This window comes from Carya illinoinensis, chromosome 5 (genome assembly GCF_018687715.1).
Source record: "Carya illinoinensis cultivar Pawnee chromosome 5, C.illinoinensisPawnee_v1, whole genome shotgun sequence".
NCBI classification, from domain to species: Eukaryota; Viridiplantae; Streptophyta; class Magnoliopsida; order Fagales; family Juglandaceae; genus Carya; species Carya illinoinensis.
The window spans coordinates 33,452,196-33,524,284 of record NC_056756.1 but is presented as its reverse complement, the minus strand read 5'-3'; the positions used below and the strand labels follow the sequence as shown (position 1 = coordinate 33,524,284).

Genomic DNA, 72,089 nt, shown 5'->3' with positions numbered 1-72,089 from the left:
CTGAGCCATTGCAAAGTGAGTAAGCAGAAAGAGATTGCAGAGTAAGAATGCAGATTAATTTCAGAAAAGTGAAGAAGATGAGATGAGAAATAAAATGAACTGAATAATTCTTTTATAGAGAAAATTATGACGAATTATCTCTCGTGAATCATTTCTCTACAAAAGACAAGGGCAATGTAGTATCATAGATGCGGTGCCTGACAATTACAGAAGAACAAAGTAGTGTCATAGCTATGCGGCGCCTGACAACTACAGAAGACCTATAAAAATCACGCGGATCAGAGTTGTCTGGTCTAAAACAGAGTGCCACCGATTTTGTTAAAGAGAGAGAGAGAGAGAGAGAGAGAGAGAGAGAGAGAGAGAGAGAGAGGTTAACGGTTTAATTTTGATGAATTCTTTACTAACTATGGTATTTACAAGAACATTTAAAGTATATCACCTATGTTTTTTTAAAGAAGAGTTTCGGAAGATTATTTACTTAAAGTTTTAGGTTTGGAGAGTATGTCGTTACAACTTGGCCAACTTTGTGCAAAGAAGTATAATCTAATTGTTGATTTAAGTAAGAGAGTTAAGGAATGACATAATCTCGAAGGCATATATATACGGGATAGACAATAGGTTGGTAAGCAACACCTCTTCATTAAATTGCTATTTCTTACTTACTTCGATTTCGAGGACGAAATCTTTTTTTTAGGAGGGGAGATTGTAACAGCCCGCTAGAAATTTAATTGTGAAATTTCTATTAACTTTAAGAACCTCGTGAAAACCCCATAAGTTTTCACGAATCCATTAATCATATAGGTTTTTGTCTAATTACATAGTTAGTGTTATTATTTACTATGGTATCAGAAGTGTGTTTTTGATTATTGGAGATAGTTAGAAGTGTCAAAATGTATTATGGTTTGTGCCATTAGACTCGGAGGGTTATTTAAAGTCTTATGGCGCAATAATATTTTTTCATATTTTCGGTCAAGACGTCTGTTTAAAACTGTAGATATTATTGGATAAAAAGAAATATCTTGAGGTAATTTTCATGAATATTATTGGGTAAAAATATTTTGAGTTGATTTTTATAGATATTATTAGATAAAATATTATGAGATAATCTTTTATAGATATTTTGGGTAGGAGAAAACTACACTCAACTCTCAACTCCAGCCTCATTTCTTCCATATCTCATCCATAATTATCTCCAGCCACCTCTCCCTACGAAATTATCTAATTACACCTTCCAATAAAAGATTATCAAACACTCTCTCTCGGACAGCTTTTAGGAGGTCTTTTGCACGCCCATTTCGAAGCTGTTGTAAGTGTTTTATCATAAAGTCTCCTTCATATAAGTTGTTCCTTTTTGAGTCTAGTTTACATGGATATCTTATTTGCCCCATTTGAAGATCATTTGGTCAGTCAAATATTGTATAAACTATAGAAAGGTCATTCTGGGAGATAAACTGGAGAATATGTTATAGTTTGGAGTTTTTGACCAAGCTAATGGATAGATATTGGTCCGAAATTTTTATGGAGTATTGTTAACATGTATATGTGACTATTGGTTGAGGATTTTTGCATGATTAAAGGTTTTGATGAAAGATTTACTTAGATGTAGAAACTTAGAAACTGGAAGAAGAAAAACAGTTTCTGTTTTGAGAAAGTTTAACTCTTTGGTGGTCTAAACCTATTCTAATGACTTTAATAATTTTATTGGAGGATCCTAAGTATCTTATATACATTTTATATTATTATTTTGAAGATATTTGATGTTAGTTTTAAAGATATGAAATTTTATGTAAAGAGATATTCAAACAAGCCAAAGTGTGGATATTCTTGGCTAAATTTATGTTTTGGTTAATTTCTAACCATGTGATCTTGAATTAGAAGCTTATATATGTTTTAGGACATCTTTTTAAACCATGTGATGGTTTGGTTTGAAGATCATATATTTATAAGTCATAGATCAAGATATTTATCAAAACTAGTTGAGGAAAAAGTTTCTGTTTTTGGATTAAGTGTAAAACCAAAAACTCCAAATGTTATTTTGTGATTTTGGTGACTTTGGTTTGATGATTTAAAGCATGGTTGATGTTAGGATGATATTATGAATATGTTAGAAGTAAGATTTGATTTTTTGAAACTCTTGGAGATGTTTTGATTTAATGTCAAAACTTGTGATTCAAGTGCTTGGATCTTTTTACAAAAAAGTTTGGTGTTAATTATTAGCTTTTTCTAAATGGATGTTTTAAGTATGATTTTGAACTTAGGATTGGAAGATGTTTGTTGCAAAATTTTGGTTTAAGCATGAGTTTTGAAATTTGAAGGAATTGCAACAAAAATCAATGGAAATGGCCTATGGATGTTTCGGCCATAATGTGTTCTTCATAGTTGTGTTTTGTTTTAAATTTTTCTGAGTTGATATTTAAGTTTAGGACAAAATTTACATGATGAATGTAAATTTTGGAAACTTTTGGAGTTAGTATGCAAAATCCTTAAGTTATGGGTAAAACGGTCATTTTCCCACATGTAGAGAGTAAAATGAAAATTTTACTCTTTAAGTTAGTATTTTCCATATTTCAAATTATTAGTGATTTAGTTCTAACTTTTAGAATCACTAATTACAGTTCCTCGTGATCGCACTTGAAGTTTTATAAGAAACGCGGAGATCGAGGTAAGTTAGCTTTTAACTTACTAACAGTCTACTGTGTATGTGTGCTAAGTAAAAGAATTACAGTGTATGTATGTATGTTATCATATATGTCATGCTATGCCAAGTTATCATGTAATTGTCTATTATACAGAATTTATTCTGTCATCAATTTTTATCTGTTGCACAATATATTCTGTCATGTATTACTATACATTACAAATATGTCATGCTAAATATGTTGTTTGTTATATGTTATGCCATGTTACGAAATGTTATTATCTCAAGTTGGTTATGTATTTCAAATTATGTTCAAGTCACGTTATGTTACGTCAGGCCTTCAGTCCTTTCATATTCCAGTCACGTTTCATCTTGAGTATATTCAGTTTATGTAGAATACATGGGGCCACAACAACTGTGGAGTATGTATTTAACTGCATAGTGATGTATAGAATACATGGGGCCACAACAACTGTGGAGTATGTATTTACACATAGAATACATGGGGCCACAACAACTGTGGAGTATGTATTTTTAATGTTAAGTCAAGTTTGTGTAGAATACATGGGGCCACAACAACTGTGGAGTATGTATTCACACGTAGAATACATGGGGCCACAACAACTGTGGAGTATGTATTTTTCATGTTAATTCAAGTTTCAGAGCAAGTTCATGCTAAGTCAAGTTTCAGATCAAGTTTATGTCAAGTCAAGTTCAGTTCATGATTCATTTTAAGCTATGTCAATTATGCTATGTTGTACGTTAAGTTATGCTTTAATTACTTATAAATTTGATTATGCATTTATGCTTTTACTGTCATACATGCATCATTAGTCTGTATGGAAGTTTTTTGTTAACTTGCTGAGATTTGTAATCAAATCTCACTGTGGTAGTCCCAACTACCATTCCCCCCGAATGGTAGATCTTATTACAGGACCTGAAGGAGGATCAGGAGCTGACCAACTAGACACAGTCGACTGAACGACGGTGCGTCGTTAATGTTAATATAGTAGTTAAATTACTACTTGTACGATGGAGTTGCATCTCCAGTACTTTTGGATCATAACTATTTTGGAATAGTGCTGTGATCTTAGTTATTCAATGGATCTTTATGTATGAAGTATGTTTTAAGTATTGGGATATTTTCAGTTTGGTGCATAGTATTGCTAAAGAAAAAAATTATCCGCTGCGAATATTGCATAATGTTAGATGCATGTTAGGATTATTGCATCTTATATGTCATGAACGGGGGCAGGTAACCTTGTGTTGCATGTCTCGACGCTTCAAATGTCCGTCCGATCCCAAACGGAATTTGGGAGCGTCACACTACGTGTAAATACATACTCCACAGTTGTTGTGGCCCCATGTATTCTACACATTACAATGCAGTTAAATACATACTCCACAGTTGTTGTGGCCCCATGTATTCTACACGTCAGAATTGCTGTGTCTCACGTAGTGTATGCGTCACAATTGCTGTGACCGCATACTTCGTGTGCCACAGATGTTGTGGACCCCACAAAACTGAATGTACTCAAGATGAAACGTGACTGGAATACAAAAGAACTGAAGCCCTGACGTAACATAACGTGACTTGAACATAACTTGAAATACATGACCAACTTGAGATAGAAACATTTCGTAACATGGCATAACATATAATAGACAACATATTTAATATGACATACTTGCAACAGTGAATATTACATGACTTGACATACATGTAATAGAGGACATACTTAGCATTACGTACTTGTAATGTACAGTAATACATGACAGAATATATTATGTAACAGATAAAAATTGATGACAGAATAAATTCTGTATAATAGAAAATTACGTGATAACTTGGCATGGCATGACATATATGATAACACACATACATACACTGTAGTTCCTTTACTTAGCACACATACACAGTAGACTGCTAGTAAGTTAAAAGCTAACTTACCTTGATCTCCGCGTTTTTTATAAAACCTCAAGCGCGATCACGAGGAACTGAAATTAGTAATTCTAAAAGTTAGCACTAAATCACTAATAACTTGAAATATGAAAAATACTAACTTAAGAGAGTAAAATTTCCCATAACATATAGGAAAATGACCGTTTTACCCATAACTTAAGGATTTTGTATACTAACTCCAAAAGTTACTAAAATTTACATGTCTCATGTAAATTTTATCCTCAACTCAAATATCAATTTAGAAAAATTTAAAACTAATCATAACTATTAAAACTCCATAGGGCCGAAATTCCCATATGCTATTTCCATTGATTTTTGTTTGTAACTTGTTTTGATTAACCTTTTGATCTATGACTTATAAAGATGTGATCTTTAAACCAAACCATCACATGGTTTAAAAAGATGTCCTAAAACATATATAAGCTTCTAATTCAAGATCACATGGTTAAAAATTAACAAAAACATAAATTTAGCCAAGAACATCCACATTTTGGCTTATTTGAATATCTATTTGCATAAAATTTCATATCTTTGAAAATAACATGAAATATCTTCAAAATAATAATATAAAATGTATATAAGATGCTTAGGATCATCCAATAAAATTATCAAAATCATTGAAATAGGTTTAGACCACCAAAGAGTTGAACTTTCTCAAAACAGAAACTGTTTTTCCTCTTCCAGTTTCTAAGTTTCTAAATCTAAGAAAATATTTCATCAAAACCTTTAATCATGCAAAAATTCTCAACCAATAATCATATACACATGTTAACAATATTCCATAAAAATTTCGGACCAATATCTATCAATTAGCTTGGTCAAAAACTCCAAACTATAACATATTCTCCAGTTTATCTCTCAGAATGACCTTTCTATAGTTTACACAATATTTGACTGACCAAATGATCTTCAAATGGGACAAATAAGATATCCACGTAAACTAAACTAAAAAAGGAACAACTTATATGAAGGGAACTTTATGATAAAATACTCACAAAAGCTTCGAAATGGGCATGTAAAAGAACTCCTAAAAACTGTCTGAGAGAGAGTGTTTGGTATTCTTTCAATGGAAAGTGTAAATGAAGATAATTTCTTGAGGAGGGGTGGCTGGAAATACTTATGGATGAGATATGGAAGAGATGAGGTTGGAGTGAGAGTTAAGTGTAGGACTCTCTTATCCGAAGTGAGAGTTAAGTGTAAGACTCTTTTACCCGAAGTGAGAGTGGAGTGTAGGACTCTCTTACCTAATAATATCTACAAAAATCAACTCAAGATATTTTTACCCAATAATATCCACGAAATTAGCTTAAAATATTTTTATCCAATAATATCCACAAAATTAGTTTAAGATATTTTTATCCAATAATATCCACACTTTTGAACAGATGTTTCGTCCGAAAATATGAAAAAGTGTTATTGCGCCATAAGACCTTAAATAACCCTCAGAGTCTAATGGCACAAACCATAATACATTTAGACACTTCTAACTATCTTTAATAATAAAAAACACACTTCTGATACCATAATGAGTAATAACACTAACTATGTAGTTAGACTAAAACCTATATGATTAATGGATTCGTGAAAGTTTATAGAGTTTTCACGAGATTCCTAAAGTCAATAGAAATTCCACAATTGAATTTCTAGCGGGCTGTTACAAGCTGGGCCCCTCTTCTTCCCACCACTCCCAGTGCTCTTTGTATATTCTCCTTGCGGGTGCACTGGAAACAACTTGACAAGTGCAAGCAGAATTAATAAAAGGAACTCATCAATAATAAAATGGCTGTTTTCTGAACTTTTAGTTTGTATTTATCAGTGAAAGTGAGGAGGATCGAAGTTGGTGCATAATGAAAATCTCTAAGAAGTCATATTCGAAAAGAAACGTTGATGCAAAAACTGAGATAAATGAACATACATCAATTTTTTGAACCTTCGTATTGAGATCGAAGACAACTAGGCCAGGAAGATACCTCAGTTTTCTGCAGTTGCTGCCGAGTGCCGTCTCATAGAGAGAGAGAGAGAGAGAGAGAGAGAGAGAGAGAGAGAGAGAGAGAGAGAGAGAGAGAGAGAGGCTAGGTTTTGTTTTACTGAAGAAATGAAGAAGGGAGTTAGTATTTATTGGTTATCGGCGCTAGAACTTTTCGCCCGCTAAAGAAATTGTTTTGACCCGCTATTAATTATAATCCGATTTTAACGGGTTGGTTGGGTCGGTTCAATCGGGTTGGTCAGGTTATGGCTTTTCTGCACAGGCCTAATAATTAATAGTTTTGTTTAAGCTCTTCAACCCTCCGTAAACTTTAGTATTTCTTTTAGTTTTAATACATTCTTAGAACATCCTCATTAGTTTGGCCAAAGTTTAAGGATGGCTAAAATTTAGTCAGTGTCAAAAAATTCCCACATTAGATTGAGCATTGCTAAAAGAATTTGGATATTAGCTATATCATTCACCAAATATGGTAGACTATTGTAACTTCAACAAACATTAAAATAATACTTTCTGACTTCAACAAATATAATTATTATTAACATTTAATTGGTAAAATTACAAAATGTGATAAAAATAAATTAAATAAAAAATTATTAAATTAATAATATTTTATTATATAGAGAATAAATAGATAATTCAATGTAGAAATTAAATTTAAATATAATAGATAAATACAAATTCATATAATATTAATTAAAATTTAAAGATATATTTGACCAATCCAAAAATAATGCTCTAATTTTGAGACCCAATGGGTGGTATAGCAGTCTTAGGGAGAGCCGTATATGTCTTGGATTCGAGCATCCATATTTATTTTTGAACCAAACGAAATATTCGAGTGCACTTATGCAAAACTCTTTTAGGAGGATATGTGTACTTTTAGGATTAGACGGAATAAAAGATACCCAATGTTAATAAAAAAAGTTACAATAATTACGTGAAATAAATTAAAATGTCTTTTTGTATCCAAATTGGTTCATCTTTTTATATTTTGAGTGTCAATTTGTTTTGAAAATATATTTTGATTTTTTCTATCAAGTCATGTGATATTATGGTGTCACATCAAGTGAATAAAATGAATGGTGTAAAATAGAGTTATTCTAGCAGCAGTGGCATCGTTTATTTTTTAAACATGAGATAAAATAAGTTAAATAAAATATTATTAAAATATATTATTTTTATATAAAAATTTAAAAAAATTATATTAAAATTTAAAAAAATTGAATTATTTATTTTATTTTATATAAAAATTTAAAAAAATTGTAATGATTAAGATGAGATGAAATAAAAATTTTATAAAAGTAAACAAGACTATATAATTTGAATAGAAATCAAAAAATAAATAAATAAAGAAGCAGCAGAAATAGCCATCTATTATACATGAAAAGAAAAATAAATGTTTATAAACAAAAAAAAAGATAAAAAAATAAAAAGAAAAATAAATAAATAAATAAAAAAGGCCAAATCACCAAACAAAAGACAAGAAAAGCCGACGGTAACTAAATGAAGCCTCCACTCCAAATGGAGCCACGTAATCCGGAATCATCCTTCATCTACAGATCGGAGAATCATTCTTTTTTAATGTTTAATTCCAAATGCAATATAATAATTTCCTAGGAAATGGCTCTGGTAGTGCATGTCCACGGTCTCCCGGTCATTCAACGAATCAACAGCGAATGAATCTCCGATCCCCAGAACTAAACGCCGCCTGCAAATCTCCGAGTCCTACGTTCGAACACGTGAACGCCAAAGTCTGCATCCGATTGACCTCGTTCACGACCACGTTCCGTACACTCCCCCACTTGCATTTTGCGCCGTCGGTTACCTCGCACAAGATCAACTCCCCTGGCTCTGATGGATTGTGCAAGTACGCCAAATTACCCATCGACGAGATAGCAATATTCCGTAGACGAGGGCTCGCGCCCTTTAGCTTTTCCACCAGCTTCATTGGCATCTCACCCATCTCCCTCAAATCCACCGTTTCTGTTCCCTTCCTGACTTCCCACAATTTTACGCCTTTGACATTCTCTGCGTCTCCGATCAGGCCTACCACCACCATACGGTCGTTGAGGAATCCGATCACGGAGGAAAAAACGTTCGTACCAGGTCGCAGATTGTACGCTCCATGCCAGGTCTTGTTGCTGGGATCGAAAGAGTGAGTCACGCCGGAGGTTTTCTCCGTCACGTACATTCTCTGCTCGTCCACGGCTATAGAGAGCGACGTCGAAGCAGCGGAGTCCTTGAGGATGGAGGGCAGCGACTCGCACGTTTCCCACCTACCGGTCCGGAGGTCGTAGATCTCCATCGGGAGCGGGTCGTCCCCGAAGTCACACACGCCGCCAGCGACGACGATATGTTGGCCCACTAGAGCGACGATCGGATCGGTTCGCCACGCGATCGGAGCGTCGGCGAGGTGCCACATCAGGTGGAGGGGGTCGAAAGAGAAGGCGAATTTGAAGGGGGACTGCATGTAGAGGAGGGTCGAGTGAGAAGACCGGAGAACCGAGACATGCTTGATAGGCGGCTGCTCGATTTCCACCCACAGGTCGGAGCGCGGGTCGTACGCGTGGGTGGTGGTAGCATACGGGTGCCGGGTGGTCTGAGTGTGGACAATGAGCCACGGCTTGATTGGATTGAGGTGTCGAAGAGAGGAGACAACGGCAGATTCCCATGGCTTGGACACTTGGGATGCAGGCACGAGATCGATGAGAGGCACACGCGATAGGACAGCCTCTAAGACATCTCCATGGATTGGAGCTTCTTCTAATTCCCACTTCTTCTCCTCCTCCATAGGTAGAGGATAATGATGTTCTCAGACAATAAAAAGTCGTGGGTTTGTGTGAGGAAGAAATGATTGTCTGTTGCTGCTTAAATAGACAGAGAGACGAATTGGAGTGATACGAGTGGTAGCCAAAATGGACCGTCGTCTTTTTCTAACAAAAATCATTTTAAGTGTTTAATTTCGGACCACAGGTGACATAATAATATTTATATAAATATTAAACTTTTAATAATAAGAAGACTTTACTTATTTTTTTCACCAATAAAAAAATAATAAGTTTGTATTTTGACTCCTAGTTAGCCAAAGAAGACTAAAACATTAATTAATTGCTTCGATTTCAAAAATTAAAAAAAAAAAAAATGCTTTGAGGGAGATGAATCTGTACATGTGATGATGCGCATGGTAGTGCGAAATTTTAGCAACGAGGAAGATCGAACACATGCTTAATTGGGTTGGTGAAGATAACAATAAGTCGTACCGATGAGGTATTAGTAGGAGTCGATGGAGAAGATAAATCATGAGGCCTGCAAAAATAAAAGTACAATCCCAAATATAGTATGGCCAACAATGATGATAGGTGCGATGGTGACCAGATGGAAAGGTTCATTGAACTCTCTACTGGACCAGCCACATGGCCACTTCAGCATGATCAACACCTGAATAAATGAGGAAAATTAAGGCCATATGCAATCTGTAGTTGCACCAAATTATATATAAGAAATTAGCAAATAAGGTATATAATTAGTTCAAACGTTTTATACTAAAGGATTCTGATTATGATATTGACTAATTTTTTTAAGAGTACGAGTTTAAATACAACTCGAGATTGTTTTAGATCGTTATAAATATCATCAAACCAAATACAATAGAAATATAAGACTTGAGTTGTATCACCTACGTACTGTAGGTGGAACTCGAAGTATTAATTTGCATAATATGAAATTGTGTGTAGGAGCATGATGAATGTTTCCTTTGTTAATTCAAGTGGGAGATGTTTGAGTGCTTTATAATGATTCGAATGTCCTAAATTATTATATTATCTACTTTTTTATTTGAAGTATGGACGTAGTGAACCTTGGATCATCTTGTAGTTTCTTGAAAAGTTCTATGACTCCAATTGGAGACTAGGGTAGATGGGGGTTTTCACTCGTACAACCCACTAAATGGTAATAATGGCATGAACCCACTTATTAGATAATGGTCATTAAATCCCATTTTTAGGAAGTATATGCACACTCACACTTATATAAAGGTACTAGTAGTGGATTCAATAAAGTTAAAATTTGGCCAATATTTGACTAAGAAGTATAAAAATGAGCTATAGTGGACTCAACAAAGTTACAGTAATTTCAACTTTCATCAATTTTACTGACTAAATCTATTGAACCTCAGCTGCTGGCCAAAATATTATTTTAGCATAACCATGAACCCACTTATTATTATTATTTTTTTGAAGTATATATGGTATCTTTCATTAACTTTCAATAGAACTAATCATTACAGTATTTCTCCCTCAACATAGAATTCATGATCTGCAAGGGACCCTCTGTCCACACATTTTCACCATTACAGTGAAGTGCTAATTTAGCAAGTATATGAGTTGTATTGTTTGCCTCTCTATAAATAAAATTTACAGACCAATGTCAGTTGCTAGAAGGTAATCTCCTAATATCTTAAACCACTATCTCATAGTCTACCTAGATCTCCTCCTTACTATTAGTGTCCTTGACTATTATCTGTGAATCACTCTCATTGACAATAGTTTTGAAGAAAGTCCTCCCAACCATTAGATACTTCTTCTCCTATTCCCACTCACATCCTTGGTCTCACCTCTCTGTCCACAGAGTCTTCTCCTACTGTTGATGCTACCAACTCCCATTCTCTTTCATCCATTGTCAATTAGATTGTCTAATCCTTAGAACCCACCTCTGATAACTTACCTCCCATAGACCCCACTCTTGTTCCCACCTCTTCTCATCCCATGACTACCCATTCCCAAGATGGCTTTAGAAAAACCAAAGCCTTCTCTAGATATCATCCCTATCATTCCACCAATCATCCTATGGCATTTCACTCCACTATTCTAGCAATTACCTTTGCTTAAACTAACAAATACCCTCATTGGTGCTAGGCCATGTAGGAAGAATTCACTGCCCTCTAGTCCAATAATACATAGGTCCTCTACACATGGCTCCCCCGTAAGAACATCATCACCAATAAATGGGTCTTCAAAGTTAAGTAGAAGGCAGATAGCTCCCTTGATCGATTCAAGGCTTAACTTGTTGCTAAGGGATTCGAACAACAAGATAGGATAGATTACAATGAAACCTTCCGTCCCATTCTAACTCTTGCAATTCACTACAATTGGACCCTAAAGCACCTAGATATATCCAATGCCTTTCTTCATGGTTTCCTTGAGGAAGAAGTCTTCATAGAGCAACCACATGGCTTAATCAATCCAGCCCATCTCAACCATGTTTGTAAGCTTCAAAAGGCCATTTATGGCATTAAGCAGGCCCCTTGAGCTTGGTTAAACAAACTTACTACCACCTTACTTGGTCTTGGTTTTACAGAGGCCAAAGTCGACTACTCTATGTTTAATTTTGCATCATTCCAATGTTTATCTATTTTTCCTCAACTATGTCGACGATATCATTATAACAGGAAGCAATTTCAGTATTATAACTCACTTTTTCCTTGAAAGATCATGGGCCCCTCCATTTTCTTTTAGGCATTCAAGTTCTTTGCACTGAAGCAAACCTTCATTTGTCCCAAGCCAAGTATATTACAGACATCCTCGAGAAATGCAAGATAATTAGAGCTAAACCAGCTAAGACCCCTCTGCCTACAAGTGCCAAACTCTCGCATTCTAATGGTGATCCCTTGGACAATGTCAGCATACCGTCAGTCAGTTAGATCACTACAATATTGTTCCGTCACTTGAATACTGTTCATACACAAGCCCACCACCATTCACTGGACTGCCGCTAAGAGGGTTCTCCACTATCTCAAGGGTACCTTAACACATGGTCTACTCTTTGGTTGTGGCACGCTCAACCTCATAGCATATAGTGATTTTGATTGGGCTGGGAACCCTGATGACTGCTGCTCTACCATTGGCTATCCTGTCTTCCTCAATCCTTGATAAGTTTGAATGCTAATTAAGAAGCAACTGTTGTTTCTAAGTCTAGTATCGAAGCTGAGTGCAAGTCTTTAGCTATGGCTACTGTAGAACTATATTGGCTCTGCATGCCCATTGATATCCCTCGTACACTTTGGTATGATAACCTCAGTGCTCTAGCCTTGCCTTCTAATCTCATGTTACACATTCGTACTAAACATGTTGAGGTCAATTACTATTCCATAAGAGAAAAGTTAGCTGCAAAGGACATTCTCACATAATATCTCCCCACACTTGAATAACTTGTAGACATCTTTACGAAAGGGCTCAGCTCTACCCATTTTCTTCTTCTTCGAGACAAGCTCAGAATTTGCTTCACCCCCATGAGCTTGTAGGAAGATGTCTAGACAACTGTCATGCCAACCGTTAAGCCACCAAAATCACAACCTCCTGAGATATATGCAGTACCAAAAGTCCAACCTTTTATAAAAGAGATTAATCAAGCTAGTAGCAACAATTAGTGCAGATCTTGTACGGAAAATCTTGATTAATCTATAATTAGTGTAGGTAAATTTCTATCCTTGTGTTATTTCCTTTTTCATTAAGGGTAAATAATACATCAAGTATAAATATTAAAACCAACATGCTTGAGATGATTATCAAAGCCATTTCATTATAAGTTTTTTCAGGAAGGAGGGAATATCAGCCAAAACGTGTTTTGTTGTTTTTGACAGAGAGAATGGAAAGAGTTTTCCGTTGGGGGGGGGGGGGGGGTTGTGTGGAAGACGCTGGAAATAGAATAATGCAGCTCTCTTGTTGAATGGGTAATTTTTTATTATTTATTTGTAAAAAGAAAGAGTGAATACTTGAAAGTATTAAGTACGCCATAGTGGACAAAACTAGAGGACTGATTTTGTGGGGCCGCAGTCACAGACGGAGCAGTGAGTATTTATTAGATCATCTGTTGACAAAACTAACTCTTAGCATTCACATTGGTTTATATATATATATAAAATTATTTTTTAATAATTTAAACATAGATTCAACTGTATTAAATTATCGGTTTTTAAATATTTAATTAGTTATAAATAATGATTTTATAGTTTTATATATTTACTATTTATTCTCTAAAATATATTTTATTTATTCTTTCTTTTTCCTCCTACACTCTTCCACACACTCTCTATTATTTCTCTCTCCTTCAAAATAATAAAATATAATATTTTATTATTATTTTGTTTTAAATATGCATAAGTTAATGTAAAAATTTTGTTTGAATGATAAAATAGATATATAAAAGAGGTGATTTTGTATATTCATATATATATATATATATAGACCAATGTGAATGTTCTCATAATCAGACTTTCAGTTCTCCCCTTGGTTGGCCACCTATGCTGATCATATGGGACCCACCCACCATTATAATTTAAGAGTCCTTTTAATATGTTTTTCTACAATAAGTAGTTTTGGCCTCCGAAAATTGACGGAATCCTCCTTTTTTAAACCTTAAACGAATTAAATATATATCTTCATATATATAAAGTGGCTATCTAACGGAATTTTGTTGGTTTAACGGTTTTTGTTGTTTTACCGTTAAAACTAACGTCGTTAGTTACATGAATAAATTAAAATGACTCTCTCTCTTCTTAAAAGTTCTTATTTTTTTAATCTCTCTCCCAAATCACTTATGAATAAATTCATAGTTATTAAAATTTATGTAGCCTATAACCCATGCATTAATGATCATTTATTTAGGAGGTATATTAGATATTTATATAGATATATATATATATATATCTATATAAATTATATAAATATATATTCTATATTCTATTATATATATGATATTTTATATAAATTATAATTTATATATGTGATTTAAAATTTCTATTCATTCCTTATATAAATAAAGAGAAATGTAAAATAATTAAGTTTAAATCTATTTACCAACTACATTTACAAATACAATTATCCAATAAAATATTATTTATTTATCAATTTAAATTCATTATGAAACATTAAAATCAAATAATAATATCTTATAAAAACCTTATTATTTTATTTATTTATAAAAATTATATCACTTTTAAAAATAATCGCTTTATTAAACTAAAAAAATGTGCTCTACACGTTGCTTTACTGTTAACGATTTATCTCCTGCGCTGCACAGTTTTGATTCAAGGTTCGTTTTTTTTTAATTCCAAATGCTTTAAAACTGATTTAAGTTTATCTTACTATTTGATGTTAGAAATTATATTTTTTTTTTCTAAAAGCATTACATTATTAATCAAATTTTTTTTCTTAATAAAAACAATATTAATTCTTAAAAATAATATTTTTATACATTGGGCGAACGTCCCTTGGACGTTACCCAACTACTAGTATATATATATGATTGTATTTAAATTAAGTATATATATATTTTTTAAAAAAGTATGATATATTATTAAAAAATTATTGTTATTTTGTTGTTTGGAGTTTGAACATTAATTTTTAATAGATGAAAATAGTGCGATTTGGTTAATTATATATTTATTAAAGGACAAATAGGCAGCCTGACACTTGGATTAATAAAATTATCAATAATATTATATATAGACACGTGTAATCGTTTTAAAAATTAATAAAATTTATAATTAAAAAATTAATTTTTTTATTTAATTTTTATATTAATTTATTTTTTTAAAAAAAATTACATGATATTTATATAATCATAATTATAAATATCATTAGTTTAAAATTATTGACTGTAACTTCAAAGTAAGAAATAAATTACGAAGAAAAACTGCCTGTCAGCTGTCAGTAAGTAGGTAACAACGGTTTTGCAGTGTCCACGTAATTAGAGAAGTTACCTTTAATTTCATTAACTTCCCACAAGTTATTATTATTTTTTTGAAATACCACAAGTTATTATTGACTTTGCTAAATTACTTAATTAATTTCAATAAAAGTTGCTTATCACGGGACCGGTTTTGTATGGTTACAAGGATGAGGTGACGTGAAAAGTAAACAGTTTTGTGAATAATAATAAAATATATTTTATATAATTTTAAGAAATAAAAAAAAATTAAAAAAATATACGATAAAAATAAAATATTATTATAATATAATTTATTTTAAAATTTAAAAAAATTAAATTATTTTTTATATTTTATTTAAAATATTAAAAAATTATAATAATTAGATAAAAAATTTAAAAAATTAAAACATAATTTTGTTAGAATAACGTCTAGGTGTTGAAATAAGGTGAGTGAAAATTATTTGTGAAATCAAATGAGGTTTAAATTTTATGTACCTTATTAAAAAAGTGAAGTAAACCTACAAATAAAAGATTTGTCATCTCTCTATAATATCTTAGAACGATTATCTTCGTATCATGATCTTGAAATGTTGAGTTATTCGAGAGTCTCAAGTATTCTTCTAAGTTACGTATAAATGTAATCACAATAATTTGACATGAATTATAAGATAGATAAAAATCTGACTATGAGAATTTCGTTCCGCTTGAAATGATACAAATTAATCTCATTTAACAGAACAAATAAACAAACCCTTAAATCTCAAAATTATTGTAATAAGAGTTTTCCTACATACAAATACAGTCGCGCACTAATCTGTGTACCAATATTAATGTATTCATACTTAAAATTTAAATTAACATTATTTTCAATAAAATCTACTTTTTAATCAATCATATTATATTGATACATAAATTAATATATAATTATACTTATAATTATATTTTTTCTTGTAATAAATACATATAATTGGATGTGTGGTGCCGTGATCTCTACACTTCTAGAAAATAAATTTAGCTATAGCAACAAATGAAGTTGAACCATCCTCATGTAACGGCCAGTCTATATCCTAGCGTGGAAGGAAATAGACATTAATAAGAGAGAACCCAAAAAGTCACGGAAGCTAGGGATATTCCTCTTCTCGTAGGACGGGGCCTATGTCTTAGCATCCCTGAGCATCGCCGACAAAAGATTGTCGCATTAAATACGATGATATGATAATCTGAACAGACAAGACTCCGATGAAAAAGATATAAATTATTAAATAATATAAAATAGATAATAAAAAAAGGTTGATCACTCTGAACTAATTTTTTATTTTTTTCTTCTTCTCTTGTTAGGAGCACTAATAATAAGTTCAATAATATTAAATTATAATAAAAAATAATTAAAATATGAAATAAAATATTATAATAGGCTCAATAAATCTATAATAAATTTGATCATTAATCATTTAGTTGATTAAATTTATTGAAGTAAAGAAATTAGCTAAAGTTATTTTTAGAATAAAATATTACTTCCCGCTATTGTCCATTCTCTCTTAGTCGAAAAAATACTGTATTTTCCTTTCATCTCCCTTACTTTGAGCAAAACCCATCGTCTCCCAGCTAGGGCAACCCAAAAGCACCGAACGAGAACAACTCAAAAAGCACACGGATTGAAGAATCTCCATCGTCTCCCAGCTGTAGCACTGAACGAAAGCAGTCCAAAAAGCACACGGACAGAACTCTCTCCATCGTCTCCCAACTGCAGCACCGGATGGACCTGGTTTTCAAAATTATTGAAGACACATGTGAAATTGTGCAATTCACCCATTGTCCCATCTCCAAATTGCAATGGAACTTGTTACTTATCGAAATTTACACTTATGTAGCACTGGGTCTAAAGTCTCCTCCCATTAAACACCAGTTAGCGTTTGTGCAAACTCAAGGGATTTAGCTTTTTACCTAATACGGTTTGGCCAATGTTGGATTATTATATAGGAACTGTTGCCCAATTTTGGTTTTTGTTGTGGCTTGACTGGAGTATATACAACTATCAACTTTAATATAACAATAATACAATCATAAATTTTAATATAATAATAATATAATCGTAAATTTTAATATTACTATAATATAACCATAAAATTTAATACAATAATAAACTTTAATACAACTATAATATTTAATATAATCATATTTAACTTATAATTAGAATTAAAATATATAAAAAGTTCAAAATCAATATTTTAATAGAATAGTAAAAGATTTGTTGAACCTATTATTTAGTGTTGTAAAAAGTGACTAGTTAAAATTTATAAAAATAAATTTTTTAACTAAATTTTAATTAAAATTTGTTGAGCTTACTACCAATACTCTACTAAATATATTCTGATTTGGGTAATGATATCCTTCCCTTTGTTCAACAATGCCTTTACAACTTGACTTGGGTTTTTACTTTTTAAATAGAGTAGTTCTACATGCAGGCCACTTGCGGACGGATTTGCGCACTAATGATGACGTGGCAGTCGAAAAATAAAAATAAAAATAAAAAAAATTTCGGACAATCGCACGAAAGCTTCTTCCGCACGCTAGTTTAGGCATTTTCCCTCCCAAGTCGTCTTCAAGCTGCTCCGAGCGACCCTGACTTGAGCTCCCCGAGCGAGCAGCCTCATCTCCTCCGCGCGACGATCTCATCCGCACCACCTCCGCGCGACCACCTACATTGCAGAACCACCTCCTTCGCGCAACCACCTCCACTGCAGAACCACCTCCTTCGTGTGACCACCTCCACTGTAGAACCAGCTCTGCGCGACCACCTCCACTGCAGAACCAGCTCTTCTGCGTGACCTGTGACGCCCCCAAATTCCGTTTGGGATCAGACGGACATTTGAAGTGTCGAGACATGCAACATAAGGTTACCTGCCCCCGTTCATGACATATAAGATGCAATGTTCCTAACATTCATCTAACATTATGCAATATTCGCAGCGAATAATTTTTTTCTTTAGCAATACTATGCACCAAATTGAAAATATCCCAAATGCTTAAAACATACTTCATACATAAAGACCCATTGAACAGATCACAACACTAGTCCAAAATGGTTATGATCAAAAAAGTACTAGAGATGCAACTCCATTGTACAAGTAGTAATTTGCATTAACTACTATATTAACATTGACGTCATACCGTCGCTTAGTCAACTGTGTCTAGTTGATCAGCTCCTGATTCTCCTTCATTGGAATAGGTTTAGACCACCAAAAAGTTAAACTTTCTCAAAACAGAAACTGTTTTTCCTCTTCCAATTTCTAAGTTTCTAAATCTAAGAAATATTTCATCAAAACCTTTAATCATGCAAACATCCTCAACCAATAGTTATATATACATGTTAACAATACTCCATAAAAATTTCGGACCAATATCTATCCATTAGTTTGGTCAAAAACTTCAAACTATAACATATTCTCCAGTTTATCTTTCAGAATGACCTTTTTATAGTTTACATAATATTTGACTGACCAAATGATTTTCAAATGGGACAAATAAGATATCCACGTAAATTAGACTAAAAAAGGAACAACTTATATGAAGGAGACTTTATGATAAAGCACTTACAAAATCTTCGAAATGGGCATGCAAAAGAACACCTAAAAGCTGTCCGAGAGAGAGTGTTTGATATTCTTTTAATGGAAAGTATAAATGAAAATAATTTCATGGGGAGAGGTGGCTGGAGATACTTATGGATGAGATATGGAAGAGATGAGGCTGGAGTGAGAGTTAAGTGTAGGACTCTCTTACCTGAAGTGAGAGTTAAGTGTAGGACTCTCTTACCCGAAGTGAGAGTGGAGTGTAGGACTCTCTTACCTAATAATATCTACAAAAATCAATTCAAAATATTTTTACCCAATAATATCCACGAAATTAGTTTAAAATATTTTTATCTAATAATATCCACAAAATTAGCTTAAGATATTTTTATCCAATAATATCTACAATTTTAAACAGACGTTTTGTCCGAAAATATGAAAAAATGTTATTGCGCCATAAGACCTTAAATAACCCCCCGAGTCTAATGATACAAACCATAATACATTTTGACACTTCTAACTATCTCCAATAATCAAAAACACGCTTCTGATACCATAGTAAATAATAACACTAACTATGTAGTTAGACAAAAACCTATACGATTAATGGATTCGTGAAAACTTATAGGGTCTTCACGAGGTTCCTAAGATTAATAGAAATTTCACAATTGAATTTTTAGCGGGCTGTTACAATCTCCCATCCTAAAAAAAAGATTTCGTCCTCGAAATCGAAGTAAGAAATAACAAGTTAAGGAATAGGTGTTGCTTACTAATTTGCTGTCTATCCCGTATATATTTGCCTTTGAGATTATGTCATTCCTTAATTCTCTTACTTTAATCAACAATTATATTATACTTCTTTCCACAAGGTTGGCCAAGTTGTATCGACACACTCTTCAAACCTAAAACTTCAAGTAAATAATCTTCCGAAACTCTTCTTTAGAAAAACATTAGCGATATACTTTAAGTGTTCTTATAAATACCATAATTAGTAGAGAATTCATTAAAATTAAGCCGTTAACCTCTCTTTCTCTCTTTTCGTTTTTTTTTTATATTTTTTTTAACAAAATTGGTGGCCTTCTGTTTTAGACCAGACAACTCTGATCCGCATGATTTTTATAGGTCTTCTGTAGCTGTCAGGTGCCGCATAGCTATGACACTACTTTGCTCTTCTGTAGTTGTCAGGCGCCGCAGCTATGATACTACATTGCTCTTCTGTAGTTGTCAGGCGCCGCATAGCTATGACACTACTTTGTTCTTATGTAGTTGTCAGGCACTGCAACTATGATACTACATTGCTCTTGTCTCTTGTAGAGAAATACTTCACGAGAGATGATTCGTCATAATTTTCTCTATAAAAAAATTATTCAGTTCATCTTCTTTCACATCTCATATTCTTCACTTTTCTGAAATTAATTTGCATTCTTACTCTGCAATCTCTGTCTGCTTACTCACTTTGCAATGACTCAACAATCTTCTCATTACCAAAACATGAGGTATTCTGCACCTCGTTCACCAGTTGTTTATGCTTCTTCCGTAGGTGCTATAATGCAATCCAATAATGATCTGACTAATAAGTCAGATAATGAACTTATCTACGAGCTTGTGAGTCTCGGTACTCGATACTCATCAGCCATTGTCGCATATTCTCAGCGACTGCAATCCAGGACTGGTGGGGTTGACAAACTCCACGAGAATATTTCTATCCTTCAGAGGCTTCTTATGGAATCCAACATGAAGATAGAAGCAGTAAAGCGAGAGAACAGAGATTTAAAATCTTTGTTTAACTCTTCTTTTCGAGTGGTTACTCCTTTAGATAGGAAAAGCATGCAAATTTTTGAAGAGCAAGAGCGTTTAAAGATTGAGGCAAAGAGCCTCAAATTTCTGTAATTTTGTTTTATGATAATAAAATAATACTTCATAAATATTCATATTTGTGTTTTTATCTTCTAGTAGATGTTTTATGTGCTCCATTTTATTTCTTTCAGGGATTTTCATATATATGACATGATCCAATAACTCATATAAATATGCATTTAATCATGCATATCCAAACTCTCAGTAATCTTCAAGTTAATAAAAACCTTAAGGAGTTCTACTGGTCTAGGACTAACTTACTTCTTTATAATCGCAACAATCAGTCATCTTCCTAGTTGGTCCTTCGATGACAGACCAGTTAATAACTTAAACTTGAGACTTTCTCTGTTATGATTGTCATAACTCTTCTATCCATCATGAGTTATCAATTATTCTAACTCTAAATGATTTGTTCTTAATGTTCACATAAATCTTCAAGACCAAGATTTTACTCCCCATATAATAGTCTTCAAAAGAAGATCGATCTATGTATCCATAAAGATAATGCTTTGCCAGAAATCATTTACTGGCGGCGTGGTAATACTATTATCATAAATGAATCCTACTAAGGCTAAAGCTTCTCCTAATCAAATTACTCTTTCAAACACAATTTCTATCGTATTCTCAGAATCAAAACAATTCTCCAAATATGTGGAATACCATTCATCAATCCTACATATCCTTTCTCATATTACTAAAAGGTATTCTATATCTACATTGGTATGAACAATAATACTTCTAATGAAAATTGTTACTCTTACCACTAGGGTAACAATTCAGCTTTCAAGCTGAATTCTCAAGTACTACCACAATTAATAGAAATAATGACTCGTTTGAATCAAACAATGTACAATTTACCAACCCCAATGACTTGACCTACTCCAAAATAACAATAATGCAATACTACTATCAATTGCAATCAGATCAACGTTAACTATGTTTACCTCAACTAATCCGTCATCCATCGGGAAATTCTGATCCTCTTGATTGTTATCTCCCTTAGGATTCCGAGGCATTCTATCACGAGTCATGTGTCCCTTCTTGAAACACACGAGTATATGTATTAAAACCACATACTACCTTTCATACCTTAAGAAATTCAAGCCTACTGACGACTAAAATTTCAAGCCTAATGTTTGGTGCATTTCCTAAGAAAATGTGGATTTACTGCCTAGAGACGTATTGCTCTGATACCACCCTGTGACGGCCCCAAATTCCGTTTAGGATCGGACGAATATTTGAAGCGTCGAGACATGCATCACAAGGTTACCTACCCCCGTTCATGACATATAAGATGCAATATTCCTAACATGCATATAACATTATGCAATATTCGCAGCGGATAATTTTTTTTTTTAGCAATACTATGCACCAAATTGAAAATATCCCAAATGCTTAAAATATACTTCATACATAAAGACCCATTGAACAGATCACAACACTAGTCCAAAATGGTTATGATCCAAAAAGTACTAGAAATGCAACTCCATTGTACAAGTAGTAATTTGCGTTAACTACTATATTAACATTGACGTCGCACCGTCGCTTAGTCAACTGTGTCTAGTTAATCAGCTCCTGATTTTCCTTCAGGTCCTGTAACAAGATCTACCATTCAGAGGGAATGGTAGTTGGGACTACCAAAATGAGATTTGATTACAAATCTTAGTAAGTTAAAAAAAAACTTCCACACAAGCTAATGATGCATGGATGACAGTAAAAGCATAAATGCATAATCAAATTCATAAGTAATTAAAGCATAACTTGACGTACAATATAACATAATTGACATAACTTAAATTAAAACATGAATTGAACTTGACTTGACATGAACTTGATCTGAAATTTGACTTAACATGAAAAATACATACTCCACAGTTGTTGTGGTCCCATGTATTCTACGTGTAAATACATACTCCACAGTTGTTGTGGCCCCATGTATTCTACACAAACTTGACTTAATATGAAAAATACATACTGCACAGTTGTTGTGACTCCATGTATTCCACGTGTAAATACATACTCCACAGTTGTTGTGGCCCCATGTATTTTACACAAACTTGACTTAACATGAAAAATACATACTCCACAGTTGTTGTAGCCCCATGTATTCTAGGTGTAAATACATATTCCACAGTTGTTGTGGCCCAATGTATTCTACGAAAACTTATACTTTAACTGCTTAAATACATACTCCACAATTGTTGTGACACCATGTATTTTACGTGTCACAATTGTTGTGTCTCACGTAGTGTATGCGTCACAATTGCTATGACCCCATACATAAGTAATCAAGATGAAACGTGACTGGAATACGAAATGACTGAAGCCCTGACGTAACATAACGTGACTTGAACATAACTTGAAATACATGACCAACTTGAGATAGAAACGTTTCGTAACATGGCATAACATATAATAGACAACATATTTAACATGACATACTTGCAACAGTAAATATTACATGACTTGACATACATGTAATAGATGGTATACTTAGCATGATGTATTTGTAAGGTACAGTAATACATGACATAATATATTATGTAACAGATAAAAATTGATGACAGAATAAATTCTGTATAATAGACAATTACGTGATAACTTGGCATGGCATGACATATACGATAACACACATATATACACTATAGTTCCTTTACTTAGCACACATATACAGTAGACTGCTAGTAAGTTAAAAGCTAACTTACTTCGATCTCCGCGTTTCTTATAAAACTTTAAGCGCAATCACGAGGAACTGTAATTAGTGATTCTAAAAGTTATCACTAAATCACTAATAAATTGAAATATAGAAAATACTATCTTAAAGAGTAAAATTTCCATTTTACTCTCTGCATGTAAGAAAATGACCGTTTTATCCATAACTTAAGGATTTTGCATACTAACTCCAAAAGTCACCAAAATTTACATGCATCATGTAAATTTTATCCTCAATTCAAATATCAATTTAGAAAAATTTAAAATTAATCACAACTATTAAAACTCTATAGGACCAAAATTTCCATATGCTATTTCTATTGATTTTTGTTTCCAACTTGTTTTGATCAACCTTTTGATCTATGACTTATAAATATGTGATCTTCAAACCAAACCATTACATGGTTTAAAAAGATATCCTAAAACATATATAAGCTTCTAATTCAAGATCACATGGTTAAAAATTAACCAAAACATAAATTTAGCCAAGAACATCCACACTTTGGCTTATCTGAATATCTCTTTACATAAAATTTCATATCTTTGAAACTAATATCAAATATCTTCAAAATAATAATATAACATGTATATAAGATGCTTAGGATCCTCCAATAAAATTATCAAAGTCATTGGAATAGGTTTAGACCACTAAAGAGTTAAACTTTCTCAAAACAGAAACTATTTTTCCTCTTCCAGTTTCTAAGTTTCTAAATCTAAGAAACTATTTCATCAAAACCTTTAATCATGCAAAAATCCTCAACCAATAGTCATATATACATGTTAACAATACTCCATAAAAATTTCGGACCAATATCTATCCATTAGCTTAGTCAAAAACTCCAAACTATAACATATTCTCCAGTTTATCTTCTAGAATGATCTTTCTATAGTTTACATAATATTTGACTGGCCAAATAATTTTCAAATGGGACAAATAAGATATCCACATAAACTAGACTAAAAAAGGAACAACTTATATGAATGAGACTTTATGATAAAATACTTACAAAATTTTCGAAATGGGCATGCAAAAGAACACCTAAAAGCTGTCCGAGAGAGAGTGTTTGATATTCTTTTAATGGAAAGTATAAATGAAAATAATTTCGTGGGTAGAGGTGGCTGGAGATACTTATGGATGAAATATGGAAGAGATGAGGCTGGAGTGAGAGTTAAGTGTAGGACTCTCTTACCTGAAGTGAGAGTTAAGTGTAGGACTCTCTTACCCGGAGTGAGAGTGGAGTGTAGGACTCTCTTACCTAATAATATCTACAAAAATCAATTCAAAATATTTTTACCCAATAATATCCACGAAATTAGCTTAAAATATTTTTATCCAATAATATCCACAAAATTAGCTTAAGATATTTTTATCCAATAATATCTACAGTTTTGAACAGACGTTTTGTCCGAAAATATAAAAAAATATTATTGCGCCATAAGACCTTAAATAACCCCCCGAGTCTAATGGCACAAACCATAATACATTTTGACACTTCTAACTATTTCCAATAATCAAAAACACACTTCTGATACCATAGTAAATAATAACACTAACTATGTAGTTAGACAAAAACCTATACGATTAATGGATTCGTGAAAACTTATGGGGTCTTCACGAGGTTCCTAAAATTAATAGAAATTTCACAATTGAATTTCTAGTGGGCTGTTACACGACCAACTCTGCGCGAGCACCTCCAGTGCACAACCACCTCTTTTGCGCAACGACGTCAATTGCACAACGAGCTCCTCTGTGCGACCACTTCCTGGAAAGGTATAAACTCTTTTATTTAACTGCATTTAGTTCCTGGTTGTTGTAATAAAGAAGGATTTGGCTTTGCCTTTTGAAAACAGAGTTACATGGAGTATCAAAATAGAGTTATATGGAGTACAAATGGACATGGTGAAACAAAATTTTATTATTATTTTTTTTTATATAAGGCAAATATTGTTTAGACTTTAGCTTATGGTAAGATATTATACAAAAAAAAACCATCGCTTTTTTAATTTATTATCTTCCCAAGTTCATGCATGTCAATGGTCGGTTGTAACTGAAGCTGAATTCTTAACCATAAACTATTCCCACCGGTCAAAAGAATTATCCCGAGAAAAGATCTAGCCTCAGGGACCCCATAATGCTTTGGTTTATGGAATGGTTAACTATATGTTTGGTTTAATGTTATGGAAAACTCTTGTTATTGTTAAGAGAATGAGAACAAAATACTTTGAATATTATATGAATGCTTAAATGAGAACTTAAGTATATTCTCCATCAAAGGAAGGTGAATAGGGTGTGAATAGAAAGGAATCTGACTTTGGGGGCAATGGCTAACAATGTGGGCAACTCTTATGTCTTAAATCCAAATCATGTGCTTGCACCATCCAATAGGAACAATTTAGTAATAAATGACTGCTAGTTGTTGCTAACTAAGTTAGAATCTATTTATGAGATCGATGGTGGATTAATTTTTTGTATTCTTAACTGAAATTATAACTTCTATTACTTCAATTTAGCTAATACTTCCATAATTTATATGTATTAGCTATAATGCTAGCAAGCCATATATCTATGAACCTTAGTGCTGATCATATATATGACGTGGCATCACTACGTGGTGTCACGTGGTTTATTAATGCTTTTATAAATATAATTTGATGAGGAAATCTAAATTTGAAATTTTCTCTGAATATTAATTTTTTTTGACACATTTATGTTTTGAAGTATTTTGGTTTTTTTTTTTATTTTTTTTTATGCTCATGATTTTTTAATAATAAATCATGTAGCACTACGTATGTGGTGGTGGCATGTCACAATGGTCATTTAAGTAGTTAGTTGAAGAAGGTCCGTTAGCATGAGTTGTATATATGTGTATATATAAACCTATAAGAGTTTGAATGGAAAAATTTAATTGGCATTTTTAATAAATTATCTATGACATTTTAATCATATCACAAATGCAAGGACGAACCGGTGTCTATCCAAAAGCATCAGAAGGCGTGTTCGAACAAGCCATTCCGTAGTAATAGAGATGCTTCAAGTCCATGATGCTTAGTTGATGGGCATTTGGGGGAAATGTAGTTTTTCAGATTTAATGTGTATTTGCAAATATATTTAGTTGAATGTTGGTGTAATATATTGTGTATTTGAAAAAAAAAATATTAATATATTTTCTGCAATATATAATATTATATTATTATGTTGCTACATATACGAAGTGCATGCTTGAGGTACCAAATTTCTTTTTTTGGGTATAAAGGCATGTCATTTAATTCATCAACTTTGTTAGATATACATGTAAGTAAGTTATGTTTTACTGAACATTTTCGAAGCATACTAGCATTTTTCTTCCGGCTTTTTTACAATTTGAACTTAGTTATTTTTTTTAATATCTAAAATTCATAATTACGACCAAGGAGGGATGATTGATTCCAATTTACAAAACAGAGAACACGTTGCAAAGCTTTATTATTATTTGTAATTACTTTATTGCCTTTGAATAAAATTATACTGAAGAAAGTTTTTTAATTTTCTAATGCTTTGTTTAGATGGAGAAAGGGAATGATCATGCATGTCCTATAACACGTTCTACAGCAGATTCAACAACAAATCCATCCACAAATCCTCCCTCCCAGGTACTCATTGAGCATGTTTAAAATTCATGAAAGTGACTTCATCATGACTGGTTTTGTTCCACAGATGATAACAATACCATTCTGTCCACTGAGATCGACGTCTCCAACTACAAATCCTTCAACCAATCTACCAACCCAGGTGAAATCTCAATTAAACCAAGAGAAGATGAATTTATGTACTAATTTAAGAGCTTGAGAATCAAATCTGATGAGGCTATATTAATACATATTTTTTTTCATAATCCCTAGGTGATACCAATACCATGTTACCCGGATTTTTCAAACTATATGCATGGTTGCCATCCACCAATGCCAAATGCGTGGTTACCCCCATTTTTCGAGCGTCCTAAAGCCAGTGCAAATTCACAAACTAGTCAGGTGATAAATTCATTCGAGCAGATTTTGTACTTATATTTAACCATGTATGAAATTGATTTAATTCATTTCGTGAGTGTAAACTACAGGGAAATCCGCTGCCCCCATTTATCTCGAATCTTAACCCTTCGATTGGTTTACACTCTGCAAGTTCAAGCCATGTTGATGAAACCCAATATCCCACACCTGAGTCTACTGGAAAAAGTATGGATACTGTTAATGGGGGGAGTGATGATCTGTCTGGGGCAGCATATCACATGATATGCTGCCCCAGACTGAGGGGGTCGATATTGTTGAGGAGCCAAAATTGGGGATGGTGTTTAAATCTGAAGAGGACTTACTGTCTTATTATAAAAGATATGGGCAACAATGCGGTTTTGGGATAATGACCCAGAGGAGCCATAGGTTTGAGGATGAGAGCCTTAGATATGTCACATTGGGTTGTGCTCAGGGTGGGATGGCACGTAACCGTACATCAAATGTTGCCAAGCCACGTCCGACATCAAAGACAGACTGTAAGGCAAGAATAAATGTGACGTTAGAAAGAGGTGTGTTCAAGGTGAACGGTGTAGATAATTCCCATAATCACGGATTAAGTCCAAAAAAGTCGAGATTTTTTCGCTGCAATAGAGAAGTGAGCGAGTCCGTTAAGAGAGTGTTAGACATAAATGATCAAGTTGGGATAAGAATGAACAAGAGTTTTGCCTCTCTTGTGCAAGAAGCGGGTGGGTTTGAGAACTTGCCATTCAATGAAAAGGACTGTCGGAATTATATTGACAAGGCACGCCACCTTCGACTTGGGAAAGGTGGTGCTGGAGCCCTCCGTGAGTATTTTGCGCGGATGCAATACAAAAATGACGGATTCTTTTCACTAATGGATATGGATGATGACGGACGGTTTAGGAATGTATGCTGGGCGGATGCACGAAGTAGGGCAGCCTACAAATATTTTGGTGATGTTGTGACCTTCGACACGACTTATTTGACAAACAGATATGGGATGCCGTTGGCACCGTTTGTTGGTGTAAACCACCATGGCCAGTCGATTTTGTTGGGCGCAGGTTTAATTTCTATTAAGGATACAAAAACGTTTACATGGTTATTTCAGACTTAGTGTAATTGTATGGACGGTGAAGCTCCCAAGGCTATTATCACGGACCAAGATAGAGCCATGAAAAATGCAATAAGCCTTGTCTTTCCAAATAGTTGACACAGATTCTGCTTATGGCACATTTTGAAAAAGTTGCCTGAGAAGCTAGGTTCACATAGTGCATTCAAAACTAGGTTGAAAACTGGGTTGTTAAATTGTGTGTATGACTCTCACACAGTTGAGGAGTTTGAGGGGTCTTGGGAAGTGTTAATTCAGAAGTACAACTTGCAGGATAATGCTTGGTTGAAGAGTTTATACGCTGAGCGTATGTATTGGGCACCGGTATTCATGAAAGATGTTTTCTGGGCTGGAATGAGTACAACCCAACGAAGCGAGAGTATGAACGCTTTTTTCGACGGGTATGTTCATGCTAAGACAAACTTAAAAGAGTTTGTCGATCAGTTTGATAATGCATTGAGGAAGAAGATTGAAAATGAAAGTGCGGCGGACTTCCAGTTATTCATTGTTACAATTTCCGTCGTCTCTCCCTCTCCACTTGAGAAGATTTTTCAAGACATATACACTTGCAATAAATTTAGAGAAGTTCAAAAAGAAGTAATAGAGATGCTTGCAACTCTTCCAACTCTACACCGGAAGGATGGTGTAATTGCAACATACAATGTAGAAGATGAAGTGAGTGTTAATGATTTCATCAAGGAGGTTACCCACATGGTCTACTTTAATGAGGCTGAATGTGAGGTGAAGTGTTCATGTGCCTTGTTTGAGATGAGAGGGGTATTGTGTAGGCACGTATTGGGCATTATGAGACTTAACAAAGTTCGATCAGTGCCAGAAAAGTACATACTAGATCGATGGCGGAAAGACATAAAGAGAACTTACACTCTTATACGAAGTAGTTATGATGGGGTTGATGAGAGACCTGAAGTTAGCAGATATTCACGTATCATCAAGAAATGCAACGAAGTATCCACAAATGCATCTTCATGTGATGAGCACACGGAGGATATGCTAGCTAAGTTACATGCAATGAACTTAGGCTACCGCACGAACAAGCCACCATCAAAGGTGAATGTTACAACTGTCGTGGAAACTACAATTGCCACTTCTAAATATGTACTGAGTCCCCATGTAGTGAGAGGAAAAGGCAGATCGCGATCTCTCAGGAAAAAATCCATGATTGAACATTTGAAACCCACGACAAAGAAGGCTACTCAGAAAGGAAAACGTAAACAGGTTAACTCAATTAACCATTCTCAATTTCCACTTACAAATGTTGAACTTTATGTGTGTTTTACTTTTAAGCGTTCTTTATGACTTAATACAAATTGGTTTATTTTTCTCCTTTGTAGCTGCATGGAATAGAAGGCGAAATTGTGGGAACTAGAAGGAATTTATTTGGTTCCACAGATGTTGGGACACAACAAAGTGTCACATTTCAGGTTACACTTGGGTTTTTAATGCTAGGAAAAATTTCTCAAGATTAAACTTTAGTTCTTACTAATATTTTGCATTTTGTATTATTAGCCTCCTCAAAACGCTACCAAAGTGTTGAACTTTAGTACCACTGAGTTAGACTTTACGGTGAATGAGACTTAAGAAAGTCTAAGATGATTTAGTTTAATTGTTGTCATCTCAAACTAAATGTTACATCCTGTGTAAATAGGTACACTTTTTCTAGAGGATGTTCGTTTGAATTTTAACTATTATATTATACGTGTGACAGATGCAACTTCGATTGGATGGAACCCAGCCGGATAGCTTGCCTGGGACACAACCGTGGCAATAGGTCACTTTACGGGGTTTGTATCTCGAATGCTTATGCACATAATTTAAGTGGGATTGAGAAAAAATAATTAACATTGACTTATGGCAATTTTGCATTTACTTTTGCACATTGAATGTTTTATCATGATGCTCAAGATATCTACTTGTGGAAAAAATACACTTGCTGGTTTGGTGGAGTATGAGTACATTCATATATATATATATATATGCCTTAGCATGTGAAGGAAGTGTTATTCAATTGAGGATTTTCAGCTAGCTTGTGGGAATTTTGCACTGAATTTTGCACATATTTAGTTTAATACATATATATATATATATATATATATATGTTTTCTGGGCACATGATACTTTGATGTCATATTTTGCTTTAAAGATCCTAATTTATGATATTGATTGAGCACATTCAATGATTGGGTGCTTTGCTTTCTAGTTTGAGAATGTTGATGATTTCAGTTTATTTTGTACAAAGCCATGAAGATTAAGGGGAAGAATGATGGGGAGTCGACCAGCTCAACTTAAACCACCAATATGCACTATGGAATGAACAAGATTAGTGGAGATAGGCTGAGGCAAATCCAACTTTTGAGTAAATATTTTTTGATGGTTGGATATATTATTTTTGTAATCATCAACATTAAATTTTTTTGGACTTTAATTTTTGTAATTAGGCATTTGATGGGTGGAGAAGTTGTAATTATTTTTGGTGTATTGAAGCTGTTGTAATTATTTATCATAGGGTGGACTTTTGTTGTAAATTATGGTTTGATATATATATAGAGCTTATTTACTTCAGGGGTTCATGTAATTGATGGATACTGTGAATTCTATCCCATGTGATTGACAAATATTTTTCTGCATGGTACCCGGATTTATTGCATTCAATTGTTGTACAAGCCATTCACAGGTTATTGCTATCACTTCACCAGTTTTGGTCACTTCAGGTATAGCAACCAATTTCCGAAAGATCACCCATATGTTATACGGCTTCTATAGGTTTTGTTAGTAAATTGCTCATGTCTCTAAGTGGGAGCCGAGATGGACTTGTTTGTGTATTGACTTATGGACTTGTAACATTAATTTCTTTCTCGGGTGTAAGGAAAGTAATAGAATTTCCATTGTTCAAATATGTTCAATATATGCTATTTCTGGGTTGGGTTTTGGATGGTTCATTCACTCAATTTCCAGATTTAGCATATCCAGCAACAGGGCACAATTTCCAGATTTATGCCTACCAACACAGCACATTCAGCATATCCGAACCTGTCCATCATTATACACATACTCAAAATTTCCAGATTTGGTTTAAACTAGCCATACCTGTCCAGATTTATTCAAGATCAATTTCCATGGCACAAATTGCAACACTTTTACAAAAGTGTTGTCCCAAAAGTTTCAAAATAGTCAACATATATCTACATTTATACAACACACAGTTCAAGCACAAATGTCACAAAGTCCCAAAGTACTCTAAACCAAATCAGACTTATACAAAAAATTTTCAGATTTCTACTTTCATAGCCAGACCTGTCCAGAACCCTAAACTTCAATTTCCACATACATTCCACAACACTTATTCAAAAGTGTTGTCCCAAAAGTTCCAAAATACTTAACATAGCCACAGATTTATACAAAACACAGTTTATGCACAGATGTCACAACGTCCCAAAATACTCTAAACCAAATCTGAACAAGGAAGTCCAGATTTGGTTTATTGAGGTACCAGATTTCTAAAGGTACTCAATGCGATCGTATCAAGTACAAATAAAGTAAAATAGAAACTGCCCAATATATACGAATATGTGTGTGTTGACGCTGGACTTCCACCTCCCTCTTGACAATTTCGCCATCTCTTAGGCGAACCTCTTCCATCCAATGTCGAACCTCTTCCATCATTTTTTGAACCTCTTCCTCTCTTGTTCGAACCTCTTTCTCTCTTCTTCGAAACAGTTGCAATAATTTCCAAACCTCTTCATGTGTTTTCTGCAACTCTTCATGTGTTTTCTGGAGCTCTTCCTTCTTCATTAAAATCTCAATTTCTACTTTCATAAGGTCATTCTCTATTTCCTTACCACTATCTGCCTATATGAAAAAGTTGCAATTTGGTAATCCCTGTATAAACAAACAAACAAACAAACAATTGAGAATGTTATCAAAACATGTAGTCAATTTGAAATTGGTACTGGAAAAGTATACAATAATCGATTTTTGTACCTTTGTATTGTACTTTGAACACCCAAAGAAGGATCGGCCCTAATTTCTTGGCGTGTTCGATGTTCTAAGTGAAGCAGGTGACCCACAATTGCAAATTGGGTTGTTTCTCAAAGTATGATATGAAATAGAAGATGAAGAAACTGACGATGATACCTTATCTCCCTCAGATAACATGTTCCCAATCAACGATGCAGTATGCTGTTGCTAAAAAAAAATAGTGTTTTTCATTCATTATTTTCTGTTGGGGTTTAGAGGTTTTTTTTTTTCTTTTACAAGAGAGTTTACTCAAAAAAAGGTGAGATGGTTCGCTGCACTTCAAAAGGTTAGCTGAGTTTAATCCAGCCGAAGGGGAGCTGAGTTTAATCCTTAAAAATCAAGTGCAAAAGGAGTTAGTCTCTGTGTGCCCCAAGTTGAAGTGAAGTGTAAAGGTGTGTTCAATGCTTTAGCAAAAGTTGGTGCATCTACTATGATGGTATCCACATCCAAGTGCACACATACTTTGCAAAAGTATCTTGTAAAAATGAAAACTTAACTTCACTTCACATACTGCTATATGCAGAAAGTATGGAACTCTAAACATAAATAAACTAGTTCATCTACTATGATGGTGTACACATCCCAGCGCGCACATACTTTACAAAAGTAACTTGTAAAGTCGAGATTTGTTTTTATAATTCTAAACAAATCAAGAAATAATGCTATATATGTTTAGGAAGTGCAAATCTCTAATATCAAAGACATTATAAAAGTAAACTTGATTATAAAAAAGTTACAAAAAAATCACTATTGTTTTAAAGGAATGTATGAGACATACACATTCTAAAACTACACAGATTATTTCTAAAAATTCAAGAAGTGGCAGTCTAAGCTACAATATTTTCAAACAGAAAATGTAATTGATATGAAGAACGAAGATATTGGTGGGCGTATAGATTATTGATGAGAGAACATATTAAAAAGATTGAAGGGCCAAACTCATGGGACCATCTATCATTGAACTTTATAACATAACCGTATGGCCTCAAGCCTTGGATACAAATCTTTATCCCATATTCCCAATCCCACTCACCCACCTGACAATGATTTTAAAGCTTACTTTATAGTGATTGATTCTCATCATATTGTTCTTATTACAATACGATCTATCTATTTATATATTATTTATATACACAAACACATTCATTTTACTGTAATTATTTTTTTTCTTCCCCTCTAAGCCATGGATGGACAGACACCTTTACTCGATGCAAAATCAAGCGGTTTCGATTACATCAAATAATGAATCAAGTATTAAATATGTATATATATTTCATAATAGTACAAGATATTTTATATGTGAAAAGATAAAACAACCACAAATGGAAAATACCCAAATGGATTCAGAAAAAACAGAGCAACTCGAGCTGGATATTGGAAATCAAACTTACTTTTTGTTGCTTTCAATTCACAGGACTAAAAACAAATCCAAACAAATCCAAATCCATGGGTATCCTTAAAACCAGATTAGGGGCTTCTAACAATTCCTCAAATCCAAAAAAAATTAAAAAAAAAGTTGCCTATTACAATCCAACACCATGTACAGATCGATATTATCTACTAAAAATGATGTTAATTTTCTCACAGCAAATCTAAAACACATATTGGAACAGATTAGGGGCTTCTAACAAGGAACACACAGCAAACCCAAAAAGAAAAAAACCGTAGGCCGAGTACAACAGCATGTACAGATCGAGAAAATTTACAATTAATCATGTTAATTTTCTCACAGCAACCTAAATAAGATCTTCCAACAGATTAGGGGCTTCTAACAAGGAAAAAACAGAAAACCCAAAAAAATAAAACCCTAGGCCAAGTCCAACAGCATGTACAGATCGATAAAATGTATACAAATCATGTTAATTTTCTCACAGCATTCCTAAATAACATATTCGAACAGATTAGGGGCTTCTAACAACAAAAACACAGAAAATCCCAAATAAATAAAACCCTAGGCCAAGTCCAACAGAAAACCCTAGGCCAAGTACAGATCGATTAAGCAAAACATCAATATATAACCAATGTTAACGATCGAATAACCAAAAGCAGGAGAGAGAGAGAGAGAGAGAGAGAGAGAGAGAGAGAGAGAGAGAGAGAGAGAGAGAGAGAGAGAGAGAGAGAGAGAGAGAGAGAGAGAGAGAGAGAGAGCTATTATGATTTAGGGTTTCCCGAACTGCACAGATCTACTGTAAGGAAATCCGGCTTACCGCAGCAAAATTCGACCTTCAGAGATGAGAGGGGTTTTGAGATGGGGAGGATTTTCTCCCTTTGCTCACATGGGGATGAGAGGTGAGAGGTGAGAGGAGAAGTGATAAACTGGGAAAGTGGGAAACGGTGCAGAATGAGGATGAGAGCTGAGAGGTGAGAGTAGAAGTGAAAAACGAAAAATGTGGGAAAAGTGAAGAACGAAAGGAGTGCAGCCGGTTTGTCAAATTCATCTTCCCGCTTCAGATAAAACTCACCGTTTCATTAATGTCCACGTCAGCCTGGTGCGTGAATCCGTCCGCAAGTGGCCTGCAACAAGAGTTTTCCATAAATCAACTTTTAAGCCCCAAGTCGAAACAGTACTCTCCTTTTCCATTTTAGATTTAAATGAAAACAAAAAAGCCCCCCAACCTCCAATGTCGTGCCCAAACTTGGATTTCGAAAAAAATTGCCGTCGCGCCTCTAGCGGCTCCGCTCACTATTCAACGGTGCCGTCTCAAGTGAGGATCTCTCTCTCAGGTTGATCTAGCTTGCTATGACCTTTGTTGAAAGAAAGTTCTATAAAATCGAGGGATTTGCGTGATATCTTAATTATTTTTTTTAATTACAAGCCAGCTTTTCTTTATAATTATGAATAACAAGGCCTACTCATGCTTGAAATCTGCAGTTCAAGTGGAGACAGATTCAAGTTGGGATGGCCTTGTCATTGCAAGTGACAACCCAGTTCTAGCGGATTTTTGGGCTCCACGGTGTGGACCATGTAGGATGATTGCACGAGTGATTGATGATTTAGGAAAAGAATATGCAGGAAAGAATATGCCACCAAGGATGGAACAAGAAGCATTCCAACCGTACTATTTTCAAGAATGGAGAAAATAAAGAGTGTGATTGGTGCAGTGCCCAAGTCCACCTTATCTGCCATCGTAGAGAAATATATAGAGGTCTAAAAAAGAGAAATTATAAACAATTGCCTTGCCTTTTCGCTCAAAGGGCGCCAATGTGTTGTGTTCACGAAGTTATCATTCATTTGAGACAGTATTCAGGACCATCTTCGTTATGTTAGACTATTATTGTTTTACTTGTATCTCCTTCATTGTGTACACATTTTATATTATAAATTATACTGCATTCAAGAATGCCGTCAATTCTGAGCCTCCTATCCAAATATTCAACAAATCAACTCCAATTTTCTTGTCCTATAGTTTCTCACAACATAACCGGAGAGCATCGAGTGAGGCTAAGAATTGAGGTGTACAGTTGTTGTAAGACCCTCGGACCTCCTGAATGAGGAAATGATCCTAAAAGTAAAGACACGATTCTTGGATATTGAACTCAGAGAGAGAGAGAGAGAGAGAGAGAGAGAGAGAGAGAGAGAGAGAGAGAAGAGAGAGAGAGAGAGAGAATGAGCTCCTTCCTGAGATGGCGCCATTGAACTGGGTGTGAAGCTGTGAGAGGTGCGATGGCGATTTTCCTCATAGTCCAAGCCTGGGCGCAACCTTGGGGTTGGGGGCTGTTTCAGTTTCCGTTTAAATCAAGGAAAATTCTACTTATAAGTCGGTCTACTAATTTCACACCGCACTCCTTGACGTGGTGAACTCGGTTTGGTAGCCACGTCACGGTTTTAGATCTGTCCCTTCAGATCTGATTTCTGGCCTTTCGTCCCTTCCGTTGCAGACCCTCACCCAGTTCCCGAAACCAAACCCTCAGCCATTTCGTCCCTTCCGTTGCAGACCCTCACCTCCCTCCCGAAACCCAGACCTCAGCCCTTCCGTCCCTTCCGTTGCAGACCCTCACCTCCCTCCCGAAACCCAGACCTCAGCCCTTCCGTCCCTTCCGTTGCAGACCCTCACCTCCCTCCCGAAACCCAGACCTCAGCCCTTCCGTCCCTTCCGTTGCAGACCCTCACCCCCTTCCCGAAACCAAACCCTCAGCCCTTCCGTCCCTTCCATTATAGACCCTCACCTCCCTCCCAAAACCAAAACCTCAGCCCTTCCATCCCTTCTGTTGCAAACCCTCACCCGGTTGAGCCCTAATGCATTTCTCCCTCCCAAAACCTCAGCCCTTCCGTCTTCCAAATTTGGTCTGAGCCTCGAGCCTTCTCTCCCTCTGCGATGATCTCCCCTGTTAAGTCTGAAAATTGACCCCGATCTGAACTTCCGTTGCCCTCTCGCCCTATCTTCTCCTACATGCAGATCTGGTCTTCCTCACAAGTCTGAGCCGCGAGCCCTCTCTCCCTCTGTCACTTCCATAGCCCTCTTTCCCTCTCTCACTATCTAAGTTTCTTAGCCCTCTCTCTCTAAGCCCGATCTGTAGTTCAAATCCATATTGGAGAAAACGACATCTACGAAATCGCTCATTCGAAGACATACGTGCATGCGTGTATCAAACTCATCTCCATCGTAGCTACATCACGGTAAGTATTTCGCACAGCCTCAATGTTTTATTTTCTGAGTAGATGAGAGACATAGAGTTGGGTTTTTTGTTGTTTTGAATTTTATGTATGTAAGTTGTTGGAGGAAAATCGTATCTTGCATTACAGATGGGGTTTACGATAGAGAGAGGAAAACCTGATTCTCCATTAACTTTGTAACCTTGTATTTTGGTTGGCCCATCAACTGTTTGATGGAATTATTGATGGAAATGGATATTGTGCACTAGTTTGTATAATGTAAAAATACTCGTGGGAAAGGGTCGGAGACTTGATCATTTGTTGTTGTTGTTGAAAGTGTTTTGCACTTGAAACTGGTGGGGGAGAAGATCATGCATGGAAGGTAGTGCTTTGGGGGCCCTTATCTTCGCCTAAAAAAGTAAAGGTAGTGCATGTTGGTTCAATGCAGTCGGCAAGTTCTCCAATGAATAACATGTAGTTGGAACCATCCTCTTAAGATCCTACCAGATCTACGCGGACATGAGAAAGTTGTGTTTTATTTACCATGCTAAGTGTTTCTATTGCTCAGTTTCTGATTAATGCATCAGACTCATGATTAATGCATGTTTAATTTTCCAAGTTTAGACAATGGCCTGTTATTTATATGCGGGCTTAAAATTTGGCACTTGACCATTATACTTGTTTATTGGGTTTTAGCATTTTCACCATTATACATTTCTTGTTGCATGTTAGTTCGAAAAAGGGGTCTTTGTATACATTCTGTAAATTTGTTTCTTGCTTGCTGGTTAAACAATTTTGTGCACTAGTTTGAGATATCGATCACCTATGGCATCGAGCGCATCATCATATGTAGATGATGATTTTTTGGAATCACCAATCTGTTGGTGTGGCTTGAAAGCCCCATTAAAGACATCCCAAACTAACAAAAATCCAGGAAGAAAATTTTACGCATGCCCGAAGTACAAATACAACACGGTAATAACAGCAACTTGAGGGTTTTATTTTTGTATTGTTTTTTAACATGTCATATTTTACATTTGTGAAATTAACAAAATTGTACTACAGGGAGAAGCAAAGTGTCAATTCTTCATATGGGCAGATATACTCCAACTGGTAGAGGAGAGAACTCGCGCAAGGGAGAATGCAGTTCGAAAAAGGGAGGACGATATATTGTTGCGCGAGTATAAAGTTGAGAAAAAAGAAGATAAACTATTTGAGAGAGTGTGTGTTCTTGACAAGCTAGAGGAGGAAATGCAGAACCTGGTCGTATGGAATAGACGTGCACGCATATCTTTGTATTTGTATTGGGTGATATCCATTGTAATAATGTTTGGTTGGCTTGGACCATAAAGGTATTTTGGTCCAAGTTTCTTGTAAATGGATAGTTTGGATTAAATGGATATTAGTGGTAAACTTTTGGTTCTTGGTATGTAAGAATTTTGCCCAAAGTACTTGGTTGGTAAACTGTTGCAGAAATTTGACCAAAGTACTTGGTATGTAAGAATTTTCAATATCCTGGATGGAGTAGTTTAATTAATGTATTTTGAATTTATTAGTTGTAAACCTTTTTTCCTGTAAAATGGATGGTAGATGAATGTTAGACATGCTCAACATTGAGGTGATTTATATCTTCACTATAATTCAACCAAAACATAAGCTGAAGTAAGTCAGTCAAGAACTTTACTATAATCCTCATCGGAATGCTGACCAACTTTACTATAAGCATGTCATTTTCCCCATAAAACAAAAATATTTAAAGAATAAAGTTCTAAACCACCCAGCCTATAAAGAAGCGAAGAAAAAATTAGAAAATCTCCTGAATCAACATTTTTTGGCATGAATGGAGCTCCACCTTTTTCTAGTTGCTCTAAACTCGCCACCGGCAACTGGAAATTACTATCAAAACCTGCTTTATTACTCAGATAGATCAATCCTGCCTTTCTTGATATAAATGAAAAATGAGGTACAAAGAGGCAGCTTATATCTAATACAACCTCCACCACATCGAAGTCATCATAAAGCCATATTAAACTCTTTCAACCATTGTCTATAAATGGAAAACCAAGTAAAAAAACATAACACATCCAAGTAAATGGAAAACCAAGTATAGAGGGCTCAAAGTGAGATGCAGGAAATTTGAAAATGCATAGATTAGCATATCAATATACAAAACACACTCTTCACAATAAATGACCTTATTAACCACTTTCATCCAACTCCTGACATTAAAATACATCCCAACCTCCCAAATACTTGACAACCCCCTACATTATATTAAATTTCCTTCATCAATTAGATCACCAACTTTGGTATCCACAAGATCATCACATGGGCACATCCATGCACTTGCTTAGGTAGCTAAGCCTCACTTCTCATATTTCGATGGCGTTGGGTGTGTGAAAGTACTGCACTGTGTTAGTACAACAAAATCATCCTTGCACGCACTAAGTACCTAAAGAAATTTCAAATAAACAAACACAAACCCATTAGAAAAAATGCATAAGTCAGATTAAAGAAATACATCACAATAATGCCACAGCTCAATATGTATTACTTGATCACTTTCTAGATCTTCTGATACCTCACCATCTTGTGATGCATCATCAAATATTTTCCTGCATGTCTAAATAAATTTGAACATAAAAAAAACATAACACATCCATTAGAAATAACATTTGAGATCAGTCAGAAGCATAATAATGTTAGTACCATTATATTTAAGCATTTTTTACCAGTTGTTTCTTTCACTTTCTTGCTGCCTTCTCTACAGGCGGAACCTTCCTTTTCGTTAGTGGCCTACCTTTCCCTCGAACAACATGCGGGCTTAAGATTTTCTTACTCTTGTCCGTGACTATAGTTTCTTTCACCTTGCTTGAACCAGACTCAAGTGTCAATCCTTGAAATTTTTTCTCAAACTCCTCCAAGTGGCTCACGAATGCAGTAACATGTTCATCACTTGGGCAAACACGGGTAGCTAACCTTACACAATATTTAACCATGAACTCATACCTCTGTGAGTCCGCATTCGATCGCAAGTCATCGTAGCTACTTTTGACCACCATATATCTCCTCTTTAATCCTTCCTCCATCAATCCAAGATGTACTTTTCTGGCAACGCATGAATCTTATTCATCTGGCAAACGTTCAATGCATGCTTACAGAGGACCCCCCTCATCTCAAACAATGCACATGTGCATTTGAGATCAACCTCCTCCTCGTTAAAATAAACAATGTACTTGACGCTCTTCACATGGTCATCATCAGTGGTAATTTCATCTAAAACATCGTAGGTGGAAATGCAACCCTCCTTGCATATAAGTATGCAGTTAGATAAAATCATTCCCCACACCTCTTTTTGTACCTCTTTAAATTTTGCACTCGTATACACCGCTTGAAATTGCTTCTCAATGCGGAATGCGGATGAACATAGAATGGTTTGGTTGGCGGAGTTGAAATCAGCCGTCGTCTCGACCTCCACCTTTTTTCGGAGCGCATTGTCAAATTGGTCAACAAATTCTTTCAACGTTGTACCAGAATGCACAAACCCATCAAAGAACGCGTTCATACTTTCAGACCTTTGAGTTGTGCTCATGCCAGCCCAAAATACTCCCTTAAGGTATGCCGGTACCCATAATGACCTCTCATTGTACAATCCAGTCAACCATGCATTATCACTAAGATCATACTTTTGAATAAATTGCCCCCACTTCATTTCAAATTCTGCACATGTCTGTGAATCATAAAGGGCACTTTGGATGGCAGTCTTCAATCCTGCATTGAAGGCAGCGTGAGACCCCAATTTCTCAGGCAACTTTCGCATTATATGCCACAGACAATATCTATGGCGAGTATTTGGGAATACCATAGCAACAACACCCTTCATTGCTCGGTCTTGATCTGTAATAATGGCTTTTGGCGCCCGACCATTCATGCACTCCAACCATGCTTCAAACAACCACACAAAAGTACTTGTGTCCTCACTTGAAAGCAACCCAGCCCCTAACAGTATAGACTGCCCATGATGATTTACACCAACAAACGGGGCAAACGGCATACCATACCTATTTGTAAGATATGTCGTATCGAAAGTAATAACATCGCCGAAATACTCATACGCTGCTTGACTACATGCGTCAGCCCAAAACACATTTCTCAGTCTCAAATCCTCATCCACATCAATCATATAAACAAAACCATCATTCTGCGACCTCATCCGCTTGAAGTACTCAGTAAGGGTTTCGCCACCTCCTTTACCCAACCTCAATTTCCTGGCTTTGTTAATAAAATTTCGACAATCTTTTTTTTGAAAATCAAGATTCTTGAACCCCCCCGCTTCAACAACAAGTGCCCCAAAATTCTTATTTATTCGAATACCAGCTCTGTCGTTCAAATCAAGCATCCTTTGACTGTATTCGTCTAGATTTTTGTGCGATCTAAAGAATCTAGATTTTTGTGGGCTGACAGTGTCATGATTATGAGCAAGTTCAACACTGGTCAGCTCCCAAGTACCCTTCACCAAGTGCGCATTTATCCTTGCCTTACAATCCGTTTTAATAGTTGGACGCGGCCTCGATATATTACTATGGCTAGGTTGGTACTTGCCACCTCGCGCACACCCAATCGTCAAATACCTCACTCTCCCATCGGCCTCTCTTTTCGTCCGTTGTGTTATAACACCAAAACCTTGTTGCTTGGCATATCGCTTATAATAGGCCATAAGCTCATGGTCAGTGGCAAACTCCATACCTGCTTTGGGATCCTCCTCAACTCGTTGGTTATCAGAATTTTCTTCATTTATATTGTGACGCCCCCAAATTCCGTTTGGGATCGGACGGACATTTGAAGCGTCGAGACATGCAACACAAGGTTACCTGCCCCCGTTCATGACATATAAGATGCAATATTCCTAACATGCATCTAATAATATGCAATATTCGCAGCGGATAAATTTTTTTTCTTTAGCAATACTATGCACCAAATTGAAAATATCCCAAATGCTTAAAACATACTTCATACATAAAAATCCATTGAACAACTAAGATCACAACACTAGTCCAAAATAGTTATGATCCAAAAAATACAAGAGATGCAACTCAATCGTGCAAGAAGTAATTTACGTTAATTACTATATTAACATTTATGTCGCACCGTCACTTAGTCAACTGTGTCTAGTTGATCAGCTCCTGATTCTCCTTCAGGTCCTGTAACAAGATCTATCATTCGGGGGGAATGGTAGTTAGGACTACCAAAGTGAGATTTGATTACAAATCTCAGTAAGTTAACAAAAAACTTCCACACAAGCTAATAATGCATGGATGACAGTAAAAGCATAAATGCATAATCAAATTCATAAGTAATTAAAGCATAACTTGGCGTACAACATAACATAATTGACATAACTTAAATTGAAACATGAACTGAACTTGACTTGACATGAACTTGACTTGACATGAACTTGATCTGAAACTTGACTTATCATGAACTTGTTCTGAAACTTAACTTAACATGAAAAATACATACTCCACAGTTGTTGTGGCCCTATGTATTTTACACAAACGTGACTTAACATGAAAAATACATACTCCACAGTTGTTGTGGCTCCATGTATTCTACGTATAAATACATACTCTACAGTTGTTGTGGCCCCATGTATTCTACACAAACTTGACTTAACATGAAAAATACATACTCCACAGTTGTTGTGGCCCCATGTATTCTACGTGTAAATACATACTCCACAGTTGTTGTGGCCTCATGTATTATACGAAAACTTATTCTTTAACTGCTTAAATACATACTCCACAGTTGTTGTGGCCCCATGTATTCTATGTGTCACAATTGCTGTGTCTCACGTAGTGTATGCTTCACAATTGCTGTAACCCCATACATAAGTAATCAAGACGAAACGTGACTGGAATACGAAATGACTGAAACCCTGACGTAACATAACGTGACTTGAACATAACTTGAAATACATGACCAACTTGAGATAGAAACATTTCGTAACATGGCATAACATATAATAGACAACATATTTAACATGACATACTTGCAACAGTGAATATTACATGACTTGACATACATGTAATAAATAGCATACTTAGCATGACGTACTTGTAAGGTACAGTAATACATGACAGAATATATTATGTAACAGATAAAAATTGATGACAGAATAAATTCTGTATAATAGACAATTACGTGATAACTTGGCATGGCATGACATATATGATAACATACATACATACACTGTTGTTCATTTACTTAGCACACATACATAGTAGACTGCTAGTAAGTTAAAAGCTAACTTACCTCGATCTCCGTATTTCTTATAAAACTTCAAGTGCGATCACGAGGAACTGTAATTAGTGATTCTAAAAGTTAGAAATAAATCACTCATAATTTGAAATATGGAAAATACTAACTTAAAGAGTAAAATTTTCATTTTACTCTCTACATGTGGGAAAATGACCGTTTTACCCATAACTTAAGGATTTTGCATACCAACTCCAAAAGTTTTCAAAATTTACATTCCTTAAATAAATTTTGTCCTAAATTTAAATATCAACTCAGAAAAATTTAAAACAAAACATAACTATGAAAAACACACTATGGCCGAAACATCCATAGGCCATTTCCCTTGATTTTTGTTGCAATTCCTTCCAACTTCAAAACTCATGCTTAAACCAAAATTTTGCAACAAATATCTTCCAATCCTAAGTTCAAAACCATACTTAAAACATCCATTTAGAAAAAGCTAATAATTAACACCAAACATTTTTTTGTAAAAAAAATCCAAGCACTTGAATCACAAATTTTGACCTTAAATCAAAACATCTCCAAGAATTTCAAAAATCAAATCTTACTTCTAACATATTCATAATATCATCCTAACATCAACCATGCTTTAAATCATCAAACTAAAGTCACCAAAATCACAAAATAACATTTGGAGTTTTTGGTTTTACACTTAGTCCAAAAACAGAAACTTTTTCCTCAACTAGTTTTGATAAATCTCTTGATCTATAACTTATAAATATATGATCTTCAAACCAAACCATCACATGGTTTAAAAAGATGTCCTAAAACATATATAAGCTTCTAATTCAAGATCACATGGTTACAAATTAACCAAAACATAAATTTAGCCAAGAATATCCACACTTTGGCTTATCTGAATATCTCTTTGCATAAAATTTCGTATCTTTGAAATTAACATCAAATATCTTCAAAATAATAATATAACATGTATATAAGATGCTTAGGATCCTCCAATAAAATTATTAAAGTCATTAGAATTGGTTTAGACCACCAAAGATTTAAACTTTCTCAAAACAGAAACTGTTTTTCTTCTTCCAGTTTCTAAGTTTCTAAATCTAAGAAAATCTTTCATCAAAACCTTTAATCATGCAAAAATCCTCAACCAATAGGCACATATACATGTTAACAATACTCCATAAAAATTTCGGACCAATATCTATCCATTAGCTTAGTCAAAACCTCCAAATTATAACATATTCTCCAGTTTATCTCACAGAATGACCTTTCTATAGTTTATATAATATTTGACTGACCAAATGATCTTCAAATGGGGCAAATAATATATCCATATAAACTAGACTAAAAACAAAACAACTTATATGAAAGAGACTTTATGATAACATACATACAAAAGCTTCGAAATGGGCGTGCAAAAGAACTCCTAAAAGCTGTCCGAGAGAAAGTATTTGATATTCTTTTAAAGAAACGTGTAAATGAAGATAAGTTTGTAGGTGATGGCTGGAACTACTTATGGATGAGATAAGGAAGATGATAAGGCTGGAGTTGAGAGTTGAGTGTAGTTTTCTCCTACCCAAAATATCTATAAAAGATTATCTCATAATATTCTATCCAATAATATCTACAAAAAATCAACTTAAGACAATTTTATCTAATAATATCTATAAAAATCAACTCAAAATATTTTTACCCAATAATATTCACGAAAATTATCTCAAGATATTTCTTTTTATCCAATAATATCTACAGTTTTGAACAGACGTTTTGTCCGAAAATATGAAAAGATGTTATTGTGCCATAAGACTTTAAATAACTCTCCGAGTCTAATGGCACAAACCATAATACATTTTGACACTTCTAACTATCTCCAATAATCAAAAACACACTTCTGATACCATAGTAAATAATAACACTAACTATGTAGTTAGACAAAAACCTATACGATTAATGGATTCGTGAAAACTTATAGGGTTTTCACGAGGTTCCTAAAATTAATAGAAATTTCACTCTAGCGGGCTGTTACATATATCCTCAGATTCTTCATTCTCTTCAGAAAAAAGGGACGTACCTCCAACATTAGTTTCACTTTCACTTATAAATGTCGCATCAGTCGCATTAGTCGATGGAGTAGTTGATGAATTTTCAAAGCTTCTCAACTCCTCCGATGGGGGTCGTGTTATTGGTGGAGGCTATATTCAGGTATGGCGAGGGTAAAAAAAAATAACGTAAGGAAAAAAAAACAAAACAAAAAATCCAGTGGTAATTTTCTAACCTGGTTGGTAGGTTGAAAAAGGCCCGACTTCTCTGCGGTCATCGACGGAGGGTAGATGAACGGAGTTGGAAGAGGTGGCATTGGTGGGGGCTGTAATCGATTACATAGTTAGAATGGGTAACAAAATAAATGAAAAAAATAAAATTCAGGACACGGCACACAAAAATGAAATAAATTTCTAACCTGGTTCGTTGGTTGAACATGGTCCGACTTCTCCGCATTAGTCAACGGAGGGTAAATGAACGTTGTTGGAAGAGGTGGCATTGGTGGGGGCTATAATCAAGCACGATATTAAAATGGGTAACAATGTTATTAAAAAAAAAAATTAATCACAAAATTTCTAACCTGGTTCGTTTGTTGAACAACGTCCGCCTCTTCCGCATTTGCCGAGAGAGGGTAGATGAACATTGTTGGAGGAGGTGGCATTGGTGGGGTCTGTAATAAAGTGTATGATGTTAGAAGGCATAATAAACAGATTAAGGAAAAAATATCAAAAGGTTAGACAACAATCTACCTGGATCGTTTGTTGAACACGACCCAAATCCTCAGCATTAGTCGACGGAGAGTAGATGAATGTTGTTGGCAAAGGTGGCATTGGTGGGGGCTTATATCAAGCACTGTGTTAGAATTGGTAACAATGCACATATTCAAGTACCAAAATTCAGGATATTAAAAGAAGTACCTGGCTCGTTGGTGGAACACGGCTCGACTCTTCTGCATTATTAGATGGAGGATAGATGAACGTTGTTGGAAAAGGTGACATTGGTGAAGACTATAATAAGACACAGTGTTATAACAGGTAATAAACAACAAATTAGTAAAATGGAAAAGTCGGGCCAAGCTATATACCTGGGTCATTTGTTGCATACGGTCTGACTCCTCCGCACTAGTCAACGGAGGGTAAATGAACGTTGCTGGAAAAGGTGGCATTGATGGTGCCTGTAATCAAGCACAGAGTTAGAAAGGTTAAGAATCAACTGCCTGGAAAAAAATTAATGTTTAGAAATCTATGTACCTGGCTACCCCACGTATGTGTATGAATTAGGAAATGCATTTGGATGCATTATAAATGGCGGGTAGTAAGTACTTCCTGGACCATAATATCCCTACAATACACAAATAAAAATACATTAACTAGTTGGAATCAAGACACATGCCTTTTATGAATGACCAATGTATCATATCTGAGTTGGTGGAATTGGTGTAGAAGGCCTGGGTGGCCTTTTATCTTCTTCTTTGTCCATAATGCTATAATAAATTAGAATAACTAATTAATAAATGCATCACAAAAACGCAGCTCCACATACAGTTAGAATAAAGATTTCATAGTAATGTGAAGTCCTAAACATTAATTAGTTATGTCTACAATGATTAGAATTTAGTAATTGATTTTACAGGCTGGGAAGTGCAACTATAGATCTGTATTTTTTTTTTTTTTTTTTTAGATTTTGGGTTTTTAGCATTACATACTAGGCAATTTGAGTTTAGCGAATTAATTAATCGCACTAGCCATATTAAATCACAATCTTCAAAGCCATATTAAATCACAATCTTCAAGCCACAATCAAATACCAAAATCAACATAATTCAATCCATAATTAATCACAATCTTAGAATAATTCATATCTGAAACCAAAACCAAAAAAAAAATTAATCCATATCTCATAAGAATTCAAGCCATAATCTAACCCCACAATCAACATACCATACCACTACTATCCGAATTCATGCCAAAATATCATAATCCACTCCATAATTTCACACCACAATCTCAACCTCAATCAAAATTGATACCCATATGACAGTACTTAATTTGGAAATATAAGAGCATAAATGGTAAAAGGGCTTAGAAGATAAAATTTCTACAGAAATTGATACTCATGTATTTTAGTTCTATGTGAATTAATTTTGTCTTTGAGTTGAAAATATAGCAAATATTTTCTTCTTAATCTTATCTTTTCTATCCATTTACCTACAAATTTGAGAAAAACCCAAACCTAGTAAATGCCTCTCGGAATCCAACAAAAAAAAAAAATTAAAATCCATTATCACAACCCAAACTTAATCGCACTATACTCTTCCTATCAATGCAAATCAGAAGCCATCTAAACCACTTTGCCTGAAGAACCACAAACTGAGGATGGCTAAACTGGACACGGACAGCTCAATATTTACCTCACAGAATCGCAGACCTCAAGCGGCAGACGACAGACGGCAGAAGGCAACAGGTTTGGCAGCCGGCACACCAGACAGTACGAGCAACTTCGTTCGGCAGCCGGCAGAGGATTCTCGGTTCGGCGAGCGAGAGGAGCAACATTGGAGGGAGCAGCAGATTTTCAAAACCCAAATGATTATTCAATGCTGGATAGTGTAAAACCCATTTGCGTTTACTGTAGCATATAATAATTTCACTTTCTAGCGTAAAAAGCTGTCGTTGTACTGTAGCATTAAAAAAAAAAATTACACGTTGGCAGAATGCGGTATAAGTTACTGTAGAGGCTTAAGTATAGCAATACTCTTAAATCAATGAGAGAAAAGAGTGCTGCTTTGACGTGGGCTTAAAAGTTGGTATTAAAAAATTAAAAAGAAAGCCACGTTGGTGCAGGTTGTAAATGCGTTGTTGAACAGATGGAAGGGATCATTACCCTTTTTGTATGTGACCTTGGAGTTATCACGAACACACCTTACCTTCACACTCTTCTCTTTTACAAGAGCTCAGCGTGATTCGAAAATGGTGGTTATGAAACATACCTTGAGTCCTATATTAAGTTGTTAAATACGCGGCCACAACTAACAAAAGTCAGGAGCTAGCTGTTTTCTTTAATTTTCTTTCTTGCCTTTAGGCTTTTTTGGGTCAGGCGTGACATATGTGTTGAAATGATCAGCAGGAGACTGAAATTGGAATGAGTTGGCCAACTTTTTCCTCCCAAAAATAACACTAAAGCAGGAGGCCTGAATAGGTGAGGTGCTAATTTTGACCGAACAAAATTCAACAGACCCTATTATTAGAAGCCTTGACATATTATTATACTGTAGAAATCTGCCGTCCTGAAAAACGTGATGCGTGAATGTTTCGTGGCCGTGACGATGGCGTTCAATACGGACTTCAACTTTTAGAACGACAACAATTATTATTATTATTATTATTATTACAACTTTTCAAAGACATCATCTAATATTTATACATGAGCAGGATTTAGCACGAGTTCCGTCTTGAGAAAGAATAATTTTTTTTTAAGTTTTTATTTTTTTCATTGATATGTTTTATATTTTAATATTTTTTTATTTCAAAATAAAAAAATTCACAACATCACTAAAAAATACTTTTTTAAACACTGAGTTAAAAAAAAAAAAAAATGGAGAATCGGGACACATATTAGAGACCATCTCTCGGTGGATTTAGTGTTTCTCTTTATATATTTAGAGTTGAATGAATCATTCTAATTCCTTTGTGTTGTGCTGACCTTCCTTTCTGTTAATATTTTTATTGTTATTTTTTCTATTTAATATTTTGAGTCCAGTCAAAGTCAAACCCTGAAAAAAAAAACTGCGTAAAGGATATAATTTTTGGAGGAATTGACCCTATATGTCATGTATTCTTTGAACAACCATATATATAATTCTAAATATAAATTCACAAATGGACTCCTACGGGTTAGTGGATGGGATGGTTTCACGGTTCTATAAACCTTGTACGATTTCACGGCTATATATTAAAATTGCATCAAACTTCTTGTTTATGGCGGACGACACTACGGTGATTTAGGTCCATTTGGGTAGTGAGAAGTGTTAAAAAGAGTTGTACATAATAGTAAAAAAGTAGTAATAGAATATTGAATAGTAGTGAAATATAATGAATAATAATAAAAAGTAAAAAAAATAGTAATAAAATAATAAATAGTAGTAGAGTATTCTTGATACTCAAACCTAACTAGTAAGTGGGTTCGGTATTTGTAGATTCAATCTCGTCGAGGAGGGCTTTGGACAATGAGTATTGGACAAGAGAAATGATATTTGCAGTCGTGGTTGTGCAAACGGCGTGCAGTCGCTTTGAAAAAAATGAATTAATATGGGACCCATATGAAAAAAAAATTAACTTTTTAATTGTGGACCCCACTCTTTTTCAAAGCAATTGCGTAACGTTTGCAATTTTACGACTGTATGTAGCATTGCTCATTGGACAAATGCATCATTATAGGGTTTGGGTTGAGATATATTATTCCAAGAGCAAGTGATCCCGAGACGTGGGATGGCGGTTGGCACGGTAGTAATGGTGGGAGCTAAAGGTTTGTTAGGAGCTAGTAGGATTGTAATTGGTCCGGTCAGTCTGAAATGGGCATTTTTGGACCGAACCAATGGTACCTCTAAATCGGGCCAAATTGTTATTTATTGGTCTGGTTGGTCTAATTGATCTATTTGTTCGGGCCCGTGCAAAAGGGAAAATATACTCAGCAGCCTCACACTTTTTCACACTATTGAAAAATGTGAATTTATTATTTTACTCCCTTCTATTTTATATTTCAAAAATGATGGTGTGTTGCGTGTGAGGGTGCTGTGTGCAAAATGGATTACTTTTTTTATAAAGGCCCTACTTAACAATTAATAAACACTATTTATTTAGCCAACTAAAAAATAGCCGGTTAATATTTAGTTTAATAGTATATCTAACATTTTATATGGTCCATGATCATAGATTAGATGAAAATATAATTAAGTTATATAACTACTACATAAAATACTTAAATAAATAAACATTATTAAAAGCTTACGTAGTTTTGTCAGTCTGGTCCAATTTGGAGGGAGAAAACCATACGGAACCGAACCAAAAACCGAAAATCCAAAGCTAGGAGACCGACGCCGACTGGTAAACTTATTGGTGGTTTCTGGACCAATCGGAACCGTTCGGTGCAGTTTGGATTTTCCAGTCCGGACTGATAACCATAGACTCCTAGGGGCTAGGGATTCAGTGTCCTAGGGAGAGGCAGAGGTTTGAATTGGAGAGGATGTGTGTAAAAGTGAGGAGTCTTCAACTAGGCTGGGGAGGGGGTCCGAGTCTTGTAAGGGTAGAGTAGATCAAAGCGCCCAATGTGAGCTGTTGATTTGTTCGAGGATTCCGCTTGCACAGGTCATGTACCGCACGGGCTGAATGCAGGACCAATGGAATGGAGATGATAGACAAATCAAGACCTCGGTTATAGGTTATAGCATTTGTTGCAGACTATGTTAAAGGACTCTCCTAAAGATCCTGTCAAACACGGCAACACAGCTGATGTACAGGATATAGACCAACCAGAAGATTAACCTAATGTAACATAGTTAGGCTTGGTAATGAGTCTCGTATAGCTATGCTCTATCTATCTCATTGTCTATTAGTACCTCTTAGACTCCTATTCAAACACTATAATTGATTCCTATTAATAATACATGTTGCACCACAATTTGGTGAGCTGAAATTATTCAATCAAGTCCAAACCAATATATTTTAGAAAATTTCTATTCAACATCCCAACACTATACACCTACTGTTATTTTTTATTTTTTTTAGCATGCATGTATATGGTGTAGGATTGCTGAGTAGAACTCTATATTTTAACCACATCATTGTGCTTGTTTTCTAGGAAAAAGAGAAAATAAAAGGGAACAAAAGAAGACTGCCATTTTTAACTCACACTTTGCATGGAAGATGTCTCGCACATTCATTACAACAACTGATCAGTGACGGGGGAAAAAAAATCAGTTATATGTAACCCAAGAGAGACAAATTAGGTGGATCAGTCTAAGCTCTTTATTATGGGATGACAATCCCATTACACAGATTACATCTATAATTCTCAGACACCATTATTTTTGGCACATTAATATAAGAAATTACATTTCCCCAAGGTTTCTGGTATACCGAAGATGGAAGATTTAACAAGACACCTGAAACTTGCCACAAAAATGAAAAACACAACAGAGATAAAATCTTCAAGAATTATTTATGCAGCTGCAGTGATACACTCAATCGCCTGTTTGCATATTCCGGTCATTGTTGCTTCGGGGCCATAAACCTATGAGAGAAAATTGGAACAAAGATGTTTAGATGTTCCTCTTTTGAATATGCTAATATTACCATAACGCTTGTTCAAGGTCAATTTTTGCGGGTTCATACATCAAAACAAAGCTCGGGGGGGGGGGGGGGGGGGGGGGGGGGGGGGGTGGGGTGTGGGGTGTGGTGGTGTTGTTATAGATATTAGTACCTCGATTGGGATTCCGATTTCCTGTCCAAGTGCCCGCATTTTTGCAAGGCCACTCTGGTAGTTAGGACCTCCTCTCCTCACATATATCTGCATCCTTGCTGCTTTAAGTTTAGACTCCTGATTTATGAACACTCAACAATGAATTAGTCTTACTACAGAAAAGGAATAGAGACAAACTAAGTTAAGTTTTTTCAAGGATGAGCTCACCTTCTCCTTCAAAGCACGGATTATACCATTAAACGTAGCTGCAACATCGGTGAAGTTAGCTATTCCTCCTCCAACTACAAGGGCTCTCTTATGGCCATCAGGATCAGCAGTTGCACACTGTAGAGGAACGATGAGATTAATTGTTAGCCACATGGAAGATATAATGAAATTCAGAAGGAACACAAATTCAAATGCGGTCCCTGTGATATATTTATGTAATTTTAAGGGGGCAAATCAAGCCGGTGAAGTACCAGAGTTTATATTTTCATTTGACATGGTAGTAACACAACACTGAAAAGAGTAGCTGGTATGTCCTTACATCAATTACAACTCTGGCATACTGTAACACTTCCTCTTCCTTGGGAGCTCCACTATATTCTGCATAGTTTCCAAGCTCAGAAGCATAGCCAAGATCTCCAACCTGGATTAAGCAGTAATGATCAGCACCCAAAAACTTTATGCTAAAGTAAAAAATGTTGAAAATTATTATAGTCACACTCCCGTTAAGAAGAGTTCTAGTTCCAAACAAAGAGAGCCACACCGTATCTGCATAGATGACACTAGCACCTCCTCCAGCTACCATAGTCCAAATTCGTCCTTTTGGGTTCAAAACCGTGAATTTCAATGACGCACTTGTCTGCAAGAAGCAAAAAATAAATTAAGTTCTCATTAATTAATGAACTTAGTAAGATACTCATAAAGACGGGTAGCAATGTGATTCACTGAGAAAATATGAATACAAACAATATAGAGATAATGAGATTTGAGACACTGTAACTTTTAGAGTGAAACATCCCAAAGCCAAGATGACTATAAATGCCTTGAACTTAATATTAGCATGTCTCTTAACATTTTGCAAAAAATAGAACCTAAAATAGAGCGTCAATGTTAACATCTTGATCTACAAAATTTTGCTGAGTACCTTAAGCTTTTTCTTTCCTTTCCCTTATGTTTGTAATTTAGTGAGAGAAAAACTCACAAACTTTGCTCAAGTGGACCAAGAAACCTTTATGGTGTGCCAAAGGAACTCAACTCTACCCATCAGTAGTCATAACTAATAAGCTTTTTAAGTTTCAGCTAAAATTCCATAATCTCAATAAATCCATTGGTTACAAAACTAAAAAGTCACGAGTTGTGGAAACCAAAAGATATACATTAAGAAAAACTAAGGGCATGTTTGGACACTATGAGAATTCTCAAAATTCTTAAAACTTCTCATAATTTCATACCCAAACATCACTCAAATATAAAACACTTTTCAATTTAAATTTTTCTACATTTTCATCTAATCATTACCTTATCATTATTCAAATAGAAAATCAATACAACTTTTACGAACTTCAAAACAAAAATAATATTAAAAAATTATATTCAAACAATTTTTAACTTTATAATATTTTTATTCAACTTTTTCTCTCTTCCTTCCCAAAACCCAATAAAACATTTTCACAAGCTATTTCACTACTATTCACAAAATTATGAGATATTCCAAGCATCCAAACATGCCCTTAGACTCAAATAATTATCCAACATCATGGGGGGAAAATAACGACCATTTAATCCAAATGTAGTAGTGGTAGACATATTTCAGCAACAGACAACAATCTCAAGTTTCTTAGAGAGAGAGAGAGAGAGAGAGAGATGAAAGAAAAAGTTATTCTTGTTTAAATTTTGTTTTCAATGAGATGATTAGTAGGTGGAATCAGATTAGAGATACAAGCTATGGCACCACTCTTACCTTTTCATCCAGTCCATGAATAAAGGTCTCTGTAGGACTCATAACTCTTCCAAATGGCAATGGAAATTCAATATTTCCCCACCTGAAAAATCAAGTCATGTAAAATGAGATTAAAGGCGGGAGGCTGTGCACTAAAAGGTATTGATTTGCAGGAATTCTTTGTTTTGTGACAAAACTAAGAGCAAATTCAACCATTAATAAAGAAAATGGAACGCACTTCTTGAAGTTCTTGAAAGTAGCCGTATCATCCAACTCGCCTCTCATATCTAAAGGATAAGGCTTTCCGTTGACCAATGCGAATGGATTCATCTCTAGGAAAGTGAAGTCCAGGTCTGGCACACAAAAACTAAAACTGTTAACTCCATAGTTCATAGGTCGAGCAAATTCATATTCGTAAATATAGCATATCATTGATTTGCAAAATATTTTTCTTTTACCCTGAAATAGAGCAAAAACGCTTTTGATAAAGTCCTCAATCTCCACTTTGATCTGGATACACAAAAAAAAAAAATTGTCATTAAAATTTTCAAGTCTGAGCTAATGCTAGTATCTATAAGCAGTAAGAGTGAAATTCAATACAAAAAGTTTGGCCACGCATTAAGCAAAATCATCTACTGCAATTACCTCCAAAGGAAGGGTTGCCACAAGTGGAGCACATAATTCTGAGGTAAGAGATACTCCTGTTGGGACAAATATAGTCTTAACCTGCATAAAGTATATACTTTCCTTCGTAAATTATGGAGTTTTTAAGAGTGAAAGAATTCAAGAAACCACAGAGAAAGTACAATTACAAAAATTCAAAAAGTGCTTCCGAGTACTGAATTTAAATAAGTACCTTATCCCAGTTCTCTTCGATTTCGATTCCTCCACATTCTGAAAAGCTAATGCTGTTCCCTAGACGTTCTGAGACGATGTTAAGGTAAAACTCTTCGTTGTGCGGGATGAAAGGTTCAACGATGAATGTCGTAATAGGTCCTCTGCATCCACCCATCTCTACCTGTAAATTAAATATGGATAAATATATGCAAACACTCGAATTCGTTAAAAGGAATGAAACAATCCCTGCAGACGCCACTAGTGATTTAGCCAAAATCGATAGTAGTTAACAGCGTAAACGGTTGATAAAACATAATTACTCAAATGAAGAAAGTCGGGACAAAAGAAGTAGTAAACACCTCTTTGCCAAGGCGCTCCTTGACAAAAGCAGAAACTTGAGCCAAATCAAGATTCAAGGCAACCAAACCGCTCTTTCCACGCTTTCCGAACAACATATCTGGTTTCACCACAAGTTTTGTCGATAAAAGCCAAGGTTCATTCTGTGCTAGTTCATTAAAATCGGTTGATTGGGTGACCTAAGGCATAAACATAAACGCAAAAAAACAAACAGGGAATTAGGTTTCAATAGCATAACCTATAATCGTAGAGAAACAATTAAAGAAAGGAAATTGTATATTCCTGATTTAAAAGAAATGAAAAAAGAAATTATGGAAGACTAGTTGAAATAAAAGTTTTCTCAAACATCATATGGTTATAATTTCATACAGCTCAGCGGGAAATCGAAAACTTGCAGCAATCTCAGCGACTCACCTGTGCCGATTTAATCGGTAAGTCTCTGCCGGAGAGCCTCTTGAAGTGCTCCTTCAACAACCTCTTGGAGTCGTACTCTCTGATCTTCTTGCGTGCCATTTCTCAACCTGTTTGGTCTTGTTCTTTTCCACCAAAATCTAAACCTGCGGATATCCAACGAAAGATGTAGATCAAAACGAACACAGATCAGATCTCCAAAAGAAAAGACCAATTTTCGCAATAAAACAAACAAACAAACAGCATGTAGTGGAATAAAGCGGGAAGGAATAAGTCAGAGCACCGTACGTTGAACGGAGAAGGCAGCAGGAGAGGCTCTAACAACAACTCAAGAGACTTCATGGCTGCTCTTTGTATTTATAGAGAAATGATAGTTTCTATTTCTTTCCCTTTTTTCCGAAAAAAAATAATAAAAAAGAAATAGAAAAAATGGAAGAGTTAGTTGGGTTGGGATCGTGAGCGGGAAGCAAGTCATCAGTTAGATACGAGGGTGTTGGAGTTCACACACATGCCTCACCTACCACCCCCGCCTTGTGACCAACGTTTCTTTCCTTCCTTTCTTTTTCTTGTCTGGATCCAACATTTCAACCGCAACTGTTTTGGATCTTTGAGGCTGCCGATTTGTAACGGTAGATAATTAGATATAATTTTAAGGTGATCAAATTTATTATATTTTTATTGAAAAAAAATAAGATTCATCTTTTAAAGATAATTTTTTTCATATCGATATTATAGATACAAAAATATTATATATAATAAATTTATATATTAATGTAATTTTATTAATTTTATAATTTAACGTATTATATCAAGTCACATTTTAATACGTTTTGTTTGTTTGTTTTTAATTGGCCGTGGCATTTAAGAGTCGTAGCTAATTGTTGTGGTCCAATTGGGGGAACCTAAGAGGCAGACATGGATCGGTGGTAAAACGTTGGATCCAAGAAGAATACATGAGAGACAAAGAGAGGAATATTGGGTGTCCTAAATGTAGGGTTTTGTTTTTTAAATTTGCTATGAGCTTCAAGCGGTGTTTAATTTCCATAACTGATCGAAATCGACAGAGACATTAATACATAGATCCTACAATATTTAATATTATTGAAGAGATCCAAACACATAACGTCGAATATTATAATAACTAAATGTTGTATATATTTCTTTTTTTTTTTTTTTAAACAAAATACATCTTCATTGCATTTCATCCAAATCGAGGAATACAAGCAATGTTGTTAATAACATGACTTTGAATTTCAGTAGGTCTAGCTATCTTCTATCCAGCATTTCTCTCCTTTATCATACCCTCCTTTGGAGGTCTCCATACATCATTGCTTCCATTTGATCCTTCCCTTTCCAGTTGATCTCCTTTTGAAGTTATAGCCTCGTGGTATTGCTATAGTTTGTTCATTCTCAACCAAGTTCTTCTTAGTATTACTATAGTTTCTTCCAGTTTACCAATCTGTAATACCGAGACAACTTTTCCTACAGCTGGACGAAATTCACACCTCTACTAGTCCATTTCTGCACTGGACTTGCATTCTCGACCCCATACATCACTTGTAGCAGGATAAGAGCACAAAGCATGGATAATTGTTTCATCCTCATTCTTGCAGATGGGACATAGAGACTATTCAATCATTTTTCTTCTTGTTAAACATTAGTTTGTGAGTTTATTTTTATGAAATTCTTTTGTATTTAAAACATTTCTCATTGTTATATAGAATACAACTGAAGTTTGGAGAGAAAACTGACCACTTGATGATTTGCAAGGTTGATCAAATTCAATCATAATTTAGCTACTTCTCTATTTTTTCTTTTCTTTTATTATTATTTTTATTTTATATATATTTATATAATAAAGTTCAAGTTGGATCTAATTATGATCTAAACTATAAGACTAGCTAGTTGTATTCTATTTTATTCTATTCACATGAACATTAGTCACGAAAATGAGTACTTTAATAGGCACACAAATTTTGATTTGGATTAGAGTCACTGTCAAATATGATCATATAACATATATATTAGCAATTGGTATGGTATTAAAATGTCAATAGGCTACCTTTGGTATTTTGGCAGCAAGTTAGAAAATACCAACTATGTTATCTACTCCAAGAAACTAATCCGTCATCAAGACAAGGTCATTATTGTAAAATACCTTATAAAAATAATATTATTTTATAAAAATATCTTTATTTTGTAACACATATTGTGAAATGTGTTATGTGAGTATCGTTACTCATGCAGCATATATAATACCAACCATGCATGGTCAACACTGTACAGCTGCTAGATCTCTCTGTCACTGACTTTAGACATTGCAATTTGCATCCAATATTATACTTCTCTCGAGTTACATTCACATGGGGACCCTAAATTGGTTATAAAACCATATGTCTGACTTTTCATATACCCCAAGCAAATTTTTAACGTTTTTAATGATGTATTTTCTCACCTGATTTGAATGAGAGAGACCCAGGGCGGGTTTGGGTAGTGGAGTACACTACTATTCGTTATTTTATCAAAACTTTTTACATATTTTTTATTATTTTATATTATTATTCACTACTATTCAATATTTTTTTATTATTGTTTTCACTACATTTTATTTACTATTCATTTGAGATTATCTTAATATCCAAACGCAACCTGAAAGTCTTTTTGAGAACTAAATTGTTCTCGTATTATTTCATTATTATTTATAAATAATTCATTACTATTAACAAAACAATTCATTATTATTTATAAATAATATAAGTAATTCTTGACAGAATGGACATATTGATCATCGCCAAGTAGAAACCCAAAATTGAACACAGATTAATATACAAGTCTTCGTCAAACTTAATGGCATTTGGCAATATCATTTTCTGGGTAAACCATGTCATGGACTCGTGAACGACACGTCCAAACTTTCTTGGAGAAAAACTTTGGGCGGCTTGTGAACGAGAAGGAACGACGTCCAAGTACAAATAAATAAAGAAACGTGAAGAAAAATGTTTATTATATGTATAGATTGCGTGAAACGTGGGGACTTTGCTTTTACAGTCTTGTGGTCTTGTGTGTGTGTGTACGTGTAAATTTGAATATTGGGGGGGCGGGTTTTAAACTTTAATGTGCAGACACTGCTGAATATTGACTTGCAATATTGCTGCGTATACATTGTGTTTTGAGTCTTGACAATGATGCAATGCGATTACTGACTTTTTGCTACTTTAGTTCCTCTTAGGAACTTGAATGTGATTCAGTCCAAGTCAACAGTCAAGCACTTCTAAAATATTCCTTTCTAATTTTCCCATCCTTGCAATCATATGTAATATGTAATATGTGGAGTTCGTAAATGGGAAAATGTTATTTAAGATGGATATCTGGACTAATCCAAGAATGGTGGTAAGATCAGCCCTTGGCTCAAGGGCGGTGGCAATGGATCGAGGTGGTTGCGGCACTGGCCTTGAGCCAATTAAGTATGAGTTGTAGTGCGACCACTCCCTTAACCTGAAATTTGTCGTTAAGAGTAGTTAATAGAGAGAATCCTGATCGTAGAAATTGACAAATACAAGCAGGATCAAAGTCACAAAATTCGAAACATGGGAAAAGAAAATAATAATTAAAAAAAAAAGCTCAAAAATGATTTTAATTAGTACTTAACACCTAAAAGCTCAAAATGGATTTCATCTAAGATAAAGAATCTTTTTAGATGGAGAATAAGATGGGTTTAGGACCTTTTAAATATAGGTACATGTAATTCATATTAAGAATTTAGTTGAGAGAGGTTCCAAAACTTGTCCTTCCTACCTAACTTGTTTTCTCTCTTTCTCTCTTTGTTTTTGTTTGTTTGTTGTAATGGGCTGTCCTATCCTTGTTAAATCTCAACGAATTTGGCATTTACTACATCCTGAAACTGCCTGTTAGTGTTCCACATCACCAACAGCATGGATAATCTACAACGAAATGAGAGAGCAACATAAAGTGTCCAGTGGAATTCCAATACCTAAGTTAGAGAGAAGTGATATCAATATAAGTCTATGAAAGAATGTTGTAAATGTGTTACATTTAAATGTTATTTATAGAAGTGTGATGATAGTGATAACGATTGATTTTTAAATTTTATTTTAAAAACTCTATATGTAAATTAGAGTAATCGTCTTTCTAATAAATCGATGCGTTATCTATTCTCATTATCTATAATATATATTAATAAGACCAACCCTTGGACTCGTACCAATCTTTGGGCTCGTAGGTTAGCCTCTGGCGTCTTAGATTTGGACTATTTAATACATGGGCTTTCTTGTTTTAGACTCTAAATATCGCTTCTTAGTGCCTTCGCAATGTTAGCTTAGAACCCACCATTTTCATTGCAGAACGCAAAACCCACTCCCCCAATTTTGCATACCTTAATTATTCCATGCACCATCAAATTTAGCTTCCCTTTCATCAATTTGGTTTCAATATCCAACTTTCTTGCATGCCCATCTATTGTCTCTGTGTTTGCTAGGTATAGTAATTAGTTTGCTCAAGTTCAAAAAACTAGCATGCATGCAGAAAAGTCACTCTTTGTCGCCCCCTTACACACCCATTTTCTAATTTCTTCTATCCATTTCATTTTGTACCTCACCACAGCATATTGCCAAGGCCCAATGATCTTTACTTGCAAATACACCCCTGTTGTTGTACCATGAATCCCTCTGCATGTCAACGTATTTGTTCCTAATTGAGGTTAGTTTCTTGTGTTGGTGGCTGCAAAAGAAACATTACGTTGAAGAGTATAACTTATGGGGCCATTGCCAATTCTATTAATCTATTCATTATGGTCCAAAACAGATCGAAGAAATGACTACGTGTAAATACAACATTAGCTTTTCATGCTGCATGCATGTCGTTGGATGTCTGCTTGGATTAATTAAGTAACAACCCTAGTACCATTGATTTTAGACGCCAATGTTTGCTCAAACTGCTCTTAATCATTTCTTCTCGACCAAATTTTCACAAGCAACTGCGTACGTGGCCTCGCTTGACTAACTAATTTCCATTCACGGTGAACTTCATTGTTTTTACAGTTTAATTTAAACCAGATGAATAATGAATGAGGCTCCAATGCATTCAAATTCAGAGATGGGTTTGGATTTGTGGAATAATACGGCGTCATCACATGAATAGGATATAAATAAAAAGAGATTTATTATATAATTTTTTTTTTTTACATTTAAATTTGGACACAGATAGTACATAGAGGATTCTCTACTGATCAGTTAAAATCCTTTCTTCTTCTTTTTTTCTTTTTTCTTTCACCATTTTTTAAAAACTATTTCGAAGTTTTTTTTTTTAATTTTATTTTTAAAACACATATTCATTTAAAAATACTTAATCACTAAGTAAAAAAAATTAAAAAAAACTTTTGGCAGTAGAAATCCTCTAGGAAAGTAGTATTTTCCTTTAAACTTATACTCATTCTCGCTGTACCTACTTCTGTCCATCAACATTTTCATTTTGGACTAGATGTGTTAGAGACCTGTTTTGTAGTAACGGGTTAGGAAGGGAGAAGAAGTCAATCTCTTGTTGTGTTTTGGAGTGGTGGTACGGTGTCCGTACGTATCCCATTTTAATAAATAGAAAATAAATACAATTAACATAAATAGAGAATGAGACACATGAATTTATATAGTTCGGCACAATGCCTATGTCCGCGAGTCATTTAAATGACAAATCTACTATAAATGGTCTACTTTACAATCTCTCATAGCTCATTGTACATACCAGGTCGATGGCCCCTGCTAATTGGAAATAAATAAAACTGAAACTTACGCATAGAATTTGAAGAAGCTCTTGCCTTTTGTTGTCCATAAGTCCCCTAATGTTTGATCTCATATCCCTCTTTTCATGCCCCTGCAGTGATTTCTTTTTGTCACTTCGCTACCTAGTTTGTGTGCCTGACCCATCTTCTCTCTTTTTTCTCCTCCTTTCCGTTACCTCCCTCTGACACTATTCTTTTCTCTTTTCAGCCTTTTCCCCTCATCTCCATTTTACCACTTGCTTCCTAATGCCCCTTGTGGTGGTCTGAGCCTGGGATGCCATATTAGGCCTGGGTTATTTTTATCCCTTTTAGTTACAACATGATTCTTAAGGTCATCTTGCTTAATAAGAAAGCCTTGAAAATCTTTAAATCAAGCTATTTGTAGAAAATATAAACTACAAAAATTGGTCATTGGTCTTCCAGTTGTTGAAATGATCATGATTTCCGAGTGCAGGGCTTGGCTTGCTCACTCACAATAACCAGGCACAGCTTCCAACAGTCAAGCAAGTTCAGGCCGAGTGCGAGGCTCGACTTGTAAAGCTAGGCAGGAGATGGTTCAATTGTGTTGGGTGCGAGCACGGAGCTCGACTTGTAGAGCTAGACGGAAGATGACTCAACCACGTTAGGTGTGAGCGTGGAGCTCGGATTAGGTGCGAACTTTTGCCTAGAAGTAAAGAGTGTGTATTCTTGTGAGCGTTCAGTTTATTTTTACCACTCGGTGTGAGTCTCTTTTTTTTTTTTATGTTTCCGTTTTGGCATTGATGTTAGAGTTTGCTTGTAGTAACCTACGCTTAAATGGTCAGGGAGCTCGTCGACCCCTTAGGTCCATCTTAGGCAATTGCGGTCGATTAGTTCCTAAAAGAAACTCGCGAGAGGCAATTGTGGAATCCTGAAACTTTTTTTCCAGAGGTAATTTGCTAGCAATAATTGTGGCTTGAGTGTAAATAATCGGCGTTTACTGGAGAAGATGTTGTGTTGGCATTGCTATTCTGATGTGAGTGCAAAGCTTGACATTGAACCAGCTAGGAGAAATACAAATTTGGTGACCGACAGTTGTTCACCAAGAGTGAGCCCCTAGGTGCACATTACGTGCTCGACCTCCATGGTTGGGACCACAATGTGCACAACCATGATGGTTAGGGACCTTTGCCGATCCCACCATTGGTGGACGAGGCGGCTTGGGACATGCATGAGGTTATTGTGGCGAGTGTCACCTCCACGATCGGGGACCACCTTGGTAGCGACAGAAGTCGTTGATGGTCCATGTGGTGGCTGACAACGATTGTGCTTGGCTCACAGTGAGTGAGCAACGCCTACACCATGCACCCATATTGCAACATGCATGGTCAAGATGCTCCTCAAGTGTCATGCCCGACCTCTACCCATACACTGTGCACAACATGTCGATCTGTAAGTGTGGCACACTTTAAGTGCATAGTACATGTCTGCGCTTTGGGTTCTCGCCTCTTGATTTTTTAGTGGAAGTATTTGTAAAAATAAGAGATGTAAAGTTGAGAATACTTATATGAGGGGAATGTCATCTCCTCATTCAGGAATGATTTCGTACAATAGAAAATCATCATTCTCCCACTTTCGATGTAGAGAATAATCGTATCCCACAGACGGTGCTAACTGTTAAGACATGTTTGGTAGGAATAGGAGAAGTCCTCCACTACCCACGATAATATTTTAAGGCCTCGGTTGATGTCATTTGAAGTCCTAGACTGTGATCCATAGCTGCAGTACGGTGTCCATATGTACGCCCATTTCAGTAAATAGAAAATAAATACAAAAAACATGAATCGAGAATGAGACATAAATTTACATGATTCGATACTTGGCTTATGTCCATGGGTAGTTTAGATGGCAAATCCACTATAAAATGGTGTATTTCACAGTCTTTCATGATTTCTCATAGCTCAATATACAAGCAGAGTTGGTGATGCGTACTACCTGGAAATAAATCAAACTGAAGCTTCTATCTAAAGGTTGAAGAATATCTCACCTTTGTCCCCTAGAAGTCCTTGATATTTGATCTCATATCCCTGTTTTTATGCACCCATTAGTGGTGCTTGACTTGTGACCCTCATTCTCTATTTTTTTTTTTTTATCCATCATTTCCGTTACTTCCTTTTGACACATTTCTTTTCTCTTTTCAGCCTTTGTCCCCTTGTATCATTTTTACCACTTGCTTCTAATGCCTCTTGTGGTGGATTAAGCTTTGGATGTCATATTGAGCCTTAGCTATTTTTACCCCTTTCAAGATGCCCTCTATTTTATTTTGTAACTCTTACAAAAAATTAAACTTACTTTTTCTTCCATATTTCTTAGAATGGAAGGGTAATGTCACTCTTCAGACTATTTTATTATCTTGAGTTATATCTATTATATGCCGAGTAATGTCACATATAATTGTGGAGTACACAAGTGTCATGCAGTCGTTTTGAAAAAGAGTGGGATCCACTATTAAAAAATTAATTTCTTTTTATGTGAGTCTCGTATTTATTCATTTTTTTCAAAAAAAATTATAAAATACTTGCACACTCACGATCATTTCTCATTATATGCTTAAGTAATTAATGAAGATTTTTGGTGTTTAATGGCTAGGCTACATGATATAACAAATAAAAAAAACAAGTATAAAATACTAATCATACCCTTCGAAGAAGCTGGACGAAATTGATGGTACAAAGCGTAATCCTGGAAAAAATTGATCATACAAAGCGTAATCCTGGAAAAAATCGATCAATATATCATGTTTAGTAGGGGTGTAAAAAAAATTCAAAAAACTAATTCGGACTGGACTGGACCGGTTGTCCTAGTTTTGGACCAGTCCAGTCTGAAAACTGGTTCCCAAAAATAAAACATTTTTAGAATCGGTCCGATTTTGGTTCCATACATTTTTTGCTTGGACCGGACTGATTCTATTTAATATATATTTGATTTATTGTTTAATATTATATATAATATGTTTTATATTATTTATAATTTTTATGTATAATATATATAATAATATAAATTATAATTATATATAAAATAATGTTATTATAATTTATAGAATAAAAGTTTAATCTTAAAATGAAAATTTAATTGATCATATGCTTTAAATATATAATATTATAAATATATATATTAATAACATTTTATCATAAGAAGTAAGAACGTGAAATGAAAGAAACTCACTCAAATATTATTACTAAATTTTGATGGCCTAATAACTTAAAACTATCAATATATATATATATATATATATATTTTTTGATAAATACATAAGACATTAGTGGATTAATAATACTAACATATATTAGTATATAATTTATATTGATCCAATTTACATTTTATGACCTAATACTAAATACTAATAGTCTAATGCTATATTGCTATTAATATTATACTTTAAGTCTATGTATAAATTAGTATATAAATCATTATACTAAATAATCACATATAAAATAATGATATAGTAATACTAATACTAAATTACTATACTAATACTATTAATATAGTCTATCAATAATATAGTTATAATAAACTAAACTTACTATAACAATTAACAAATACTAATATATAGTTATTATAATCACTATAATTAATACTAATATTTATAATGATACTAATAGTCTAATACTATATTACTATTGGTAATATACTTTAAATCTATGTATAAATTAGTATATAATCACTATACTAAATAAAATAATCACATATATACTAATATTAATATTTTAATATAGACTACAGTTATAGTTATATTAATATAATTATTCTAAATCACCATAACTAATACTAATATATAGTTATACTAATAGTCTAATATTAATACTATTATATAGTTATACGATAATACTAATCACATATTAAATGTCACATTATTGATATATCTTTCTTCGACAAATAAATTCATTCATCTATAACATTAATATTACATTAATGAAATGGAGTTAATTCATTGATAGTCATCTGATTTTTTTTCTTTATATTAATAGAATTGGTATTTTCTTTTACATTTTAAGTTAAAGCGATTATGAGATGATGATGTTGTTAGGTTATATATTTGTCTTTTTAATTTTTTCTCAAATAAATTTTATCAACCAATTTACCTTAAAATTTAACAAGACTTTCATTCTAAAACTTGATCCAATTTCTACTTCATTATTTTTTGCAAATTTATAAAAATCTTTTTTTCTTTTGAGATCAGGAACTATGTGCAAGGTACCTTTCACTAGTATATTAATACGTCCAGCGGGCTAGAAAGCCGAGTGGACTCACAAAAGCCCAGCAGCCCAAGTCCCCCTAAACAAAGGAAACGGCGCCGTTTCCTCTCCGAAACCCCTAAAAATGCCCCTCCTCGCGTCTCTCTCTCTACCTTTCCCTCCATTCTTCTGTCTTCATTCTGGCGTAGCTTCCCTCAGTAGTCCTTCTCTACTTCGTCTCTCACGCAGGCCGCAGCCTGCCTCGCACAGACCCTCGGCCACAACTCACTCGCCGTGGAACCTCCCCTCACAGCCTTACGGCCTCACCTCACTCTCGCCGTCGAACCTCCCCTGCGCTGGCCTCTGAGCCTCTCATCTTTCCCTGAGTCACGACTCACGCAGCCCCTCGCGCAGCCGGCAGCCCCTCTCTCACGTCTCTCTGTCTTCAATTCCTCACGGTAATTTTTCTCCATTATTTTTTTTTCATTTCACTAATTTAAGTTATTTGAAATTACTTTGAAACCTGATATGAATCATTAGGGTTTTGTGATTGTGTTTGTGTTATTCGGGTTTTGTGATTGTGTTTGTGAAATTACTTTGAAATCTGGTAGACGGTATTTGTGTTATTAGGGTTGTTGAATCCGAAATTTAGGATTTTTGTGATTGTGTTTGTGTAATTGTGTGTAATTGTAATTTGTAATCTGTAATTTGTAATTGTAATTTTTGTGATTGTGTTTGTGTAATTTTGTGATTGTAATTTAGGATTTTGAATCTGAAATCTAGTAGATGTTATTTACTAATCTGTGTAATCGTGTTTTATTTTTGTACTTGTGCAAATTGTAATTGTGTTTTATAAAGCTATACTAATAGTCTAATATTAATATTATTATATAGTTATTGCTGCTTTTATTAATTTTATTTTTGTTACTATTATTATTTTTTTTTTTATGACAAATTTGTATTTTATTAAAATCGGACCAGACCGGACCAGAAACGGATAAAACTGGAGTACCAGTTTAAGAGGGTAACCGGTGCATAATCGGTTTTGAAAAATGCAAAATCGGTACCTACCAGTTCGGTCCTAGATTTTGTCTAAAACCAGACCAGACCGGTTACACCCCTTTAGGGCTTGCAGTTGGAGACGCTTTCGCGTCTTTCAATTGCTTTTCTGGAGGTGTACTCTCCCATAGTCTCTGGGGAGGTCTTTGAGCAGGTAACTTTGACTCAATCGAGATCTCCGACCATACACTTTTCTCGATTTTCCTGTGCTTTTTGAATTCGAATTCCAAGTTTTCCTTCTTCTTTTTTCCCCTCCCTCTTCTCACTGTAAATGCCACAAACATTTAAATTGGTTCGTGTCTTTAGATCTCAGAGTTTCACAAGTGCTGAGGAGGCGGAGATTTAATTGTGGAAGAAGCAATGGCAGGAGCAGAGCAGTGGAAGAACCATTTGGAGCAGTGGAAGAACCAACTGGAGCCGTGGAAGAATCAACTAGAGCAATGGTTGAACCAAGGGATTGAATACATTCAGCAGATTCCACCAACCCAGCTCTACGCTGCTCTCGCTGTCTTGTTATTCACAACCCTTTTGCTCCTTTTGAGTATTATGCTGTCACATTCTTAATTACTTGGCTCTACTTTTATGTTCAATATGCTCATCCACGAATCTGGTGTGTTTTTGTCATATCAAACGTTTATGTGTATTTTTACCTGACGTTTCGCTTTGCGTGGCAGTTCGGGTGTTAAAGCGCACGAAATCTAATACCATCGTGCTAACTGGGCTCAGTGGCAGTGGGAAAACTGTTCTATTCTATCAGGTAAACATCGGCATCGTTGGATTTAGTCGTTGATATGTGTTAACTTGTCAAGATTTTAATAATTCAATGCATCCAGTTGTAGGAGATGTGACATATTTGAAGAAGAATGTTCCTACATTAGTCTTACAGTGCTCATGGTACGAGTTGATAGTCAAGATTATGTCCTGTTACTCGTTATAAGTTTATATTAACTGTATTAAACCAATAAAGGGACTGCTGCAGAGTCCTGCACATGTTTTTTAAACACTTCGTTAAGCCCTAATGGTTGGTTGTATCAAATCCTTTATTTTAATGAGTAAAAGAACTTTGTTAATCAATGCAAAAGCCGTACACGAGGTGATACAAGAGAGACATCTGTCTAGGGGTAGTAAAAGATACAAGAAGATAATGAAAAATTAGCCCATTAAAATCAGGTTGTCCAAAGGAAAAGAGTATTAAAAATAAAGCTCCTTCAGTGTCTGGTAACACTCCTCAAAATTCCCATCATTACTTTACTTCTAGATGCACCATACTAGGCCAGTAGGAACCATCTTCCACATTGCTGCAATTTGTGCACATCTTACCTCTCCAAGAGTAAGAAAGGTCAACTATTTTGGGCATGACCAAAGCCAGTTCTTTAGGTCTTGCAATAAGTTTATTTAACCCTAGTCCTGTAACCCATGTTACATTTTAGTAACATAGTTTTTTGGAGTACATGTCATTACAAAATCTTGCTGAGGTTATTTGTAAAAAAAAAAAACTAGATTCTACATGTATTTCTGTTTCTTTGGCCTCTGCGTGCAACCTCAGAGAAGAAATAACTTATAAAAAAACACTAGGCTCAGAAAGTTTTTCAAATCACACATAAATGTGAACATAGAAATGAGATAAGGTGTGGTGATGAATGGTGTTGATGGTGCTTTTTCTTTTTTATTAAAATAGCGGCTGGGAAGCATCAAAAATTTTGGGAACAGTATTTGCGCTGATTGTCAGCCTGACAGTACTGTTAATTGTACTTTGACTTGTTTATGGTTATGCCAATTCTGTTCTGAAGCTTTTGGTGTGTTCGAGTGTTGCAGTCAGGGAAAAAAGTGCAATGTTGTCTCTAGGAGGGTGCTGTCTTGCCTACTTTTTTGCTATGGCACAGTGGTTGAGGTTTTGAGGGGTTGAACTTTTTATCAACAAGATTTAGCTTGTGTTCCTTAGAATTTGTAGATACTTTCCCATATGGTGCTCCTATTACTATTGATTACTTCATATACCAAGGTCTCGTTTATACCTTCACTTTTATGCTTTGATTTTATGTCTGTGACAGCTTCGGGATGGCTCTTCCCATGAGGGCACTGTTACATCAATGGAACCAAATGAGGGCACTTTTGTGCTTCATTCTGAAACAACAAAGGTATTACATTTTAATTCCTTATGCCCAGATGGAAACAATTCCAAATGTCTTCTGTACATATTGATTTATCTGATCATGCTTAGTCTTTTGTATATGCGAGAGGAAGTATCCCAATTCTTTCAGCTGCCATGTGAACATAAGATTGATTATAGCGTTTCGCTTCTTTTCGTCTCATTTTTGTTTATTAGTTGATCATTGGGCCACACTCATCAAACTGAAACTTTTCTTACCTTGTGTTTGACAGAAGGGCAAAATAAAACCTGTCCATCTGGTTGATGTTCCTGGGCATTCTCGTCTTCGACTCAAACTGGATGAGTTCTTGCCTCAAGCAGCAGGAATAGTTTTTGTGGTGGATGCTTTGGAATTCTTACCAAACTGCCGTGCTGCTTCAGAGTAATTTTATTTATATATTCATTATTTTTTCCAAAGCTACACTGGTAGAAAATAATCCCCCCCAAAACCCACCACCACCTGCTTACTTCATATCACCCTGTCACCTTGGCTTGGACCCTACAGGGTCCCTCCCCAATGAGTCTTAGATCCATCCTAATAAGTGATACAAAGCTGGTGAGCAAATGACAAATAGAACTGAAAAAAGTATATATTGCTTACAAAGATGTGTAACATTTGATACCACTTTCAAAAGGTACCTGTATGATATCTTGACCAAGGCCAGTGTTGTAAAGAAGAAAATTCCAGTACTCATTCTCTGCAACAAAACTGACAAAGTGACTGCACATACCAAGGAGTTTATCAGGAAGCAGATGGAGAAGGAAATGTATGGCTTTTTAAGTTCTTTGATCTCTTGTTTTTAGTTGATTACATTTATTACTCACTTTTTGCCTGATGTGTTATATATGGATTCTTGTTTCTGTTCATTGTAACAATTTACTTTTCATTAAATTTCCCTCTATGCAACCTATAGACGAGGAAGAAATTTACACCAGGGCATCAATTGCTTTCCAAGAAAATATTGGTTACAGTCAGGTGGTTGTAATTGCCATCCATAATTCTTCAAGAGCTACTCAACGGCAGTCATATTTTCTTTGCTTGCTTAAACTGCTACATGATACTTATGATTCTGCTTCGTTAAATTCTAATCCATGCTTTCTTTCATTTTACAGTGACAAATTAAGGGCATCAAGAAGTGCGATATCAGAAGCTGACATTGCGAATGACTTCACACTTGGGGTACCCGGAGAAGTGTTTTCTTTCTCTCAGTGCTCTAACAAAGTTACTGTTGCAGAAGCCTCTGGTTTGACTGGCGACATATCTCAGGTGGAAACTTTTCTCAGAGAAAACGTAAAGCCCTAGCCCGATGTTCTCTCCCATATCTTGAATTCGTGGTGTTTTTCGCCTGCCTGGATATTTGCCCCATGTTACTGAACTAGAGAGAGAGAGAGAGAGAGAGAGAGAGAGAGAGAGAGAGAGAAGGGGGGGGGGGGGGGGGAAGAGGGAGAGAGAGAGAGGAGATCTGAGACGTGTGAGTGGTAGTGAACTTTGAGAGGTTGACTCAGAGTGGATGAGGATATCGTTCTTTAATTAAAAGATGTTTGATTAATTTATTGAGCAAGGGCATCACCTTTATCCATTATCTTTCATGGATATTTTCCTTGTTGATGTGCGTTCTATTTATTTATATGTTAGGGAAAAACAGCTGAATGTAGGACCTTGAACGGGAGAATATGGAGTAGAAGTGAAGAAAAATGATGTGTGCAAACGGCTTGGGGAGCAGCCGCGTATTCGGTGTCAACGTGACATAAATAAAACGGTTTGTTTTATTCAAAATTGCGTACGCACCGTTTATCATATCGATTTCCATCTTCTTCCTTCTCCTGTCTTCAATCCCTCACCTTTCTCTCCCTCTCTTTGATTTCCCTATCCCTTTCTCCCCTTCTCTTCTTAGATCCAGACAGTTGAGTAGCGCTTACAGAGATAAAGAAAGGTATCAGCTATAAATTGTGCTATGGTTGGATCGACAGTGGCAAGTGGCTGAACATCAGAGAGAGAGAGAGAGAGAGAGAGAGAGAATGAAGAGTGAGAAAAATCGAGACACTTACGGCATTGACGACAGAGATGCGATGGCACTGGTAGATGGCACTGGTCGATGTCACTGGGCTTCATTGAGCCGTGACCAAAGGAAGCAATGAGGTTGGAAGTTAGGAGGAAAAATTTGCTCTATTTTGAATGAACAAAAACAAAAAACAGAGGTATGGGCGATGGACAACTGACGACGTCGGTGATGCAGTTTCTTTGATTGGTTTACGGTGGCTAAGCGACATAGCAACATTGGGTGGTGATAAAAAACCGTGGTTGTGGAAGTCTCAATTATCGTGAGAAATGGTTCGTGTGAAATGGTTTTCACGGTGTGGAGGTCGGTTTCTAAGGCTAAGAGGTTGCTTGTGGTCTTGGTTATATACAACGCGGCAACAAACATAGATATAGGCACAAGTAATAAGACAGTGGCTTTGTCCTCTTGGGCGACTGTAAAACTGTGAAGGAGAAAGATAAATTTTTCTTTCTACTTTGGCCGTCCTTTTTTCTTTTTTTTTTAATTTTTAATAACTCAACTGACGTGGCATAATATATAAGACGATTGTTCCACAGTTGCATCTTCCTACTGTCCTTAGCAGAATTGAAAAGTGAATAACAAATGGGGGAGTTTAGGACAACATCCGTTCTCTCTATGATCTCTGTGTTTCATGGCCGCCTCCTATTAGAGTGCATGTTTGCTGTCTCAGCCCAAGTATCTAGGGCTATACACCGATGGGTTCGGCGTCTGTTTTAGTGCAGAACCAAGACACTACCGACCTCTTCAATGTCCCTATTAAACTGGTCGAAACAGAGAGTTTAGGGAGAGAAAACTGATTATATCGTTCTGGATTAGCGTCGGCGAGGTGATTGGTCTACCGTCGGCTTCTTCTGTGAAGGAGGAGGAGCTGAGGAAGAAGAATGAACACTGGCACCGTCGTCTACCATGGATGATGAACGAGTTGCAGAGAGGAAGAATAGGTGCTGGGAAGAAGAAGAGGGATGGGGGGGTATGAACTCATTTTGAAACGGCGCCGTTTTATATTCATATATTTGAAAAAAAAAATAAACAGACCGGATCAGTCGGTTCAGCAGTTTTTCAGGGGTCCAAACCGGCGCCGAACCGCCGATGTCGGTTTTGCTTCAATTTCTCTCACCCACCGACTGGTTCTTTGCCGGTTCCGTACTCCGGCCATCGGTCTGATCGGTTCATAGTCGGTTTGGTCGGTTCCTATACACCCCTATAAGTATACATCTACTATTCGTTGCATTATCCATTTAGCCTAACAAAAATATAAAAATACTATTAGGTAATTTTAATACAACTAACCAATAAAAAATTAATTTTTGAAAATCTTTTTTTAATTTTTTTCTTTCAAGTTTG

The 72,089-nt window shown here is 35.1% G+C and overlaps 6 protein-coding genes across 7 annotated transcripts; 2 read left to right on the top strand and 4 right to left on the bottom strand.

The window, feature by feature from the left end:
* Positions 1–7,933: 7,933 nt before the first annotated feature.
* On the bottom strand, positions 7,934–9,441 carry LOC122309009 (F-box/kelch-repeat protein At1g23390-like). Its single transcript, XM_043122333.1, has one exon. The coding sequence runs from the start codon at positions 9,377–9,379 to the stop codon at positions 8,255–8,257; it is 1,125 nt and encodes a 374-aa protein (XP_042978267.1). The 5' UTR covers positions 9,380–9,441; the 3' UTR covers positions 7,934–8,254.
* An 18,381-nt stretch (positions 9,442–27,822) lies between these two features.
* Positions 27,823–30,334, top strand: LOC122310278 (protein FAR-RED IMPAIRED RESPONSE 1-like). The gene is made up of 6 exons (XM_043124162.1): positions 27,823–28,498; positions 28,766–29,042; positions 29,127–29,781; positions 29,898–29,987; positions 30,073–30,129; positions 30,272–30,334. The coding sequence occupies exons 1-6, from the start codon at positions 27,823–27,825 to the stop codon at positions 30,332–30,334; spliced, it is 1,818 nt and encodes a 605-aa protein (XP_042980096.1).
* Positions 30,335–40,262: 9,928 nt separating this feature from the next.
* Positions 40,263–41,918, bottom strand: LOC122310277 (protein FAR1-RELATED SEQUENCE 5-like). Its single transcript, XM_043124161.1, has one exon. It carries the CDS (start codon positions 41,916–41,918, stop codon positions 40,263–40,265), a length of 1,656 nt encoding a protein of 551 aa, XP_042980095.1.
* A 3,538-nt stretch (positions 41,919–45,456) lies between these two features.
* Positions 45,457–46,824, bottom strand: LOC122310275 (pistil-specific extensin-like protein). The gene is made up of 7 exons (XM_043124160.1): positions 46,813–46,824; positions 46,575–46,664; positions 46,408–46,497; positions 46,071–46,160; positions 45,909–45,998; positions 45,726–45,815; positions 45,457–45,642 (listed from the first exon to the last, which is right to left on the bottom strand). Exons 1-7 carry the CDS (start codon positions 46,822–46,824, stop codon positions 45,457–45,459), a joined length of 648 nt encoding a protein of 215 aa, XP_042980094.1.
* A 4,663-nt stretch (positions 46,825–51,487) lies between these two features.
* Positions 51,488–55,900, bottom strand: LOC122311727 (ATP-citrate synthase alpha chain protein 1). The gene is made up of 13 exons (XM_043126366.1): positions 55,782–55,900; positions 55,497–55,639; positions 55,085–55,261; positions 54,745–54,906; positions 54,534–54,614; positions 54,347–54,398; positions 54,127–54,241; positions 53,910–53,991; positions 52,713–52,808; positions 52,491–52,592; positions 52,172–52,288; positions 51,965–52,081; positions 51,488–51,775 (listed from the first exon to the last, which is right to left on the bottom strand). Exons 2-13 carry the CDS (start codon positions 55,593–55,595, stop codon positions 51,704–51,706), a joined length of 1,272 nt encoding a protein of 423 aa, XP_042982300.1. The 5' UTR covers positions 55,596–55,639; positions 55,782–55,900; the 3' UTR covers positions 51,488–51,703.
* A 9,738-nt stretch (positions 55,901–65,638) lies between these two features.
* LOC122311731 (signal recognition particle receptor subunit beta-like) lies at positions 65,639–70,247 on the top strand. Of its 2 annotated transcripts, none has more exons than XM_043126375.1 (7): positions 65,639–65,935; positions 66,843–67,077; positions 67,211–67,293; positions 68,588–68,674; positions 68,919–69,067; positions 69,321–69,452; positions 69,799–70,247. In XM_043126375.1, exons 2-7 carry the CDS (start codon positions 66,897–66,899, stop codon positions 69,986–69,988), a joined length of 822 nt encoding a protein of 273 aa, XP_042982309.1. In that variant the 5' UTR covers positions 65,639–65,935; positions 66,843–66,896; the 3' UTR covers positions 69,989–70,247. The 2 variants fall into 2 exon arrangements, with proteins under 2 accessions (XP_042982309.1, XP_042982310.1); XM_043126376.1 differs by lacking the exon at positions 65,639–65,935 and adding an exon at positions 66,556–66,690.
* Positions 70,248–72,089: the final 1,842 nt, after the last annotated feature.

Bases quoted from the DNA above. Each gene is read 5' to 3' on its own strand.
- LOC122310277 (XM_043124161.1), bottom strand. From the start codon at position 41,918: ATGGAGTTTGCCACTGACCATGAGCTTATGGCCTATTATAAGCGATAT.
- LOC122311727 (XM_043126366.1), bottom strand. From the start codon at position 55,595: ATGGCACGCAAGAAGATCAGAGAGTACGACTCCAAGAGGTTGTTGAAG. The intron at 53,992-54,126 runs GTGCGTTCCATT...TTGATTTTTCAG, and splicing joins ACTTTCAAGAACTTCAAGAA to GTGGGGAAATATTGAATTTC. The intron at 52,809-53,909 runs GTAAGAGTGGTG...TGCTTCTTGCAG, and splicing joins TTCATGGACTGGATGAAAAG to ACAAGTGCGTCATTGAAATT.
- LOC122309009 (XM_043122333.1), bottom strand. From the start codon at position 9,379: ATGGAGGAGGAGAAGAAGTGGGAATTAGAAGAAGCTCCAATCCATGGA.
- LOC122311731 (XM_043126375.1), top strand. From the start codon at position 66,897: ATGGCAGGAGCAGAGCAGTGGAAGAACCATTTGGAGCAGTGGAAGAAC. The intron at 68,675-68,918 runs GTATTACATTTT...TGTGTTTGACAG, and splicing joins TTCATTCTGAAACAACAAAG to AAGGGCAAAATAAAACCTGT. The intron at 69,068-69,320 runs GTAATTTTATTT...CACTTTCAAAAG, and splicing joins AACTGCCGTGCTGCTTCAGA to GTACCTGTATGATATCTTGA.
- LOC122310275 (XM_043124160.1), bottom strand. The intron at 46,498-46,574 runs GTATATAGCTTG...GTCTTATTATAG, and splicing joins GTATGCAACAAATGACCCAG to TCTTCACCAATGTCACCTTT. The intron at 45,643-45,725 runs GTTAGAAAATTA...ACCTGAATATAG, and splicing joins TTTTTCAACCTACCAACCAG to CCTCCACCAATAACACGACC.
- LOC122310278 (XM_043124162.1), top strand. From the start codon at position 27,823: ATGACCCAGAGGAGCCATAGGTTTGAGGATGAGAGCCTTAGATATGTC. The intron at 29,043-29,126 runs GTTATTCATTGT...CAATAAATTTAG, and splicing joins GAAAGTGCGGCGGACTTCCA to AGAAGTTCAAAAAGAAGTAA. The intron at 30,130-30,271 runs GTGAATGAGACT...TACGTGTGACAG, and splicing joins CCACTGAGTTAGACTTTACG to ATGCAACTTCGATTGGATGG.